The sequence below is a fragment of the Bidens hawaiensis genome, unplaced genomic scaffold, assembly GCF_021521415.1.
Source record: "Bidens hawaiensis isolate Kalapana, Puna unplaced genomic scaffold, B.hawaiensis_p1.1 tig00015384_1, whole genome shotgun sequence".
NCBI lineage: Eukaryota > Viridiplantae > Streptophyta > Magnoliopsida > Asterales > Asteraceae > Bidens > Bidens hawaiensis.
This window is the reverse complement of record NW_027492372.1, coordinates 48,904-120,361: the sequence shown is the minus strand read 5'-3', so window position 1 is coordinate 120,361 and position 71,458 is coordinate 48,904. Positions and strand designations below refer to the sequence as shown.

The 71,458-nt window shown below is 38.5% G+C and overlaps 5 protein-coding genes, 1 non-coding gene and 3 pseudogenes across 7 annotated transcripts; 3 read left to right on the top strand and 6 right to left on the bottom strand.

Annotated features, from left to right (window-relative positions):
- Positions 1-5,102: 5,102 nt before the first annotated feature.
- LOC143549024 (exopolygalacturonase-like) lies at positions 5,103-7,713 on the bottom strand. The gene is made up of 4 exons (XM_077040040.1): positions 7,459-7,713; positions 7,025-7,330; positions 5,988-6,497; positions 5,103-5,429 (listed from the first exon to the last, which is right to left on the bottom strand). The coding sequence occupies exons 1-4, from the start codon at positions 7,582-7,584 to the stop codon at positions 5,199-5,201; spliced, it is 1,173 nt and encodes a 390-aa protein (XP_076896155.1). The 5' UTR covers positions 7,585-7,713; the 3' UTR covers positions 5,103-5,198.
- A 2,287-nt stretch (positions 7,714-10,000) lies between these two features.
- LOC143549041 (exopolygalacturonase-like) lies at positions 10,001-21,868 on the bottom strand (annotated as a pseudogene). The gene is made up of 5 exons (XR_013138067.1): positions 21,595-21,868; positions 21,377-21,488; positions 11,841-12,036; positions 10,583-11,092; positions 10,001-10,231 (listed from the first exon to the last, which is right to left on the bottom strand). The product of XR_013138067.1 is annotated as an exopolygalacturonase-like (transcript).
- A 10,285-nt stretch (positions 21,869-32,153) lies between these two features.
- LOC143549047 (cytochrome b561 and DOMON domain-containing protein At5g35735-like) lies at positions 32,154-34,802 on the top strand. The gene is made up of 3 exons (XM_077040058.1): positions 32,154-32,846; positions 33,905-34,159; positions 34,251-34,802. The coding sequence occupies exons 1-3, from the start codon at positions 32,232-32,234 to the stop codon at positions 34,542-34,544; spliced, it is 1,164 nt and encodes a 387-aa protein (XP_076896173.1). The 5' UTR covers positions 32,154-32,231; the 3' UTR covers positions 34,545-34,802.
- Positions 34,803-37,031: 2,229 nt separating this feature from the next.
- Positions 37,032-37,427, top strand: LOC143549040 (cytochrome b561 and DOMON domain-containing protein At5g47530 pseudogene; annotated as a pseudogene).
- Positions 37,428-38,806: 1,379 nt separating this feature from the next.
- Positions 38,807-41,738, top strand: LOC143549023 (thymidine kinase-like). Its single transcript, XM_077040039.1, has 4 exons — positions 38,807-39,012; positions 40,457-40,601; positions 40,713-40,834; positions 41,397-41,738. Exons 1-4 carry the CDS (start codon positions 38,825-38,827, stop codon positions 41,608-41,610), a joined length of 669 nt encoding a protein of 222 aa, XP_076896154.1. The 5' UTR covers positions 38,807-38,824; the 3' UTR covers positions 41,611-41,738.
- A 782-nt stretch (positions 41,739-42,520) lies between these two features.
- Positions 42,521-46,138, bottom strand: LOC143549021 (BTB/POZ domain-containing protein At5g48130-like). The gene is made up of 5 exons (XM_077040037.1): positions 46,093-46,138; positions 45,816-45,936; positions 45,692-45,719; positions 43,859-44,968; positions 42,521-43,030 (listed from the first exon to the last, which is right to left on the bottom strand). The coding sequence occupies exons 1-5, from the start codon at positions 46,136-46,138 to the stop codon at positions 42,521-42,523; spliced, it is 1,815 nt and encodes a 604-aa protein (XP_076896152.1).
- A 2,090-nt stretch (positions 46,139-48,228) lies between these two features.
- On the bottom strand, positions 48,229-50,723 carry LOC143549022 (putative serine/threonine-protein kinase WNK11). Its single transcript, XM_077040038.1, has 3 exons — positions 50,214-50,723; positions 48,893-49,302; positions 48,229-48,278 (listed from the first exon to the last, which is right to left on the bottom strand). Exons 1-2 carry the CDS (start codon positions 50,715-50,717, stop codon positions 48,916-48,918), a joined length of 891 nt encoding a protein of 296 aa, XP_076896153.1. The 5' UTR covers positions 50,718-50,723; the 3' UTR covers positions 48,229-48,278; positions 48,893-48,915.
- Positions 50,724-52,546: 1,823 nt separating this feature from the next.
- On the bottom strand, positions 52,547-52,626 carry TRNAL-UAG (transfer RNA leucine (anticodon UAG)). The gene has a single exon. It is a non-coding gene; the product is annotated as a tRNA-Leu (tRNA).
- Positions 52,627-57,660: 5,034 nt separating this feature from the next.
- LOC143549046 (scarecrow-like protein 21 pseudogene) lies at positions 57,661-59,509 on the bottom strand (annotated as a pseudogene).
- Positions 59,510-71,458: the final 11,949 nt, after the last annotated feature.

Genomic DNA, 71,458 nt, shown 5'->3' with positions numbered 1-71,458 from the left:
ATAACCAAATATTCATAAGTCAAATACAACAAAATATAGCAAAATATAGCAAATCAAATATTGTTCATTTTTGCTAATATCCTAACGGTATTTGTGTCATTTTCTTCACCGAACTCCATAATCAACCTAGATGCAAACCTGTAACATTTCATAAGATAAAGTTGTCAACACAAAGGTTGGTGAGCAATTCATAAGTTTGAACAATAGATATATAGTATGAAAAGCCACAAAACTAGTATACAAAACCATAAATAATAGCTATAAACTTGGATAAATTGACAATCGCTAATAGAATTACGTTAGCGCCACCTAGCTACAAGGGATTGCCAAGTAGTCTAGGATTTAATAGAATATCGTTAATTGCATTACGTTAACGACACCTTGCTACAAGGGGATGCCAAGTAGTCTAGGATTTATAGATTCCACCAACCGAAAGCGATAAACACATAGGCATATAAGCATAGAACACCAAATCGAGCAATTATTCAAGTAAAGTATACAACAACGTTTGTGGTTTAAGACTCAAGTATAAAGCATATGATTTGAATAAGTATGAAATGTCACCCCAAAACAAAAGATAGAAAACGGGGTATGAAGTTACTCACGTTCAAGTATAAAACTTGATCGGTAAAAGATGAATAACCGGATGGATGAAGTTTAATGAGCAAGGCCTAAATGACAATAAAATCTTGGATTTAGAATGGTTGTCTTGAAGGTCTTTAAATAAAATAATTGTTGCAAAAAGTAAACAATTAAAGTTCAAGGTTTAAAATGTAACTATTTAAGAATTTATAATAACAATCCTTTAAAAATGTAAGTTTGCTCGAAACCGGGTTAAAGTATCTAACTTTAATATTTACTTAACCAATGTTAAGTAATAAGGTGGGAAAAATGCTAAAATGCAAGTTCCTTTGGGACAAAGATACTAAAACGGGTTTTTAACGAGTGTTCGGGTTGTCGATTCGGGTCTTGACAAATGGTCAAACCCAAAGTCAACTTTCCAACATATTAATTGTTATGAGATAACTCATTAAAATATACTAACACTTAACCAAGTATGTAGATCTATTGTTTAGAACTAACAACGCACGTTAAGCGAGTGTTCGGTTTTGTCGGTCCAAACTATGTGATGAGATCAAGTTGGATCCAACAATTCCAAGTACTTAAGAAAATAATTAAATCAGTTTGTAAACTATTTTTAAAGAAATATATACAAGTCTTGATAGCTAAAAACACACTTGTGTGTCTTAAGCGAGTAAAAGTCGGTATAGTTCGGTTTGGTTCGGTCTCCATCTCACAAATAGTTCATAGATGGTTTCTACATGCCCAAATATCATAGAACTTGTATACTGGTTTATAAATGAAGAAAACTTAAATTTTACAACTAAAAAGTTAACTACAAATCTTTTAAGCAAAAGTTTCGGTTTAGTTCGGTTTCCATCTCCCAACGAGTTCATAGATGGATTCCATATGCTTAATATCAAAGAACTTGTAAAAATGATTTTTGAAACTCAAATCTGGCAATAAACATGTTTAAACAACCATTTTAACAAAACTAGTCAACAAAAGTTCGGTTTCCGGTTTGGACTAGTTTCGGTTAAACCGAGGTTAGTCTTATACAAACCCACACCATGGAACTTGTAAATAAGATGAACAAACTAAAAGGGTTAGAAGTTAGTCATAAGTGATATGTATAATAAGTTATGTGTGTGTATATATATATCAAGAACACGAAGTCCTCCATGAAGCCTTGCCTTATGACGTTCGAAACTTAACCAACCGGAGTCGGTGAAGTAACAAATAAAGGAAACAAGGGTCGTGTATTATATATATGTTGTACCACCATATTCAAGTGTTAGTAATATTACATGAACAAGTTAAAATGAAAGACTATAGTTAGTTGACCTTAAGAAATCAAAATAACAAAATGTTGAAGATGAATACTTGGATTTGAGAGAGATTTTGGAGAAGATGAACAACCAAAATGGTGTATGGAGCCTTGCTTTTATAATGGTTAGAGTATGGTTCATATAAATAGGGTAAAGATGCATGTGATGGTTGAAATGGTCAAACAAGTTTTTGGTAAATGGCAATAATAGTCCCCAAAGTTTGGTTTAAGTCATTTTAATGAGTTTTAAGGATCAAAAAGAATGTTTTCAAGACCCAACAAGTGTAAAACAATATTGTAACATAAAATCCATCATTTTGATTATATCATAAGCTTTGGTTTACAAAATGGGTCGGTTTACATGATAAACGAATACAAAAACGAATACAAACGAGACCCGAAATTGACGAATGTCACAATATGACTTTTATAGTGAAATTTTCGGAATTTTTCACATCAGGCCATCATTTGGCGTATGGTACACCAAGTCTGCCGTACGATACCGTAACTCTGACAAAGACATACTCCAAACTTTCTGCCACCAACTCTGATTTGACCAAATTTCATCTTTCTCCCTTGTATTGCGCTCCCGTTCTTTCGATTTAACCAAACTCAAATGGTTCTCAAATGAAGTCATCTTATATTATTTATGTAGGCATTGTTTTGTTTTATTGTCTTATAACATGCATTGTTGTATTTGACTATAATATTAACGACTAGGATAAGTTGATTATCAGGCCCGAACCAAAGGGGGCAGGGTGGGCTACGGCTCTGGCCCGGTATTCCGAAGGGCCCAAATTGTCTCTTTTAAATGTGTGTGTTTTTTTTTAAAGTAATATATTTAAATTATACATCCAAAGTTAGTGTACATTAAATTAAGTTTCCTTAGTTCAATTGGAAAAACCGTTATAAGGAAGTGCAAAGATCACAAGTTCAAGTATTAAAATCAACACAACGTATTTTATGTGCCTTATTCTTTTTTTCTCTCTTTAAAAGATTTTCTACAAAAGCCAATAATTATTTAAACTAATAAACCAAATTTTAAAAAGACAAAAATCTATCACTTGTCCCGGCCCAAAACGTTCCGAGGATTCTTGGAGCAGGGCATGTTGATTATGTTTTGGTGCTATGGTTTTATATTAGTTATATACTGTTGTAATGTGTTTAGTTTTATAAAGAGTCATAGTAGAGAGTCTTCATGGGTTGGGAGCCCACGCTTATGATGGGTGAATATTGCTTTTAAAAGATCATAATCGGTTGTATGTGATGGTAATGAATTATCATGGGTCATTACAAGTATAAGAAGGTACTATTTGGGTTTGTCATGGTGATAACGGGTTGTAACTTGTAAGGGTGATATATGGGAGTTTATGCCTAGTATTTAGTGATTATTATTTGTAATGAGTCAAGGATAGGTACATTAGTTATATTTGATTCTAACACGTCATAATAAGTTATAATTTGATTTTATTATATTGTGTTAAATTGAATCAATACAATTTTGTTAATCTAAATAACTATTTGAAAATGGGTGATGAAATTTACAACTTTTTTTCTAGTTCAACATAATTTCTTTAATCCAAAACGGTGGTTGCAAAGTTGATGGCAAGATTGAAACGAAACTAATTAGTTGCTAAATTGATTTCAAAAAACAGACCCGCCTAAAATTAATCGATCAAATATATTTGGTCGCAATTTATGTTATTAACAATTCAGTCGAAAAAGGGTTTGCCACAAATAGTTTTGGTCATAATTAAAGTGGCTGGCAGTTTGGTCGCAATCATGATTTTTTATGGTTTGGTTAGGCCGCGAAAACAATTTAGTCGCAAATTATGTTTGGTTAGGTTGCAAAAACAATTTAGTCGCAAATTCAATCGCTAAATTCGGAAAAAAAAAATCAAGTCAGCAAAAATTTTTTTTGCAAAATGTAGACACAAAGCAAATACCTAGCATTGTTTAACCAGTCGCAAATGGTGTCTTTTGTAGGGAAAACATTGTATATTTGTAACAAAATTTAAAGTTTTTTTCCAATTAAGTCACTCATATTTTTTGTGTCTTATTTACATCACTCAACTTACAGTTCGTGTTTTTAAACAAGGGGGACTACTACTATCTTATTGTAAGTGATATATTTACTAACAAAAAAATAAAAAGAATGTTGGTTTAATTGACGTTTTAGTTATTTATGAAATATATGTGATGGTTAAAAAGATCGTATTAGAATACTATTGAATAACCTAACTGAGAAAAAAAAGTGTGAGTGACTTAATTGAAACAATCTTGAATCTTAGTTACTATTCTTCTGTCCATTTTTTTTTAATTGTGGTTATTACTCAAGAAGAAATTGGTGTTTTTATATGAGCAGTTTTCTTATTCCTCATGAGAGTATATATTAAATGAAACACATATCCGTATGGTTCTTAATTTTGCATCCATCTGCCCAGTTGTTGAATGATGATCCCCATCAAATTATTATATAACAAGCTTCACTACCACTTTAGTTGCAGATGTTCTCGTGATCCTCCTAAAGCTCACATTTGCTAACTTCACTTTTGATGGAGCAGGTAATCAAATCATGAGAATCAACTCTAGCAATACTAATTTGAAGTTAGCTATATACAAAACTATAGTAATGTAGGATTGATTTCTTTTAAAAACCACTTTGAGTTTTAAGAACTCGAAATAACTCAACGTAACAATTTTATTTTTTTTGAATTTTACACATGTAATATGTAACTAACTGTAAGTAACGTAAAAAAACTACGGTATTATTTAACACACCGAATCGACTTTTTACACATGTGTAACTAACATTTAAACTTGTTTAATTATTAAAAATCTTTATTCTCTTTTTTGAGTCATTTTTAATCAAATTTAATCTCAACCACATATTCTATAATCATTTAATTAAATGTGTGGTTCATATTGAGTTATTAAAGTTCTTATAACTCATTAAGTTCTCAAAATATTTCTCCTCTATATATAGAGCAACCACGTGTGTGTATTATATACACTAGCTAGGAGGAAAATGTATCACTTTGTTTGCATATAATAAGCGAGGTTTTTCTCTATAATTAGGAGCTTTTAATATTCATTACAAATCCCAATTTAATAAATTAGTATACACACATAAATTCTCCTTACAACAATTTCTTATGTGCATCCTCATAAATACATATAAAGTTTTTAAATTTTAGCATGAACAATTTTCTTAAATTTTAGCATGAACAATTTTCTATGAGATTTTAGTTTCTTTATGTCCCGTTGATGATCCAGATCAAATGGTTGTATGATATTATGTATGTTGGATCTAGGCTGCACAAACTCCGAGGACATTTTGGCCGGTAATTTTCGGCTTGGCGTTAGTACACTGTGAGGTGGCCGGTCCTCCATTGAATGTCAAGTTAATATCAGCCACCTCCACATTTTCACATGGTACTTCTGCACTGCAAATAAGCTTCATCGCGACCTTAGATGCAGATGTTCCTCTAATCCTTCTAAAGCTCACATTCGTTAACTTCACTTTTGAAGGAGCACCTTTCTAGTAATCACAAGAACTAAAATTAACTCGGTACTTTAAAATCAGTGGAGTAATATCCATTAGCCGGACTTCAATATAACTCTTTTATATTAGTAGGCGGTTCGAGATACATGTAAGTACTTTTAGGGTGTCTTCAAGCATCAAGAAAAAAATTTGGGTCGAAGGTAAAAAAAATTTTGGGCCGAAAGCAAAAAAAAAATTGGGCCTTAAATTAGTCAAGTAAATAAGTTTAAACATAAAGAATACATTTTTTTTTCAAAAAAGTATATTTAAAAATTTTTGACCGATCCGGGTGTCTCGACAACCCGATCGACCTGATAACCGGCCTTGGGTACGTTAAGGGGTCATTTGAAAGTTCTTATTCTTCTAGCAAGTGTGCTACCCATGCAAGCAAACCCATGCAAGTTTTTGAGTGATCGCTAAACTTAAGCTATTGCTTACAGTTTTTCACCAAACTCTATGGAGTTCATTCGTAGGGTTGCAAACTGCCTAGAAGTAAAATAACTTATGTTAACACGTAATAAAGAATCACAAACACCTCAACATGTATGGTAATACCGTGCATGCTTTATTTGGACAATACTCTTGATCGACAATCACGGGATTTTGCACATTGTTGATAATGATATCCTCAAAATGGATGTCTCTAACGAATCCAGGGTGAGAATTAGGCCAAGTCTTAATCCTAACTCCATTTATGGCTCCGTTGACGGTGCAATTCTTCAAGAGGATTCCTTCTACAGGCTCTTCATTTGGGAATTTGCCCAAACTTCCAATGCTGAACCCATGCCCAGGTCCACATGACACTCCCTCAATACGAATATTCCTGCTTCCTTCTCCAAAAGATATACAATCGTCGCCTGTTCCTATCTTCGAGTTCGTGATGTTTAGTCCGTTTAGCTTTGCGATGTGAATACCATCTGTATTAAGACTGTTTCCCGGTGCATTAATGTTGATATTTTCCATTCTGTTGTTGTCAGAACCCCTTAATGATATGTGGAAGTTCTTGCTATTGATACTTGTTATGTCTTTAAATAGTGAATTTCTCAGGTTACTAAATCTGAGATTCTGTAAAAAGGAATGTAGAAAGGTTAGAAAGATTTGAAAAATAATCAAAAAAGACCGTCTTGACCAATGAGTTTGACAAAAAAAGATCTTGATTTTATAAATTTCCAATCAACCAGTGATTGGCAAATTAATCATTCTCTTACGCCAGATTCTTCACCACCTTCATGAAATTTATGTTGCAAACCAATGCATGACCTAGGAGATCATACTCTTGCATGAAGTGTGGGTCTCATCACGGTCTTCAAGAGAATCAGACGCAACAGATTTAGCCACTTGTGCTAGGGGTATTATGACACATAGAAGCTTTTGGTTTTTTTTAAGTAAATCTACTTCTTAATAATATATAATGTTTATGTAAAAGTAGAAGACAAACGGACAACAAGTTGCGTCGCAAACCATTTTAAATTGCAAATATCAATAGAAAAAGTCGGTGTATTTTTGTTTAAAAAAATGTTTAAGGCTTATTCGTCTAACTCATCGGTCTTTAACGGTTATTTTTGTGAATTTTTCGTCAAAAAAACACTTACTACTGGTATTTGGCATTTTGTAGTCTCTTGGCATTTTGTACTCTTCCATGTTTCTTGGCCTTGGCCATCAAAAGTACCACCGGTCATGGTCAACTTATCAACACCCCTGATGGAGAACCAACTTTCTGTTGTGAACTTCGCAAGCTCCGGTGGCGCCTTTATGGTGGCTCCATTCGCATTGATTGCAAGCGGACCCTTGCATGGACCATTCAATTCAACAGCAAGGGACATATAAGTCCCTGGTGGAATCAACAACGAACCCGGTGGTGGTCCTTCACATGCTTCCTTCCATGCCTTCATTATCGCCTAAATTCAGCTCGCGCATCAATAGTAAACAAACAATAATATAAAAATCAGCACTAACATATACAATTACCGCTCTACATGAACATAAACACAAAAACGTAACGATAAAATATGCATGTCATTATTACCGGACCATCATCGGTTATGCCATCACCCTTGGCACCTTTGGTTTTTATGTCGACTATAGCGGCATTGTTAGTCGCAATCAATAACAAGAAATATACTGTGCTTCGAATGTAGCCAATCTTATCCATGTTTATTTTTATTGTTATTACTTTCTTATGTAACTGTATGTTATTGTAGATTATTGTAAATTTGCTATATGGCCAATTGATTTCTCACGACTCTTATATAGGAACAGGGAAAAAATTATTTATGTAGTTTGGATTAGGTAGGCTTACCTAAATTAACCTTACAATGCCAAACTTTCAAAACTCATTTCACTTCGTTGGTTAATATAGTTTGTACAAACAGATATCAGTGTTATATTACTTTGGCCGAGATTAACTGCTAGTTTGTGTTTAACAAAATTTACTCACCTTTTTTATTACACATGCACTAAAAGATAATAATGTGTAAAATAATCTGAGCTACAATTTTTTCTATGTATCATAAAAGAGTACCCATTGGAGTATCAAAGTAATATGTTTAAGAGTATTGGAATAGACTCCATGTTCATCACCTTATTATGTTTAAATAGATTGAAATCAAAGCTATATGAAAACCAAATGGTCTTTTGACTAGGATAATGTTATCCCTTTTAATGAGATTGAGGGTGGTGTAGACTTAAAATTAGTATTAGTCTATTAGAGGGTGTGTTTGTCAGTAATGCCTCATTATAGGGGTTTCATTTCATATATATGTAAATTTTTCTTGGATATGTATTGTAATAAAATCGCAAATGCTAATAAGAACAATAGTGAAAATTGGAGTAAAGGGCATAAAAAGTGAATGAATATGGTATGGATCATGGATCATAGCATCAAACATGTTAAACAAAATTTGTTAGAATTAAACAAGACTGGGAGTTTATGAGATTAATGATTTTTTCGTCTAGGTAGCCGAAAGTGTGTACCGTTAGTTAACTTTCATTGGACGTTACATACTTGGGCATAAAACCCGGTTTCAGACCCGACCAAGAACCAGACCTAGTGTACCCGATCCGTGGGTACAAACCAGGTTTTTGTTTCCTAGAAAAACCGTATCTGACCCAGAACCAAAACGGACCTACTGGAAGTCGGGAACGGTTCCACCCCTACTCGACCTGGCCAAAACCGGATAAAACCCGAAATAAACTGATCAAAAACTCAACCATACACGAAATCAATTCCTACCTGATCTGGTTAGTGACTTTGTTAACCAAACCTAGAACATGTTCCTCCACAGTTTCAGTTAAAAACAAATCAGTTTGTACAACTCTTTATTTAAAAAAAAAAAAAAAGTGGACCATTTACAAATAATTATTTTTTTGCCATTCACTAAATAAAGGTAGAGTTTTAGTTTTTCGGCTTAAAATCCAAGCTTTTCACATTTTCACATATTTGTTTCCACTGGCATATTAGACCCTATAATGGGCCGATTACCCGTTCAAGTGTGTGTTTGATTATATCTTGCTTTCATTGTATCATATTTAAGTGTTTGATCATGGTTTCCAAACTCAAACGAGTCTTACTCGAATCATCATCAAGAACGAGGGGCCGTCACTCGTTATCAGAGCACATTCATTATAATGGATGCTGAAAGATGTCACACGGATGCCCTTGGCAGGGCCGGCCCATAGCATGTGTGGGCTAGGCCACCGCACAAGGCCACCTTTCATATGAAGAGGTATGTTTACTCTATATTTGATAAATTTCCATTTAAATTCGAGTCATAGATTGGTTCACAGATCATAACTATCGACTTAGTAATTAAGTTATATATAGTTGTAACTGTTAAACTTTAGGCAGGTGAATCAAGAACACGAACACGAGATTTGATTAACACACGATCGACTCTTTTATTAAGAAAACGACAAACGAGAAAAACTTAATAATTAACTAACACATTAACCTAGGGCATATATAAAGCCACGGTTCCAATCCTACACTAACTCATATACAGAATTTGAATCCAAAACAAATAGGATTAAATAAAATAAGACTAACTTATCCTATAATAATAAACTAATTATTATATTAAATATTCTCCAATATTCTTAGAGCCTTTAATCTGGTTTGGTGTTGGACACATTTAACAGTGACTTATCGTAAGAGGTATTAATTAGTCGTATTTGAAAGGTACGTTATGCATAAATTGAATATTTTTTTTGCTTGTATTTGATGGCAAAGCGTATAAACAAGTTGTATTTGCGTGGAAGGTCATAACGGGTATAATTAGGTATTATTTTATTTGCAGACTTGTCGCAATTTCAATCGCTAGTTTGCAACAAAAGTTCAAGACACATTCGAATTCGGTGGCAACAATATTTTGTTACAAAATGTGGTCTCAAAGTAAATACTACTGGAGAAGAAATTGGTGTTTTTACATATGACTAGTTTTCTTATTCCTCATGAGAGTATATATTACACGATACATATCCGTATAGTTTCTTAATTTTGCATCTATCTGCCTAGTAGATAATCCACATCAAATGATTATACACTGTATATATATATAATTATGGTGGATTTAGGCTTTACAAACTACTGGGACAGTTGCGCCTGTAACTTTAGGCTTGACGTTAGAACACTCAGAGGTGGCTGGTCCTCCACTAAATGTCAAGTTAATATCCGCCAGCTCGATGTTATCGCACGGTACTCCTGCACTGCAAACAAGCTTCACAGCCACCTTAGTTGCAGATGTTCCCCTAATCCTCTTAAAGCTCACATTTGATAACTTCACTTTTGATGGAGCAGTTTTCTGGTAATCACAATAATGAGAAATAACTCTAGCAATACTAAATGAACAACACTCAACAAACAAATAATAGATGTAAAGTTTTGAAATCATCAAAATACCTAGTATTATTTCTTTTGTTATGTTAAAAAAGGTTTTGTTGTCTCGAGGGACATGGTATCGTGGTAAGTTGTATCCCCTCTATTCTAGAGGTGAATGATTCAAATCCTGCAAGGTAAAGGTTGTGATTTATAGGAGTATTTAGGAGTAGGTTAGTTTATCGTTAAAAACACATTTTTCTTTTAATTTCTTTTTAAGTTTAAATATGTTTATTTAATGGTCATTATCATAGCAATCATCAACACATCATAATACCTTGCATTGATTATTTGGGCAATATTCTTGATCGATCAATATGGGATTTTGCACATTGTTCATGATGATATCTTCAAAATGTATGTCGCTAGCGGCTCCAGGTAGAGAAGCAGGCCAACTTTTGATCCTAACTCCATTCGTGGTGCCCGTCATGGTGCAGTTCTTAAAAAAGACTCCTTGTACTGGTTATTCACTCGGGTACTTGCCCAAACTTCCCACACCAAACCCGTGTCCTGGTCCACACGTCACTTGCTGGATATGCACATTCTTGCTTCCATCTCCAAATGAGATACAATCGTCACCAGTTTTTATATTTGCATTTGTAATGTTGAGGCCGTTTAACTTTGCGATGTGCATCCCGTCTGTGTTGACACTGTTTCCAGGTGCGTCGATGACAAGATTTTCAAACCGGTTGTTGTCACAAGCCAGTACAGCAATGTGGAAGTTTTTGCTGTTGGCTGACGTCATGTCTCGAAACACTGAACCCGTGATTTTGTTTAGTCTGAGATTCTGAGAAAGTAAAGAAGAAAGTTTAATTTTCGTAAAACGAAATATATTTCGCTTAGGATCCCAACACATGGAAGTATGAAGGCACACATGTTAAGATTTCTAAAAGTGACAACTGCATCTATTAGAATTAGAGTGAGCTTTAGTGGAATTAAAATCATTTCAAGTATACTTATTCTTTGCTCTCTTGTCAAAACTAAAAATCAGACAAAGTTAAACCCTATTTAGTATCCCTTCAAATATGAAATTCTTTTTAGAAATGGGCATGAATGGACACTCTTGCTTTGGGTACTTTCTTGAATATTTTTAGTTTTTAACAAAAGGAGTTGCCGCTCATATTGGTCTTAATACGTATCCCATGTAGGAGTCGGTTGTGAAGTGAAATCTATCACTAAAAGAGCTAGAGTTGCCTACTTTTAAAGTACCCGTTCATGGTAGATGAGACATCTCCGTGTAGTCACATGTAGTGACTGGTTCTCCAAAACCTGGCACCCTGATGTGATTACACTGAGATGCCGTCCATGTCATGGACAAGTTCTCCTAAACTAGGCAGATGTCGTCCTGGCATGCATGGACGGTTTCTACGGCAGTTTTCATTTTACCATGGACTCCAGGCCATTCACACATATTAAGACCGAGATATCCTTTTGAAACATGCTCAAGAGAGTGCCCTCAAATGAAGTGAGTCATTAGGAAAAATTGTGAATATGGTATACTCAAGGTTTAGCTTATTTTTTAGAGAAACACTTACAACTGGTATATTGCATGTGGATTGTGAATCCTGGCACTTTGTACTCTTCCATGTTGCTTGACCTTGGCCATCAAAAGTACCACCGGTCATGGTTAACTTATCAACATTCATGATTTTGATCCAAGTGTCTCTTGTAAACTTTGCAAGCTCGGGTGAGCCTTGATGGTGGCTCCTTTAGCAATGATCTCAATCGGACCTGAAGAAACACTAACCGAACCCCGGGCAGATTACTGGTAACCTGGGAGTTAGATAGATGTTTCCCACGAGGGTTAGACCCTGAGAAGATGGTTCTTCTGATAACCTGCAAAACAGACACCGTGAGCTTGTCACTGAGAAGGGGGGGGTTCCTCCTTGTGACCACCCTCCGGCGTGAGAATCAGACTAGATTGCTCTTTAAATATAAGTGTATATTAAGAGATTGCTAGAGCAGATATCAGGTATAATATGATGATATATGATAAGATGAGATGATCATACCATTCGTGGTATTTATAGCCGAAGGTAGGTTTCCAAGGAGGTGTGGCCGGCTGCAACAGTGTTCCTGTTCCACCAACAGTGGCCTACGCACGTGCCCTGCTGGTAGTTGGTGGGTAGGCAGCGGCTGATAGTGACCAAGCCTGCTGTGTACTATTCCTTTTCCACCAACTGCCGGCTACGCACGTGGTATGGCAGTAGTTGGTGAGTAGGCAGCGGCTAATAGTGACACAGTACAGGAGCATGCTGCTCGCCATACTGTGTCAGTAAGCTGTCGTATCTTTAGTCAGATCTTTTTCCCATACCTCGTCAGGTACAGTACAGAAGATCTTCCTGTATCGTACGGACTGGCTTATTTGGGCGGGAGTATTCCCCCTCCCGCCCTTTTGCGGGATAGTTCCCGGCTTCGCTCATTCCTTCAGGTGACACTGAGTGATTGAGAGCTAAGTGCCTTGTGCGTGTAGCCTTGCTGCGCGGGTGGCCTTCCCTGATGGCTTGTATCCGAGGCTGCGGGGACAGGCGGAGTCCTTCACCATCGGGAGGCATTTCCTGCGGGACCAGCTTGCGTACTGCGCGTAAGGACGTCACGTCTCTGAGCATGGTTGGTCCTGCGGATCCAGTAGGTTTCTGCGCAGACGTCCCTCTTCAAGGTGAGTCTTGCGGGTCCAACTGGGCTCTGCTGGGACCTACCTCTTCAAGTCCCCCCAGTCCAATGTTCTTCTCATGAGTGTTTAATAAAGTGAGGTGAACTTTTGGACTTAAGCAGAGGGTTTTGAAAAGGGTTTTTTAAGGTTTTCCATAGGAATTCCTCCCGCGGAAGTCCTTGTCACTTGCAGAAATTCCCGAGTTTCCTGCTTGGTCTTTGGGTATGATGCGGGTAGGTCTGTAACCTCCTCGCAAGTCAGGAGCGTTGAGTCCCACTTGTGTGGATTCTCCATGAGGTTTTGGTAGTTTTGAACATAGTGATCAATTATGTTAAGACCACCAATTCCATCCTGGAGCTTCAAACAACGTAGTTCTCGACGTTCCCGCTATGCGGGGATGTTATTTCCGTTTCCGCAAGCATTGCCCAGAAGATCCTTCTTGGTTTCAATTCCCAGCGGAGCGCTAGGTATGTGAAGGGTTTTGCCTTAACACTGTACCTGCGCTCGTCTTACGGTTACTTTACTTCCAAGGTATTCCTGGCGTCAATTCCCTGCGGGTGCTAGGTATGTGAAGGGTTTTGCCTTTACACTGTACCCGCACCCGTCTTATAGTTACTTGGTTGCCGAGGTACTTGGCTTCAATTCCCTGCGGGTGCTAGGTATGTGAAGGGTTTTGCCTTAACACTGTACCCGCATCCGTCTTACGGTTACTTGTTCGCCAAGGTTTTCTTGGCTTCAATTCCCTGCGGGTGCTAGGTATGTGAAGGGTTTTGCCTTAACACTGTACCCGCATCCGTCTTACGGTTACTTGTTCGCCAAGGTTTTCTTGGCTTCAATTCCCTGCGGGTGCTAGGTATGTGAAGGGTTTTGCCTTTACACTGTACCCGCATCCGTCTTACGGTTACTTGTTCGCCAAGGTTTTCTTGGCTTCAATTCCCTGCGGGTGCTAGGTATGTGAAGGGTTTTGCCTTTACACTGTACCCGCATCCGTCTTACGGTTACTTGTTTGCCAAGGTAAGGGGTATTTTCCCGCCTACTTTTTAATCTTTTTGAATTTGGAATTTTGAAATTCGAAGAGTTGGTGGAAAGAACAGTCCAAAACTCTGAAACGTCGTGCGACGGTTTCTTCTGACTGTGTCAGATCGTGCAGGAAGTTATGGTGACGTGACAGTACATGGTCATTCCAGACGCTTTTTCAGGCGCGTGGGCGCGATTTTTCGGGCGCGTGGCCGCGAAATTAATGGTATGCGTCCTGTCAACAGCTGTTGCCAGCTTGCTTTTTGCCACGTGTCATAGTTTCATTGCACCTTCGTTTTCTCTCTCTTCCGCATTAATTTCATCGCATTAATTGCGATTAGTATATAAAGGGGTAGAGGGCTCTTTGTAATCCACACTTTCATTCTTCTCTTCATCTTCTTTGCGATTTCCGGCGAATACTCACCTTTTCAGGCAAGCATTCTCCCGAAATCGTTGTCTTCTTCTTTTACAAGATGTCTCGTGATCTCGAGTCTGCAGTCGATGACAAGAGTACTGCTGGCGAGTGCCAGAGTGCTCTGCCTGGCGATCTGTATCGGTACGTCGTCAGGAAGTTCATGCTCGAGTCTCTCGAGCCTGAGTTTCCTGAACCCCACCAGACGGTGTACGATGCCCCCAGAGGCAAGATCGGGGTTTATGCTGCATTCTTTGTTTATGGGAATCTTAGGTTCCCATTAACAAAGTTTGTTTACCGTGTCCTTGAGAGGCACGGTGTTCATTTGACCGAGTTGCACCCCATGGCGATCGCCAAGATTCGCCACTTCGAGTGGGTGTGCCGGATTTTGGGCGTTGAGCCCTATGTTGACCGCCTGATGACCTTCTATACTTGGAGGTGCATCCAGGGGTGGTACACATTGACAACCCGGATTAAGGGTTTAAAGATCTGCGCGACCGAGCGCAGTCTTCGCTCGTGGAAGCGGGAGTTCTTCTTTATATCCGCTCGCGCCATCCCCATTGCCATGAAATTCAAGAACGGGCAAGCTCTCCCAAGCCTTCACGCCTCCAGTTACCAGGAGGCGGAATGGTTTTCGAAGATATCTCGGGTCCAATCTCCGGTTTACCGGTTTGCGGAGTCCGGGATGGTGATGCTGGGGATGAGCCTGGTGTGGAAGGCTGCGGATGCGCATAAGATCCCAATCGTCCTCGAATACGGTTCGAACTCTGTTCCTTACGGTATGCTTTCTTTCTTTTTGTTGATTTAGAATTTCTTCTAACTTCTTTCCTGTTTATTTCAGAGGGGAACGACTTGCAGTCGCTCCTGAACCCGCGGGATACTGACGGTCCCGCTCGGATGGGTACTCGCGCTCTGGACGAGAACGAGTTGCCCATCCTGGAACAAACGGCGGATCGGTTCGTGGAGGTCTATCCGCTAGGCCATGAGATCATTAGCGCCCGTCGGCCAGGTAAGGCGCTATTCGACCCTCAACCCCTCAATGTTGAAACCTCTGCTGGAATTCCTATAATCGTATGTTCTGATGAGGAATCCGCAGATGGTCCTCCGTTGGTGCGGAAGAAGAAGGCTGCCGGCGGGAAGGGGAAGGAGAAGGCCTCCACTGCCGATCCAGCGCCTCGGTCTGATTCGGAGACCGAGAGCGAAGAGGTGGCGGGGAATCCCGGTGGTGATAAGACCACCGCTCCAGAGGTTACGACTGTCACCTCCGGAGAGCCAAAGAAGACGACGGTGACCGGCGCAAAGAGGCCGGCTCCATCGGGTCCGTCCCCGCCTCTCCGTACCTTTAGGCTCAAGAAAACCCGTAAGTACAACTTTCCTTTAGCTTTTATCTTCATAGCTTAATATCATTTAACACTTTTCTTTGTGCAGGCGTGGATGTTGACGCATTCCAGGGTGGAGCGCAGAGTGGTATCTCCCCGCCAATGACGGTAGGCTTGGTCAGCCTACCTGAGGCGTCGACCCAGGCGCCTGCGCCTGCTTCCGCTGGTTCAGTTGCTCACTCCTTTGAGCCGACTGTTCCAGCTGTGATGACGTCACCGCCGGCTGTGAGTGCTATTTTTACAGCATCCTTCACCGAGCCGGCGGTTACTAATGCCGCGGATTCCGCGGCAGCGACCGCGGCGGCTGCTACCATGCCCCCGCCATCGGCAACGACGACCGATCCATCAGGTACGCATGGGGCTTCTCGCCAATCTCTGCTACCTTCCCATCGGCAACGACGACCGATCCATCAGGTACGCATGGGATTTCCCTTGGGTTCAGGTGATGGGTTCGGCGGCTATCGGCCTGTTATTGACCCTACAGGTGCGTAGGGTTCTTTTGGCCTATTTTTATATATTTTTTCTTTATCATCTTTTCCTAACTGCTTTGTGTTTTTGCAGTGTCGGATTCCAATGAAGTGTATGTTCCACGATGGAACATTCGCCGAGGAACAACCCTTCGTACCCCTGTGGAGTGCGTGGAATGGGCTCGTCACGCTGCTCCCAGTGGTGCGTTGGGGGAAGCCATGGCTAGCTACCAGGAGGGTAGGCTTAGCAATGAGCTTCAGGTTCTCCTGGCCCGGATGCAGCCGCGCGTCGAGCTGCTTTGTCGTGAAAACGACAAGTTGAAAGCAGCTCGCGCTAAAGAAGTAGCTCAGGCGCGGGCTGTCCGGGAGGAGAACCAAAGGCTTTCCGCATTGGCTGCGGAAAAGGAGAAGGCCTTCAAGGCCCTCGAGGTTGAAGTTCAGGCTCGACTTGAGGCCCGTTCCAAGGCTGCCCAAACTGTTAATGAACAGCTTCGGCTGGCTAAGGAAACTGCAAGGAACGCAACCGAGAGGGTCACCAAGGCTGAAGCTGTTGCTGAGCCTCTGCGCGTGGAGAATGAAGAACTTAAAGCCAAATTAAAGGCTCTCCAGCAGGCTCATGATGCCTTGGCGATGGAAGACGCCAAAAAGCTCCAGGAGATCTTGGACCAGAGGGGGGTGCTTGACCATACTGAGCGTAAGCTGAAGGGCGTCGAAGAGGCTGCGGCTAAAGAAGTGTTGCTTGCCAACCTCAACAAGAGTGAAGCCGATCGCGCCCGTAACGAAGCTCAAGCTGCCCTCCAAGAAGCCCTGGTTGCCAAGGAATGGCTTCTTCGAGAAGCGTTGTCTCAGGTAAGCTTTTCTTGTCTTTACGCTTTTCTTTGTAAATAGAAAAGGTTTTGACACTTGTATATTTTCTTGTAGGTTGTGCATCGGGTCTTTGCTGAGACCTCTTACGATGATGCTATGAGCGCAGCCCTCAACGCTTCTCACGAGGATGGGGAAAAGGTCGGCTTCTTGCTTGGTCTCGGGTTCGTTGAGAAAGGCATCCCGCCTTCCAACTTCCCTTTGTACAATGTTGATACTGAAGCTGTTTACGACCAAGCAGTGAATCAGTACGCCGCCTTCCCGCATCCGGTGGTGGAGAAGGTGAATGAAGTTGCTGCTGCTGATGATGGGCTAGCTATCCTTAAGGCTTTCCTTGAACTGCCACGCTCTACTGACGGTGCTGGTCCAAGTGGAAGTGGCCCTGAAGCCTGATCCTGAAGATCCCTTCCCACTGCTAGGATATATTTAGCTTGTATAGATTTATTTTCTTGTAGGCGGGTAGTTACCCGGCCATTCTTGTAATGAATTATTGTGAAATATAAATCTTTTTGCGGGTAAGACCGCTACTTTCGTTGGGTTCCTTGCTTTGTAAACGTTGTATGAGTTGCATACTTTAGTTTAAATTAGCAATTTTCCAAGTGTTTAGAATAAGTTAACCTTTGAACGTGGTAGATAGGTGTGAAGTTTTGCTTCCTCTTCCGTGATTGTGCGGGTAGGACCGTCACTTGCACGTAGTAGGATGGCTAAACTTTACCATCTGACCTGCGTGTAGGTTTTCCTCATCTTTTGAGGATAAGTTAACCTTTGAACGTGGTAGATAGGTGTGAAGTTTTGCTTCCTCTTCCGTGATTGTGCGGGTAGGACCGTCACTTGCACGTAGTAGGATGGCTAAACTTTACCATCTGACCTGCGTGTAGGTTTTCCTCATCTTTTGAGGATAAGTTAACCTTTGAACGTGGTAGATAGGTGTGAAGTTTTGCTTCCTCTTCCGTGATTGTGCGGGTAGGACCGTCACTTGCACGTAGTAGGATGGCTAAACTTTACCATCTGACCTGCGTGTAGGTTTTCCTCATCCTTTTGTTTAGAAATTCTGTTTTGAACTGTTCGACGCGCGGTTGTCAATAGGTTAGTGTTCAGTTCCCTTTTTCATGATTCATGCGGATAGACCGGCACTTTCATTTAATGGGACTGAACTTTTCCCCTTCGACTGGCCTGCGTGAAGGTTTGTCGTTTTTTGGGTTTATGCGGGTTTTGCCGCCTTCCCCACGCAACGACTTCACGTAATTATGCGGTGAAAACCGGCATATTCGTGTTGAATAAATTAACCGTTCGACGCGCGGTTGTCAATAGGTTAGTGTTCAGTTCCCTTTTTCATGATTCATGCGGATAGACCGGCACTTTCATTTAATGGGACTGAACTTTTCCCCTTCGACTGACCTGCGTCAAGGTTTGTCGTTTTTTGGTTTTATGCGGGTTTTGCCGCCTTCCCCATGCAACGATTTTTCACGTAATTATGCGGTGAAAACCGGCATATCCGTGTTGATAGTTCATAAAAATGTAAAATCATCAGCGTCAATGTTTTAAGGAGAATCGTTTCCATTAGAAGTGGCTCTTGGCCTTTTCTTTACAAATTTGGAATTGATTTACATGCAAACTGTGTAAATGAGCTCCTTTCCATATTGTTGGGATGGGAGTGCCATCGAGCCGATACGCACCTGGTTCGGGATCTCGTTCTTTACGCAGCATGTAGTCTCCATATTGAAGCTGGAATTTTATTCGTGTTTTCCCCAGCTGGGGTTCTACACGCATCAGCCTGCTCAGCGTTCATTGCGCCACGAGGTGCGCGAGCGTCCCATCTCTGACGAATGCCTCGACCATGTCCTTTACGTCTATGCATTCTTCGGTGTTGTGGCCTTTTGTCCTGTGAAATTCACAGTATTTGCTCCGATCAGCATTGTGACGATGTCGGATTATTTGAGGCTTTGGCCATGGGAGCTCCTCGGTGGCGAATATCTCGGTGACGCTTTTGGTGAGCGGCGTCCATCTGGAGTTCTTGTTTGACTGTACATTATCCCTTCCGCCTAACCGATTTTGCAAGCCGGATGAGGTGTCAAAGTTGACCCTTGACTGCCAAATGCCTAGCTTTCGCTTTTTGTTTAATCGGGCGGTAAGGACGTTGTCTTCCCTTGTTTTCTGGGTGTAGAGGTTTGTGCTCTGTGGGAGATCTCTACCCAGTTGCTTCTCCGTTTCCGCAAAGCGTTTAGCTGCTGTCATGATGGCATCCCATGTGGATGGCATGCCATCTTTACCCGTTAAGGTGCGGATGAGCTCTGGGTCGTTCGCGCCCTGAATAAAGGCAGCGCGAACAAGATCTTCGCTAATGTTACCCAGACTTAGCTTCTTCGAGTTGAAGCGAGTGATGAAGTCCAGCAAAGATTCATCTTTTTCTCGAATGCACTTGAGGATTGTCCATTGCTCCTCGGTATACTTTCTTTGCTGGCTGAAGTGTTGGCTAAACTTCTGTTGGAAGTCAGCCCAGTCGTAGATGTGGTTGACCGGTAGACGATCGAACCACGCTCTAGCAGCCCCCACAAGCGTAATTTGGAACATGTAACACCACGTAGGTTCCGTCCAACTACTGACGGTTGCCCCCGCTATGAATCTGTTCAAATGATCGTCTGGATCAGATATACCATCATATGTGCCTATGCTGGACATTTGTTTGGCACTTTTTGGGGCAATTGCTTCTGCAATGTCCCTTGCAAATTTGGACGTTCCCGCATTTGCAACGTTTGGTCTGAATGTTTTGGAGAAGTCTCGTGGACTTCCACCTGTGCTTTTTGGTTTGAAGGCTTGTCCAAAATGCCTTCTCGGTTGGGAATCCGTTTCCTTACGCTTCCCTTTTGCCCTATGGCGAGGGTTCGCGTCGGAGTCGGATTCCTCCGAGTCATCCAAGTAATTTTCGAATTCGTCAGCCTGTTGGACGGAACGCAAGCGTTCGTCCAACTCAGCTTGGAATTCCCTCTGACGTGCCTCCGCCCATGCCTTAACTTCATCGAGTGTTTGGCGGGGGATTCTTGTTCGTTTCTCAAACTGGGTGTCGGTGAATCCCAGTGAGCGATTATTTACTGCACTTGCCCCAGCTTGGGTAGCTGGGGTAGTGTTCGTAAGATTTACTTCACTTGCCCCGGCTTGGGTAGCCGGGGTAGTGTTTGTAAAAACTGTGTTGCCGGTATTCCCCCCAGTAGCTGGGGTTGTGGTTACCGGAGTTTCTTTAACCATCTTAGAAGTTTGAAAAAACTGGAGAAAAATAAAGTTCTAGCTTTATGCACGGATGGCGCCAATAAAGAAACACTAACCGCCGGGCAGATTACTGGTAACCTGGGGGTTAGATAGATGTTTCCCACGAGGGGTTAGACCCTGAGAAGATGGTTCTTCTGATAACCTGCAAAACAGACACCGTGAGCTTGTCACTGAGAAGGGGGGGTTCCTCCTTGTGACCACCCTCCGGCGTGAGAATCAGACTAGATTGCTCTTTAAATATAAGTGTATATTAAGAGATTGCTAGAGCAGATATCAGGTATAATATGATGATATATGATAAGATGAGATGATCATACCATTCGTGGTATTTATAGCCGAATGTAGGTTTCCAAGGAGGTGTGGCAGGCTGCAACAGTGTTCCTGTTCCACCAACAGTGGCCTACGCACGTGCCCTGCTGGTAGTTGGTGGGTAGGCAGCGGCTGATTGTGACCAGGCCTGCTGTGTACTTTTCCTTTTCCACCAACTGCCGGCTACGCACGTGGTATGGCAGTAGTTGGTGAGTAGGCAGCGGCTAATAGTGACACAGTACAGGAGCATGCTGCTCGCCATACTGTGTCAGTAAGCTGTCGTATCTTTAGTCAGATCTTTTTCCCATACCTCGTCAGGTACAGTACAGAAGATCTTCCTGTATCGTACGGACTGGCTTATTTGGGCGGGAGTATTCCCCCTCCCGCCCTTGTGCGGGATAGTTCCCGGCTTCGCTCATTCCTTCAGGTGACACTGAGTGATTGAGAGCTAAGTGCCTTGTGCGTGTAGCCTTGCTGCGCGGGTGGCCTTCCCTGATGGCTTGTATCCGAGGCTGCGGGGACAGGTGGAGTCCTTCACCATCGGGAGGCATTTCCTGCGGGACCAGCTTGCGTACTGCGCGTAAGGACGTCACGTCTCTGAGCATGGTTGGTCCTGCGGATCCAGTTGGTTTCTGCGCAGACGTCCCTCTTCAAGGTGAGTCTTGCGGGTCCAACTGGGCTCTGCTGGGACCTACCTCTTCAGGACCCTTACATGGTCCAAGGAAGTCAATAAGAAGTGCCAAATACGTCCCTGGTGGAATCAACAACGAGCTTGGTGGTGCGCCTGCACACGCGTCTTTCCAAGCGTTCGTTATCGCCTAAATGTAAACGAAGTACATAAAATCAAATCAATATATGCAACTATATATAGCAAGAAATATGAACACTAGACACATAACAATTAAAGATTTATGTGGTTATTACCGGACCATCATCGGTTACACCGTCGCCCTTGGCGCCTTTGGTTTTTATATCGACCACAGCGGCATTGTTCATAGCAATCAGAGACATAATTACAAACATACAATATACTGTTGTAGGTAGAATGTAGGTATGTTTATCCATTTTTATCGTAAGTGTTACTTTCTTTGTGTGCTATATTTTAGGTTTTTCAATGATGAAATTACAATGGTGAAGGTGGCTATTTATATTAAAGGTTGATATTTCCATACATAAAACGTTTCATATTGTAAATTCAGTCACTTTGAAGTGCATGTATTTTACAAAATTCACTCACCTTCTTGTTAACTACATAGAGTTCCTTCAAAATTCAAAATTTTAAAAAAAGGAAAAGAAAAAAAAAGGGAAAATAAAACAATCATAATCCATAAAAGAACATTTTTTTTATTTGTCAAAAATGATTAACTTTTTCAAAAAAAATCACCAGTAATATCAGTCGGTAATCCTTTACAGGGGCGGACGTAGCATCTAAGGTATGGGTTCACAAGAACTCATTTAGTTTAAGATTTTTCTATAGAATTTATATGTAAAAATGGGAGTTAACCCAGAAACAAAATTCTGACTAAACATATACATTAAGTAAATCTTGGTCGTGATAAACATTTCTACTTCCTATAATGTCAACCTGAGTTCAAATCCCTCTTGCACATTATTTTTTTTATTTTTTTTCAATATTAAGCTAATTAAATATATTATGCGTTGGCATGCTTTTCATTACACACAAATATAATGTTTGAAAATTGCTATAAAGGTCACACTTACCCTGGATAGGATGTTAAGGTTTAACCTTCTTTATTGATATTTTCTTTACTTGTTCTTATTTTAGTAACAAGTTTTTAGAATTTTGGTCCTAATTTATATGGAACTAAACTGAATGTTTTAGTCGGAATCTTAAAATCTTATAACAAACCATATAATGGAAGATTTAAACCAATGAAATTTGGATAAAGGCCTTAAATTTTTATTTTGCTTTAGACATTCTAAATGGTTGAGCTAACCCTGATTAGAATATATGAATGGTTACGTTGAAATATGTTTAATTTGAATTAGATAATTAACTGATGACGAAGTTTGTTTTTTGTTATTGTATCGTATTTTTATTATGTGATGAACCTTACCCGACTCGAACCGTCAAACCGACCCCGAACCGAGCCTAAATTTTTCTCCGGTCGTATACACTTAGAGCATCAAAAAACAGTGAATCCAATGGAAAAAATTCCTGGATCCGCAACAGATCCTTTAATAATCGTATCATAATTTTCAATGTATTACCATTGCCCATCGGTATCCACCATCAACGACGGATTTGTTTCAGTCCAAGTCATTCGCTTTGTGATGAAGTGATCATTCATTTATTGAAATATACTCTTGAACCTTGATCGATTCACGGCCTAAAATGGTTTGACAAGTATTATATAAAATCATTTTGAAAAGTGTTGTATAAATATGCTATATGGCAACAGAAAAAGAAAAATGATTTAGGTAGGTTTACCTAAATTAACGTTACTATTGCCAAACGTTCAAAACTCATTTCACTTCATTGGTTAATATAGTTTGTACAAACAAACAGATATCAGTGTTATGTTACTTCGGCCTAGATTAACTTCCATGTTTGTGTTTAACAAAATTCACTCACCTGTTTAATTACACATGCACTAAAAAGATAATAATGTGTAAATAACCTGAACTATAACATTTTCTAATTATCAATTTATCATAGTACTCGTTGGAGTATCAAAGTAATAATATCAAGACAATTGGAATAGACTCAACAGTACTCATCACCTTCTAAGGTTTAAATAGATTATACAAAGGAACAACGAAATCAAAGCAATGATAGAAACCAAATGGTCTTTTGACTAGGGTATCAAGATATGTAAAATGTTATCAACGTTGTTCTTCAAGCCGTGAGTGAGGGATGGTCAGGCGGATTAGCTTCATATGAGTGACCTCACAGTTCAGACCCTTCGGGCGGATAAAAAGTGACTAATGAACGATTTCGTCCGCGGGGTATGACTTATGTATATGCATATATTTTAATTTTCTCTCCTATGTTTGTTAAGCCTTGTACTTTTGTTTAGGTTGTTGTGCGGGTCAAGGATCCTACCTTCTAATGAGATTTAAGTAATGCTTGTTAGGCATGCTTCATTATACGGGTTTTGTTTCGTATAAATGAAAATTTCTTCTTGGATATGCATAATTGTAATAAAAACGCAAATGCCAATAAGAACAATGTACCATCTAAAAGGGAACTAACATAGTGATCAAAATTGGACTAAAGGGCATACAAAGTGAAATAAATATCAGTGTATGGATCATAGCATCAAACATATTAAACGAAATTTGTTAGAATTAAACAGGACAAGGAGTTTATGAGATTAATGATTTTTTTCGTCTAGGTGGTCGATAGTATGTAAGCTTTAGTTAACCGAACTTTAATTGGACATTACATACTATCCCAACACTATGGTAGATTAAAGTAGACTCGGGCATAAAACCCAGCTCCGGACCCGACACGGGTGTAATCGACCCGTGGGTACGACCAGGATTTTGTTTTCCAAAAAAAACTCGTATCTGGGCCCGGAACCGAAACGGACCCACCGGAAGTCAGAAATCCGTTACACCTCTACCCCGACTCGGCCAAAACCAGATAAAAACCCTAAAAAAACCGGTCAAAACCCCAACCATACCTAAAACCAGATTCTAGCCGATCGACCCGGTTAATAATTGACTTTATTGACTAAACCCACAACCAATTCCTACCCGGTTTGGCTCTAAAGAAACCCGGGTTGTGCACCTCTGGATTAAAAAAAGAATTTAACCAATTTTTTTTGGTCATTCCCTAAATAAATTATCCTTCCACATATTTGTTTCCACTTGCATATTGGACCCTATAATGGGCCGATTACCCATGCTGACCCACTAAAACTCTAAGCCCAAATTAGCCTAATGAAAATCGTATTCACTCTCTCACCTGACACCCGCGTCACGTCAAAACTCAACCCGCTCAGTTGCAACCCGGTGTTGTAACCCGTGACGGCTGACGTGTAGGCCCGAACCGTACCGTTTGATTCGGGTAGGCCCACAAGGGCCTGAGCACCAATCATGCCACGTCGGTTGATATTATGTGCCCATGCAACCCATTTGTTTGTGTCGGATCCAGTGTGTCGGAATGCCACGTCGACAGTGTTGTTGGTTGGGTGGTGGGTCCAGTGGAGGTGTGAGTTTAACACGGGTAGACTCACACACGTGGCGAATATTGTGTTTCGTGAAAAAGTGTAAGTGTTGTGCGTAATAACATGATACAAGGTTTGATGTTATTATGAAAAATAAAAAGATTAAGAGTTTACCCATTTGGATATTATTTATGGGTTTTAGTTTAAGAACACCTAGAAAATAAAAGTTGTTTTTTTAGATGTGTTGTTGATGGGTTTGAAGATGAAGATGAAGATGAAGAGTAAAGGGGTGTGGTTTATATAAATAGGGAAGAATGGTTGACTGGTTCTAATTGGGGGAAGAATGGTTATAGAAAACAAGTGGATATGGAAGGGCCAAGAAGGGTGTGGGTAGGGTTGAGTTTGTCATTTGTGTGAATTATTCTGAGGGTGTGTGTTGAAGGTTATGTCATTATGTGTGTACTATAATAGTACAATAATGAATAATATATAGTACATTGTAATCATGTTTACATGTATGGTTATTAGTTATTTTTAATTAAGTTTGTATTCACTTTCCTACTTTATACTATTCTATACCAATAATAATATAATTATACTAGTATCTCTCATTTTTAGTCGAACGGTGGAAGGTTTAGGTTTTTTCAAGTTCGATTCTCACTTGTGTCACTTGAGGTAGATATTAGTAATGAAATATTTGAGTTACGCATTACGAGGTTGTCAGTTCGGATCCCGAAACCACTCGGGTTTTCGTCAACTATGTGTTACGCCAAAAAGTTATGTTATTGTGGCAACACAAACTGTCAAGTGACAGCCGGCGATATGGTTTCCCAAGAGAACGTTCAAGCCAAACTCTAAAGCCAGTGTTGACCTGGTTAAGATAGTAGCATAGTCTTTCCAGAGTGGGGTAACGGGGCTCTCCAATTTGAAGAGTACGGTGGTCTAAACACAAAAAAAGTTGTCGTTCTAAAAAAGAACATGTGTGATTATTAGTTCTTTATTAATAATAATTTTATACTCGCTTTTCTACTTTATATTATTCTATACAAATTATATAATTATACTAATATAATCTTGTTTATAACAAGTTACTGATACGATCTAGAAAAGACAGAATTACAAATTTTGTCCTTTAAAAAAAGCCAAAAACCGGTTCGTGTCCTTTTCTAAGTTTCCTTGCAGGCGGTGTCCTTTAAACTTTTTTTTCCTACAAGTTTTGTCCTTTACGCTAACTGGGTTAGAAAAACTCAGTTAAGTATGACATGTGCCAGACATGTGATGGGCATAATTGTAATTTTATTATAAACTTATTATGTATTTACCATAATGCCCTCCTATATCTAACTATAAATCCCGTCCCCCAAGGCCCCCCACCCCCACCTCGTCTCCTTCTTCCTCCTTCACTCTCTGCACCGCCGCCGGCCCTTCCATTTCCGGCCATTTCCGGCCATTTGGGGTTTGAAGAATCTTGAATTGATTGATATCGAAGGGAATTCGATCTCTGCGAATTTATCCTTTATCGATTTCGTGAATATGAAGAGCCTGCAAGTTGTTAATCTAGGGTTCAACAGGCTATTTGGGGAGATCCCGAGTTCACTTTCCGAATGCAAGAATTTAAGCATTTTGAATCTTGCTGGAAACCGAATCGGTGGGTATGTTCCGGATTTTCTTGGTAAATTTGTAAAGTTAAAGGTGATTAATTTGGCATTAAATCGGTTTAATGGGCCATTAGGGGATAAAATCTTCAGCAATTGTGAAAAGCTTGAACATTTTGATGTTTCGGGCAATTTCTTGAACGGTGAGATCCCGAATAGTTTAGGAAACTGCAGCAGTTTAAGAACAATGCTGCTCTTTTCTAATAGATTTTCGGGTGCTCTTCCGGTTGAGCTCGGTAATCTTAGATTGCTTGAAGTCCTGGATGTGGCCGGAAATGGAAGGGCCGGCGGCGGTGCAGAGAGTGAAGGAGGAAGAAGGAGACGAGGTGGGGGTGGGGGGCCTTGGGGGACGGGATTTATAATAAAATTACAATTATGCCCATCACATGTCTGGCACATGTCATACTTAACTGAGTTTTTCTAACCCAGTTAGCGTAAAGGACAAAACTTGTAGGAAAAAAAAGTTTAAAGGACACCGCCTGCAAGGAAAGGACACGAACCGTAATTTGGCTTTTTTTAAAGGACAAAATTTGTAATTGGGTCTCTAGAAAATGATAAAAGTAAGACAAAGATTTTCACCATCTTGTAATAAGATAGATAAACTTGTTGCTCTGGCTAAGACCGAACTCCTTTTCGTTCTTAATTTTATCATAGGAAAATAAACCAAAGCACAACGATATGAAAATAATTAAATAATTGTTCGAATTTTTCTACAATTATTGTGTTAATTAGATCAGTATAGTTAATATGTGGATGAAAGAGTGATGTGTCAAAAACAATAACGTTACAAGTGACGTTTTCTCTGAGTAACGATACACAACTATAAGGTATATGTAAGAATATTATTCACGTATCAATGTTTTTCTATTTATGTCATTAATAATAATGCATTAGTTGTGTCATAACTACAAATATGAAACGTTTTAAAACAATTAATGTTAATGAACGTATAACACAAGGAAGAAATATAACTTTTTTTAATAAGATTCCGATTAGTTAATAAAATAATTCAACAATAAAATCTAGGATATAATAACTTATTTGATTGTTAATAAAACCTATAATAAGACAGAAGAGAAGTTTTCATTATTTTCGCGTTTTGAAAAATTATTCAACAAATTTAGTTCTTTACTCGTTTACTCATTTAACAATTTAGTTATGATTAGAATTGTTATATGAATAGGATTAAGGTTATAGTTTTAAGATTATAATGAATTATACAGGGTCGTCTTTAAGGATTTAAACATGTCAATCGAGTAGAAATATGAAGGCTCATAGCTTTTAATGAGTAACGAGATATACAAACTATTTTTTTTTAAATGATACTTAATGTTATAACCATAAACATAGAATAATAAATTAATAAAATAAAATATCGTAATAATTAACGATAACCGATAATTCGTGAAGCTCTCCTAACATTGAAAAAAACACCATAGCTTGGTTCTTGGTGATTGTCTTGGTCAACGACGAACCAACAGTGGTGGCCAGTTGAGTTGGTGTTTTTTAAGTTTTGTTCAGCATTCGCAATGAAAGAATGAGCCAATGAGAAATTCAATTGGCCGTTATTTTTTTTACTTTGCATTTGGTTGTGATTTTTATTTTCTTAGTTTTTAGTTTTATTTTAGGCCTTATAATTTAAATTTAATTAAATGAGTTATGAATAAAAAAAGTTTCGAGCCCAATAAAATATATTAAGATTCAAATAATTCAAGGTAGTCAAGATTCGATGGTCTGAATATCAGGCTAAGTATTAAGTAGGACACATCATGAGAACCTATTTTAGTAAGGTAGAACGTGGATGTAGCCACGTGTCCGGTCATGATATCATAGTTCGTTCACCGTCGGCCATTTCGATAAAGTGAATTAGTAGATTCAGTGCTTTCATTTCTTCCATCCGATATGTTATATGATTCCGGATTTTCTAGTGTTTGATAAATGGAAAGTCGCTAGTCATTGTATATGTCGTCTTTCTTTTGTTAAAGATTATCCCTTATTTCAAACAATCTATTTGTCATTTAAAAAAAAAAGTTATTCCTTTTTATTTCGATAGTTTTTTTAATCTTTTCGTATCAACAAGTAGTCTTTGATTTATTACTTATTTCATGTTTATTCGCATTAAAAGTTAAATTAATTGTTTGATTATTAGTAAGAAAACATATCAAATTATACATGTTATAAGAGATTGTTTTACTAAGCCATAAGAAGTAAGTGGCACATAATTTACAAATTATATCACCAAAAACTTTAAAGCCTGGCCTTTCAAGAGTCAATAGCATCAACAATTCCACATTCTCCTCCGAATATATGTACCAAAGAAAATTACTTCTGGTTGGAATTTAGAGTAGATATGAAAATGAAATATATGCCGTGCTTGTGGCCTTGTGGGTTAATGGGATTAAACCCGACACAAACTTGAAAAGAACTAGAAAATCATGTTAGTCATTTCAACTCGTAAATGACACGAGTTTTCATAGATTGGCACAAACATTGTAACACAAACCACTTTGACCTAAAAAGATACTTTAACTTGTGACATAAACCATGTATTTTTTTATAGAATTTATAACGAGGTAAACCCATAGGCTCTTTACAAACAGGATCTCATGGCCTGGCGGGTAGACCTTCACGAACCGACCCGCCGTCTGTTCAAGGATGGGCAACTCGTTCTCATCTAGAGCACGAGTACCCATCCGAGCGGGACCATCAGCCTCTCGCGGATGTAGGAGCGACTGCAAGTCATTCCCCTCTGAAATAAAAAAATAAACAGTTAGAAGAAAAACCTATATCAACAAAGAAGACAGAGCATACCGTAAGAGACAGAGTTCAAACCGTATTCGAGGACGATGGGAACCTGCGACGCCTCCTTCCACACCCGGCTCATCCCAAGCATCACCATCCCAGACTCCGCAAAGCGGTACACCGGAGTCTGGACCCGGGAGATCTTGGCGAACCACTCCGCCTCCTGGTAGTTGAGGGCGTGAAGGGCGGGGAGTGCTCTCCCATTCTTAAAGGTCATTGCAAGGGGGACGACGCGAGCGGAGATATAAAAAAACTCATGCTTCCACGACCGAAGACTGCGCTCGGTAGCGCAGATCTTCAACCCCTTGATCCGATTGACCAAGGTGTACCACCCCTGGATGCACCTCCAGGAGTAGAAGGTCATCAACCGATCTACGTGGGGCTCCACGCCCAGAATGAGGCACACCCACTCAAAGTGGCGGATCTTGGCGATCGCCATCGGGTGTACCTCCGTCAGATTCACACCGTGCCTCTCCAAGACACGGTATACAAACTTCGTCAATGGGAACCTGAGATTCCCATAAACGAAGAATGCAGCGTACACCCCTATCTTGCCCTTGGGGGTATCGTACACCGTCTGGTGTGGCTCCGGAAACTCAGGCTCGAACGGCTCGAGCATGAACTTCCGGACGACGTACCGATAGAGGTCGGCCGAAAGAGCACACTGGCACTCGCCAGCAGTACTCTTGTCATCCTTATCGGAAGTGGACGACGGATTCTCGACGAACACGTCAGACTCCTCGGCAAAAGAAGACATGTTTCGGATGTACAGAAACGATTTCAGAAGAATGCTCGACGGAATAGTGAGTATTCGCCGGAAATCGTTTAGAAGATGAAGAGAGAAGTGAAAGTGTGGATTACAAAGGACCCTCTCCCCCTTTATATACTCATCGCAATTAATGCGATGAATTTAATGCGGAAGAGAGAGAAATCGCAGGTGCAATGAAACTATGACACGTGGCAAAGAGAAAACTGGCAACAGCTGTTGAAAGGACGCGTGCCATTAATTTCGCGGCCACGCGCCCGAAAAATCGCGCCCACGCGCCTGAAAAAGCGCCTGGAATGACCATATACTGTCACGTCGCCATAACTTCCTGCACGTCCTGACACTGTCAGAAGAAACCGTCGGACGACGTTTCAATAGTTTGGACTGTTCTTATCCTTTCACCAACTTTTCGAATTTCAAAAAGATTCAAAAGTAAGCGGGAAAATACCCCTTACCTTGGCAACCAAGAAACTATAAGACAGGTGCGAGTACAGTGTTAAGGCAAAACCCTTCACATACTTGGCACCTGCAGGGAATTGAAGCCAAGAATACCTCGGCAACCAAGTAACCATAAGACAGGTGCGAGTACAGTGTCAAGGCAAAACCCTTCACATACTTAGCACCTGCAAGGAATTGAAGCCAGGAATACCTTGGAAGTAAAGTAACTATAAGACGAGTACGGGTACAGTGTCAAGGCAAAACCCTTCACATACCTAGCACTCCGCAGGGAATTGAAACCAAGAAGGATCTTCTGGGCAGTGCTTGCGGAAACGGGAATAACATCCCCGCATAGCGGGAACGTCGAGAACTAGACTGTTTGAACCTCCAAGATGGAATTGGTTGTTTAAACATAATTGATCACTATGTTCAAAACTACCAAAACCTCATGGAGAATCTACACAAGTGGAACTCAACGCCCCTGACTTGCGAGGAGGTTACAGACCTACCCGCATTACACCCAAAGATCAAGCAGAAAAGTCGGGAATTTCTGCGTGGCATTAGGAAAACCGCGGGAAGAATCCCCACGGAAAACCTTAAAACTAAAAAACCTTTTCAAAACCCCTTGCTAAAGTCCAAAAGTTCACCTCACTTATTAATAATTCATGAGAAGAACATTGGACTGGGGGGACTTGAAGAGGTAGGTCCCAGCAGAGCCCAGTTGGACCCGCAAGACTCACCTTGAAGAGGGACGTCTGCGCAAGGACCAAGCGCTTCCGCAGGACCCACCATGCCCAGAGATGAAGACCTTACGCGCAGTACGCCAGCTGTTCCCGCAGGGAAAGCCTCCCAATGGTGAAGTACCTCGCCTGTTCCCGCAGCTGCGGATACAAGCCATCAGGGAAGGCTACCCGCACTAATAGCAAGGCTACACGCACAAGGCACTAACTCTTGATACTTCAGTAATGTCACCTGAAGGAATGAGCAAGGCGGGAATACTCCCGCCCAAATGAGCCAGTCCGTATGCTTCTGGAAGATCTTTTGTACTATACCTGCCAAGGTATGGGCAAAATAGACAAGATCTGACCAAAACAGCCAATGAACCAATCACAGGGTGACAGCTCACCGACAACAGTACGAGGAGGAGCACCCTCTAGTACTGTTTCACTATTAGTCGCTGCCTACTCACCAACCCTCACTGTGGGACGTGCGTAGCCTACAGTTGGTGGAACAGTGCATAGCCGGCAGTAAAGGAACAGCATACAGCCGGCCTTGTCACTATCAGCCGCAGCCTATCCACCAACCAGCATGGCTTGTGCGTAGCCCACTGTTGGTAGAACAGGAATACTATTCAGCCGGCTGTACCTTCTTGGAAACCTACCTTCGGCTATAAATACTCCAACACCTTGGAATGGTAAGGACATTATCGGATATCTCATTATCTTATCTTCTCTAGCAATCTCTTAATATACACTTATATTCAGAGCAATCTAGTCTGATTCTCACACCGGAGGGTGGTCACAAGGAGGAACCCCCCCTTCTCAGTGACGAGCTTACGGTGTCTGTTTTGCAGGTCACCTGAAGAACAACTTTCTTTGCTGGACCTCATCCTCGTGGGAAACATCTATTTAACCCCCAGATTATCCGTAATCTGCCCGGGGTCAATTAGTGTTTCTTCAACTTCAAACCCATCAACAACACATCTAAAAAAACAACTTTTATTTTCTAGGTGTTCTTAAACTTAAACCCATAAATAATATCCAAATGGGTAAACTCTTAATCTTTTTATTTTTCATAATAACATCAAACCTTGTATCATGTTATTACGCACAAGACTGCAACACATACACTTTTTCACGAAACACAATATTCGCCACGTGTGTGAGTCTACCCGTGTTAAACTCACACCTCCACTGGACCCACCACCCAACCAACAACACTATCGACGTGGCATTCCGACACACTGGATCCGACACAAACACATGGGTTGCATGGGCACTTAATATCAACGGACGTGGCATGATTGGTGCTCAGGCCCTTGTGGGCCTACCCGAATCAAACGGTACGGTTCGGGCCTACACGTCAGCCGTCACGGGTTACAACACCGGGTTGCAACCGAGCGGGTTGAGTTTTGATGTGACGCGGGTGTCAGGTGAGAGAGTGAATAATGGTGACGTGGTGATTTATGGGACGTTGGTGTTGCCAGGTGGAGTGACGAGGTTTAATCAGGTGTGGCAGGTGGGCCCCGTGAGTAATGGGGCTCCGGGTGTACATGGGTTGTCACGTGACAATATCGCGTCTCTTGGGTCAGTGGATTTTAGTAGTGGCCAGACGAGTGCGGGTGGGAGTGTTGGTGGGTCTAGATTCCGCAGGAGGAATGTAAGTTTTTGAATTTTTTGTTAATTTGGTTTCGTACCGGTACTTGTACCCGAAAGTATGAATATTTGTTGATAAAAATGAAAACCAGGGTTAAAAATTTTAAAAATTTTTGTAATTTAAAATAAACCCACTTGAATTTTTTTTAGAAAAATTGTTTTTTTATTCATTTGGGGGTTTTCAAGGTTATTAAGATTGGTTGTGTCTTTGTTGATGAAATTGAAAACCAAGTTTGAAAAATTGAATATTTGTGTGATTAAAGATAAATCCATTTGATTGTTAAAAAGAATTTTGGAGTTTTATCATGTGGGTTTGGATATTAATGTGATGGTTTTCAAAATTTTCAAAGCTTACTTTTGTGTGTGTTAAGTGATTATTGGTTAATAAAGATTTGATTTTTTGTTAATGGAATCAGAATCACAAACCCACTTTGAAAAGTTGAGAATTTTGCAACTAAAGATAAACCCCACTTGATTGTAAAAAAAAAATTGGATTTTTTTGGTATGGTTTTGAACAGAGGTGTACATGGTTCGGTTTTAGGCTAAAACCGAACCAAACCAAAAGCCGAAATGTTAGTTTTTAGGTTTTTGAAAATTATTAGTTTTCGATTTTCTCGGTTTTTGTTTTGGGCTCGATTCAGCTTCGGTTTCACCATTTGTGCCGAAAATAATGATTTTGAGCCGAAATATTTTTGTTTGTTAATAATTAATCGAGTATATATATTTTGGTTAAACTATATATTAACTATCATAAATTAAAAAAATATAAATAAAAATTATAAATATATAACTTCGGTTCGGTATTAGTTACACGCAAAACCATGACCAACCCGAAAGTTCGATTTTGACGAAAACATAAAACCAAATCGTCAACTTTTGTCTCACTTCGGATTAGTTTTTCGATTTCTTGCACCCCATGGATTTTAATATTTATGGTTATCAAGATTATTTGTGTGTTTATTGCTTGATAAAGATTCGATCTTTGTTGTTGAAATCGCAAACCGACTAAATTGTCAACAAATTTGGATCTATATCTTATGCTTTTAAGTTATTGTGTTACAGACTCATGGAGTATTGAATGCGGTTAGTTGGGGAGTATTGATGCCCATGGGAGCTATGGCTGCAAGATACTTAAAGGTGTTTACCGTGGCTAACCCAGCTTGGTTTTACATCCATGTTGCAACTCAAATGTCAGCCTATATCGTCGGTGTAGCCGGGTGGGCCACCGGTCTCAAGCTCGGGAGTGACTCCAGCGGAATCCAATACGATAAACATCGCAACATTGGGATCATCTTGTTTTCTTTTGCAACACTTCAGGTACACAATAAAGTCCTTAACTTTAGGTAACATTTACTAGAACAATGAATTAAGATGGTCGAATTAATTGTTTTGTGGTAAATTTTTGTAGGTTTTCGCTTTGCTTTTGAGGCCGAAGCCGGATAACAAATACAGATTCTACTGGAATATCTATCACCATACTCTTGGATACTCGATTATTATTTTGAGCATCATTAACGTCTACGAAGGGCTCGATATCTTGGACCCTGAGAAGAAATGGAAGAACACTTACACCGGCATACTTATTTCTTTAGGAGTTATTACAGTTATTTTGGAAGCTTTGACATGGTTTATTGTTATAAAGAGGAAGAGTGAAGATAAAAGGACACATGCAGGAGCTAATGGAGTCAATGGGCACGCTTAGATGAGTGGCTTGTTATGATGTTTTATGGTTACATAGTTATTTATTTTGATTGTTTTTATATTCTTTTTTTGAGATTTGTGTATGTATATGTATACTTTTTCTTGTTTGTATTGAGGTATTTTTAGTTCTTGATTGGCTTGTTTGAGTGATTCATGATATGTTCTAACAAGACTTTGATATTGGGTTTGAGATCAGTTATAATTGGTTTAACATGGTTATAATTTGTCAAACATAACGATACATTAAACATAGTTAAAATTGGGTTTAACGGCCAGACTTAACGGAGTTAGTGGGTCGGGTTTAACTACTAGTGAAATGAAACCACATGAACGAAAATCGCAAATTCAGAATTACTGGAATAAAATCGGGGATTTAGACAAAAAAACAGGGACGAAAACCGCAGTTTACTCTATTGGTTAGCATACTAATATTTGATCAGCATAGTCATACTCAACGCTAATCGGTTAAATGTGGTGATACTTAGTAAAATATGGCATAATTGATCAAACATTGTAGTAAATACTTGATCAAGTCATACCTATAATTGGTCTTGCATGGCTTTAACTTATAAGCATTGCCACTATAGTGAAAATAATGCAGGTTAAACATTGCCAAGACTAATCAAATATGTTAATATGCCCATACCACACATTGGTACTTGGTCAAAATATCAATGAATGATCAAAGTAGTTGGGTCAAAGTTATAAATGTAAATGTTCAAACATGGTGATACTTGTTCAATACATGTCCAGAGGACCACAATTAGTTAAACATGATTATATTTGGCCAAACAAAGTAATAACTGGTCAAACATTAGTAAACCAAACTAGAGGTGCGCAAACCGGTTTAAAACTTATAACCTGTTCGGGTTAAAACCAGTTCGGTTTGGTCAACAAGTCAAAACCGGTTTATGATCGATTTCGGTTCGGGTTGAAACTGGTTTCTTACCATGTTACGATCGATTTCGGTTCGGGTTTTGAGCGGTTTCGGTTATGGTTTTGACGGGTTTTTGTCCGGTTTTGGCCGGTTTGAAACCGATTTTGGTGGAGAAAATTACAAACTGGTTCCGAACATGCGGTTTCAATCGGTTCCAAACCGGTTTCTACATAATCGGTTTCAAACCGGTTCGGTTTCGGTTCGATTTTCGGGTCAGTTCGGTTAACCGGTTTGTTTGGCCACCTCTAAACCATACCAATAATTAGTTATGGTCGTACCTGAATTCAGTTAATCAGTTCTAAACTTATTTTCCCGGCCATTTATTTATATATATTTTGATTAGTTTTTTTTTAGAATGACAGATTTCTTTTATATGTTTAGAACATCGTACTCTCTAATTTAGAGAACGCCGTTGCCCATTTTGGTTAGACAATGTTGTCTTAATCGGGCTCACGCTGACTTCAGAGTTTGGCTTGGGCTTTCTTCCAGGAAATTACACCGCATGCTGCCACTTGACAGTCGTTGTGACACCGACGCCACAAGAGCAGAACTCTCTAGCGTAACACATGGTGGGACGAAAACCCGGTGGGCTAGGGATCCGCACTGACAACCTCGCCAGGCATAACTCAAATCCTTCATTATCAATATCCATTCAAAATGACATATGTGAGAATCAAACTTTGGTCTTCACTTAAAAACCCAAACCTTCATACCATTATTGTATATTATTAATAATTTATTTATTTTTTATTTTTTTGAAGAAAAGAAAGGTATGGAATAGTGTGAGTTTGAAAAATAAACATCGAAGAGTTTGGAAGCTTAAAGTCTTTGAAATTAATGTCTGAAAAATCATAAATGAGCATTTGACTTTAATTTTCAACAATTTTGACCTTTGTGCATATTGGGCTTGAAAACTGCCTACGAGTTGGACTTTTTATTTTTAAAGAACTTAATAGTCAATCCGTGTTATTGAATAATAGAATTTAAAAAAGATATATGTAACATAATCCAACCAGTTATAAAAATACAAAAACCAAAAGATAAGTTATAGGTTCGGTCACTCTTAACCCATAACCGAACCGTATACTAGCCCCCAAAAAATGAACACCAAAATTCTCAACCCGAGGAATCCAAGAAGCCGAAAACGCGAACCTTTATAAGAATGTGATTTTATGTAAAAATCATGAGAATAATATCTAAATGTTTTTTTACTAAATAAGTGTCACACATTTACACCCTCTAGTTGGTTCATCACACATGATACACCTTCTATATACTAGTATAAGAAATAACAATTTCATGACATTCCTACATATAATTTACTATGCATATATATAAATTCACTTAACTCAATAATATTATTATATTCTATTAATGGCTATAATTATAACTTATACCCTTATTCTAATTTCATATTGTCTTTCATCTCATTTTGATATATCATATGCTTTAGGATGTTCAGATCATAGATTAGCAACTAAAGGAGTCTACACTTTTTGCAAAGATCTTCCACATTTATCATCCCAACTTTATTGGGCCTACAACTCAACCATGGGTGTGGCCCAGATCGCATACCAAGCCCGACAAGGAGCCGACGGTTGGGTTGCGTGGGCCATCAACCCGAACCAAATAGGTATGGTGGGGTCGGAAGCATTGGTGGCATTTGTGAACAATAATGGAAGTGTGATGGTATATCCAACAATGATAACTAGTTACAGCCCGTCAATGCAGCCCGCGGATCTTAGCTTTCAGGTTTCGGACCTTTCGGCTGAGTTTTTGAACAATGAGATCACTATTTATGCGACGGTGGGCCCCTTTCCAGGCGGGTCCGTTGTTAATCAAGTATGGCAAGCGGGGGATTTGGTTTTGAATGGTGTTCCTCAAATGCATGAAGTTACTCAACCAAATCTTCAATCGACCGGGGAGCTTGATTTCTTGTTGGGTTAAAAAATACACTCATGTTTAATTATCCTTAAAGTTTAAGATATTTATTGTAGCGATATATCAGTAATTAAACGAGTAAAACGTATCAACTGATTACAAGTATGGAAACCGAGATGCTTAGTGAAACCAAACATCTTAAAGTTACTTATGATTGTATCAAGAGGTAATATGCACATAATGGTTTTTTAAGAATAAAGAAACACATCTTCATCATTCTTGATCTTCAAGTTTCTTAACCGTAGTTACAAACCAAAATCTTGAAAATGGTCAAAGTGGTGCAATTAGTGTTGGCCCATTACATAGACATTGGCCCATTATTTATAAAAAGACACAAACTTAGAATAAAATCCTAAATTTATCTAGACAGAAATTAAATAAAGACCCATAATGAGTTTACACAAAAACTCATTGCTACTTACTAGCTTATATAAGTAACCAAAAAAGACATGAAACCTTACTATTTTGATATACATGGTAAAAAAGAAAGTAGAAAAAGAAAACTTAACATTGCACATGCAAAACATTGTCTTTGGTATCACATGGTTCAGTTTTAATCTCCATGTGCTCAAGAAAGCAACAAAATAGTCTCTCATAAGTCATACCTACCGAGTCCCAGCATAATTCATCTAACAAAAAGCAAGGCTTTAGGCCCACTTGCAAATTTAGAAGTTCTCTCAACTTTAAATAACTCATAAAAAATTGTATCATATAAACATAGTAGAATATAGAATAAATTTATTGTAAAGTTTTCTTATAAGAAAAGGTTTGAAATTAAAACTTCACTTACTTAGACCTAGAGATGCAAATACCGGTAACCAGTTACGGTTCCTAACTGGTTTTTGAGTGGAAAACGCCTAACCTCTGTAAACGGTTTGGTTCGGTTAATAACTGGTTAACATTATTAACCTCATTAACGCTAACCTTATTAACCTATTACCGGTTTCTGGTATTCGGTCCCTAACCTAGGTTTAATATCGGATACAAACCGGTTTGTAATATACCAAGTTATTGATTAGTTTTGGTTTGAATCAATGTTGTAAAGGTAGGTTTACAAGGCCTAGCATGCATGTTTGGGATTGAGTTTGAAAACAACTTATTGGTTTTTTCAAACAAATTAGTGGCACAAATACCAGTTAACCGGCTTTTGGAATATCTTTTTACTAATTGTAACCGGTTATTGGTTAAACGTCAAAACCGGTTATCGCCAATAACGGGTTTATGGTTTCTAAACCAAACTCAAAAATTTACCTCCAAATTTACCCCCCCCCCCCCCCCATATTATTCCCTCCAAAACCAAACTCAAAAACACCCCAAATTCAGATCTCATTCAATTATTCAAATAATTTACCTTTTAATAATTTATATATATACACAATACAATTGAAGATAACACACATCACATGTTCCATCACACCCCACCTACTACTCAAATTTTTCAACCCATGGCTCTGACACCAACCACTGACCGTGATCAAATCACCAACACTGTTCGTCCGTCTGGTGAAATCCATGTCATTGTGGGCCCCATGTTTGCTGGTAAAACCACTGCTTTGCTTCGTAGGATCAAATCTGAAGCCTCTAATGGCAGGTAATTGTTCACTTCTGTCGGGTAATTACCTGTTAGGTATCAGATATGCGGCTCCAAACCTGTTGGGTATCTACTGGTTTTGGTGTTTCATTGGGTAATTATTAATAGATAGCAAAAAATGATTAGTTAACGTACAAATTAAATTAATGTGTTATTTAGTGTTAATCTAGTAATATAATTATATATACAAATTAAATTAACGTGCTAATTATGTGAATCTAGTAGGGCTGAAATAACATGTTGGTCACGACACCGTAACTAATCGTGTCATTTTTTTCCAAACACGAACACAAACTTGTTTAGTAACAGATTAACATGTTAAGACCTATTAAGGGATTTGTTTAAAGATACATGAATAATACATGTGTAACGAAACCATAATGAGCATAAAATGTCTTAATTAATAGATAATCTATAACATATTTGAAACAAAAAACCACAAATCAATAACATACTTGAAGCAAAAGACGACAAATCCATAACATAATTGAAACAAAAAACCATATAAACAAATCATAACATACATAAATAATATAAAATTGGGTTTTCACGGGCATTAGTGAAATGTTGTTTGTAAGTATTGACTTTAGGTTTAAAACTTTAAGAGTGTATACATATTTATTTTTTTAAAATAAAATCTACACGGGTTACTAATAGGTTAACAAGTCTTTAACCTACTAAAACGTGAATTTAAACATGTCGACTTGTTTAAAACACGAAACTTGTTAAGCTCAAACCCAAACCTGTTAGACCCTGTGTTGTGTCGTGTTAACAAGGTCTGTGTAGTGTAATTATGTAATTACATCATAGTGTAATGACACTACGCTGCAATTACACTATGCTGTATATATTATTACACTACTTGATTTGCACAGTTAGCATGTTAATTTAATTTGTATTTGATTTGACCCAATATCTCAAATGATTAATCAATTACAAAAAGTAATTGGGAAATATATATTTAAAATATATAAATAAATAAAAGAAGTTGATCTCGGGTTACTCAGTATATAATTGTGTTAATGTATGTTATCGGTTAATTCGGTAGGGTAATTGGACATATTACCAGTCTTATACTCAAGTAATGTTTTGGCTTTTCCTAGCGATTTTAGGTTATATTGTTGCCTCTAATAGGTTTTGTGCTACAACCAAACCAAACCCAAAACTTCGGTTTTTGAATTTTTGAAAACTGTTCGGTTTCTGTTTTGTCATTTGATGTAGAAAATTATGGGCTGAAATAATATTCGCGCAAAAGTTTGAATTTAGTTAATAACTAGTTGATTAGTATATATTTGAGTTATATATTTATTAAATTCTTATAGAAAGTTAAAGGCTTGTTTTTTTTTGGTTTCGAATTGGTTTTTTTGGTTTGATGTATCTTAACTCAAAGATTTTAATTACTCATGTTTGATCACAATTTCTGTACTGTTAATTGATTACACAGGAACATAGCCATGATAAAATCAAGCAAAGATAACCGATACGCAATTGATTCGGTTGTGACCCATGATGGAACAAAGCATCCATGTTGGGCACTGTCTGATCTGATGTCTTTTAAGCAGAATCTTGGAGAAGAAGCATATGAAAAGGTGCAAACTTTATGGTTTCTTGTGTATCAAGTAGTTAAATTTTATTCTTTATTAAATTCCCATCTTTTAAATTGTGTAAATATGAATTTTTTTTATTCTTTTTGTTAATAGGTTGATGTAATTGGGATTGATGAGGCACAATTCTTTGATGATCTTTATGACTTTTGCTGTAAAGCTGCTGACCATGATGGCAAAACTGTAATTGTAGCTGGTCTTGATGGTGATTACTTAAGGTGAGTTGTTAGATTATATGTTTATAGGCGTGTAAATGAACTGAGCGTTCGGTGGGAAGTTTGTTTATGTTTGTTTATTTAGTAAACGAACGACCATGAACAAAAAATTTGTGTTCGTTTAAATAAACGAATGAACATGAACACATGTTTCGTTCATTTATTTATGCTCATTTTTATCTGTATATTTATGTTCGCTAATTTATTAATAGAAAATAATTTAATATTATCTAAGTCATCTACTTAAGATTTTATATTTTTTAATTTGTGTTCATTTAAGTGTTTTCATTTATGTTTGTATATATTTGTTTGTGTATTTACATTTGTTCATATATGTTTATTTATGTTCGTTTAGATTTTAAACAAACGAACGCAAATGCTCATTTTTAAATAAACGAACACGAACATAAATATTTGTTCGATTAAGTGTTCATGAACACATTATTTCCTTAACAAACGAACATGAACAAGGCCTTGGTTGTGTACTTGTGTTTGTTCGGTTCATTTACAGCCCTATATGTTTATGTCATGAGTTTATTGTTATCTAAATTGGTTTTGTTTGTAGAAGGAACTTTGGTCCTGTGCTTGATATAGTACCACTTGCTGATACAATAACTAAATTAACCGCCCGGTGTGAATTATGTGGCAAACGGGCCCATTTCACGTTTAGGAAGACGAACGAGACGAAAACCGAACTTATTGGTGGGGCGGATATGTACATGCCTGTTTGTCGTCAACATTATGTTAACGGGCATGTGGTGAAGAAACCGGTTGCTTGATTACATTAATAGTGTGTTAACAACTTAATGTTTGTTCTCTGCTTTATAAGTAGTGTTTGATTTTCCGAGGTTTGATGCATTGTATTTGTGTTACTATTGTGTTATGTAAATAAAAGAAGTTAAAGTTATGTTTTGTGTTTGATATTTGAATCCTTTTAATGCTGAACCGCGTGTTTTGTTTCGTCCTACAGTTTAAAGAATAACTCGTAGGACCTATTAATACCCTGCTAACCGTTGGGACCATGTAAATCATAATTTACGCTGTGTAGGTGGTTTTTAAGTAGTCAGAAGGAAGCTAATGAAAAGTAGATTCACAAAATATTAATTCATGGGATCCATCAATACATGTTAAACAATAGGACCTAGAGGTGCATAAAACCGGTTTACAACTCATAATGGGTTTGGGTTGAAGTCGGTTGGATTTGGTCAACAAAAGTCAAAACCAGGTTACGATTGCTTCCAGTTCGGGTTTTGATTAATTTTGGTTCTGGTTTTGCCCAGTTTCGGTTTGGTTAACCAGTTTTGGTGAAGAAAATTACAAACCGTTTCCGAAACCTACGGTTTCAATCGGTTCCAAACCGGTTTCTACATAATAGGTTTCAAATCGGTTCGGTTTCGGTTCAATTTTTTTGTCGGTTTGGTTAACCGGTTTACTTGTCCACCTCTAGTGGGACCATGTAAAGCATAGCTTATGCTAGAGGTGGGCAAAATAACCAGTTAACCGAACCGACCCGAAAACCAAACCAAACCGGTTTGAAACCGATTGAAACCTTAGATTCGTAACCAGTTTGTAATTTTCACCACCAAAACTAGTCCCAAACCGAAACCAATCGTAACCTGGTCAAGAACCGGTTTCAACCAAAACCGAAACCGACTTAAGCCTTATGCTAGGTAGGTGATCTTTAAGGGGTTAAAGAAGGAAACCGGTGAAAGCTAGATTCAGACTTTCATGCTTAAAATGTTTCTTCGACGTGTTTTGTAACTGAATGCTTCTTTTCAAAACCATCAACTGTTGTTCAAGTGTTTGAATTCTAAAGCTTGTCGACTCGTAATCCTTCTTGCAAAGCTCGGGTTTTTCTTTTTCTGAATCTTTTTGTAGCAAGAAACCGAGTGGTTGGTTGCTTGTGTCGTCTACGTCAACGCATGGGCTTTCTGCAAGATTTTGGCTTCTAGAATTTGCGAATCTTGAACTCGGGATGCTTCCTGAGAAGTCTCCGTAATGTGCGTATCTGAATGAATCCGAGCATTCCTTTAATGCTTTGTGTGTGCTTAGTTGTTGAACGTAAAATGCTTGTACTATTAAGCGTAATGGCATTAGTTCGTTTTGGACCACTTCGATACAAACTTCGTTTGATAGTTTTTGACAGTTGAGGTATTTGCATACCATATTCTTTTCATCTTGTGACAACTCAGTATGAACCTGCAAAACACAAAACATTATAACTTATAACCAACTTTGATTTGATTTTTGTTATGTTTTAGGTAACCATATTTGTATTTACCTATAAAAAAGAGAACAAAAAATTTCAATTTAAGGTAGGGGTGTGCACAAAACCGAAAAATCCAAAGTAACTGAACCGAAAAAACCAAATTGAATTAAAAAAACGGCGGTTCGGTTTTGAATTTTAGCAAAAACTGAAATATTGGTTTTGGTTCGGTTTTGTATTTTGTTAAGAATCGAAAAAACCGAACCGAACCGAAATAACCATAATATCTTGACCGTGACCATTAAAACAACATCTACCGATGACTATTTAGTGTAGTTTTAACATATGGTTAATAACAAATATATCTGGTTTTTACATATGGTTAATAACTAATAATACTGGTACTTTGAATTTTGATATTAAATGTAAATGTAAATATATGTATCTTTATTAGCTTTTAATATTTGTATTTTAAATATTCAATATTTTATTAATCATTAGTTTAAAGAAAAAAAAGTATCATGCTTCAATATCTTGGGTCAAGTTTTTTTGACCCATAAAGTTTTGGCTTAATTAGCAAAACCGAAAAAAACCGCATCCAAAACCGAACCGAACCGAACCCAAAAACCAAAAAAACCGAAAGTTTGGTTTTTGGTTCGGTTTTAATTAAAAACTGCACCGAACCGCACCACGCACACCCCTAATTTAAGGTAATCTAACTATGTCAATAACAGGATTTCTAAGCGAAAAAAGTCAATGTGGTCAAACTTACTAGCAAATTATTATATGTAAACTATGATGCAAGAAGTAAAGGAACTTACTTGTAGAAAGATATTCAATGCCTTATAAAGATGATCATGGTTCTGCCTACATGATATCGGCATAACTTCAATAAGTTCCATAAATCTTTTCGCGCATATTTTTGCATCACCAGCTACATGAGTCAGATACGCGTCCCACAACTCTCCAACAACCGAAGTAAAAGGCGAAGGACTACCATTATTCGGGCACATGTGATACACAACATAAGTAGAAAATATGCTTTCCATTGTTGTCACTTCAATGCTACTAGACACATCATGTGTCACATTTTCTGGTAGTAACAAGTCTTCAACTTGAGCCAAATGTAACACACCAGAAATTTGATTTTGTAACTTTATAATATACTCTTTATCCAACTTATGTTTTAATGATTTAGATAACAAAGTGAAGTAAAATCCAACTGGAATTACTTTACTACATTTTTCACCTATTTGAAGTAAATCAAGAATACCTTTTAGTAAACTATGCATATCATCTTTGGGACCATTTTGATCGAAAATGACCGAATTCGCATAGAATAACACAATCGGACTAACATACTTTTCTTTCATACCTTGTCTTCTTAACGACCCGACAACCCGTTTGAAAAACCCGAATGGGAGGGCTATTAAATCCTTGATCCAAACATCTTGTGTTAATATTTCTTGAACCATTTCAAGGTTCCATCTTTTAGTGCTTAAAGCTTCTAGTGTTACAACCGGCTGGTCTCTTCTTCTTTCGGGATCAAGAATCTCCATACAAGCCATGAAGGCCAAGGACTCAATGCACCGGCTCACGATTAAAAGCTCCTCGGCCCATGGGTCGAGTGTTTGACATTTTTGGAGGACAATAAGTGTGTCCTCCCAGCTTTGTAGCACAACTTGGTTTAAGTACATGTCGAATCGTTCACATAAGTTACCCGAGGTGTATTCTTCGGTCATTTCAAGAAACTCGGCTGCACATCTTAAAGATGCAACGTTGAATGGGTCGACTAAAGTGGATGACCCGTATACAAAAAGTGAGATCATTTCAAATGTCTCGGGCCCTCCCGGGAAATCTTGTGGCAGTTCGACTTCGTTAGAGTCGGTTAGTTCTCGGTTAAAGTATCCACTTTTCGAAAATAAAGGATACTGCATTAACAATCAAAAGATATAGGGTTTGGATCAAATACAAATTAAATTAACATGATAATCAAGTAGTGTATATATATACAACACAAGGAAACTTTCACACCCAATTTTGAAGAGGAGGGGGGGGACCCTATCCCAATTTTTATTTTGCTAGCCCATAGATAAAAATAACCCACTTTTTACGATTACGACCATTGTAGCACGTGTGTTGCCCAAGACATAAGGGGCATGGTGACTTGACGTCATCCTCACCTTCCTCCAGCTTATCACCGACAGTCTGTTCAGGGTTCCAAACTCAATGATGGCAACTAAACACGAGGGTTGCGCTCGTTGTGAGGCTCCGGGTGCAACAACAAGCACCAATTTAACTTTTTTTTGGGGGGGGGGGTGATTTAGTAGCAGTGGGCAGCAAGGTAACTCGACAAAATGGAAGAAGAAGTTGACTATATGTATGGGAATCAAGAAATTTGAAGTTCAGTCTGATTTATTTCTTACCCTTCGCTCAATGAGAAAATGAGTCAATTACACTATGATGTAATTACATTAATTACACTACTTGTATATATAATTACACTATTTTATTCGCATGTCCAATACAGTTTTTTAGTTTGTACGTTAACTTTCCCCAAAGATAAATTATCAATGCTTTAGACCTTTTTTGTTATTTTGAAACGAACTAAACTTGTGAAGATTGAATAATCTATCACCAACACGAACACAAACCGAAGCTGGCAAGCCGGTTTCTTGACTCCTACGATGAAACAACCGAAAAGAAAGATAAACATCAAAAGGGTATTCTTTAATTTTACTAAAGATTCGATAAACGCGTTAAAGATTCAAACTTTACCATGAAATGATCTTGATCTTGAGGAGGGCACTAACATTTGGAGAAGAAAAAGGACTTAAAAGCAATGAAATATTATCTTTTGGTGTAGAACCATCCATATGGTAGTAGTAGTAGTAGTAAACTATACAAGAACAAGCAAATTGTAAACTTGCAAAGTTTACAAACAAACTGAGAATTTAACCATCATTTTTGAGTCTTTTCATGGATATAATTGCCTGATCCGGATCTCCTCAGGTTATAATAATAATGAATAATGAAAATAGTACATTGTTAGTACTTCTAGAATCCAGAAAACCAGATGATTTTGGATTAATCTTAGCCATTGGATGAGTAAATGGAGGGTCATAGATGTTGGTCAAAGTAAGATGCATGCACACGAGTGCATGTAGTAAAAGAAATGGTAATTTTTTGAAGGTTTCAAAGATGGTTTCTTGAATTATGGGAAGTTTGAAAATGTTATCAAAGCCTTGGACAGTAGAATAAGGGTGTAAAGTTTTCTACTCTTCTTACATGTGACCATTTTGACAATCTCTACATTTTTTGTGTCCTAATTTACCTACAAACCACTTCAACTTGTTTTATTTTTATTTTATGTACATGTGAAATTTTCAACTTTAAGTTATGAGTTTATTATCAAGCAAACAAAAAGAACCCTAAGTTGTGTAAAGGTTTCAATTGGTGCATCCATTATTAGGGTTGATAAAGATGGTAAGTTATCGGTTTAATAGTATTTGTTTGACTCTTAAAGAAAAACTGACTATTCGGTTATGGTTTTTCTATTTTCGAGTTTTGTTCGGTATTGAACTTATGTAAATATATTATAGAAATGCAATGTTTGTTTTTTCAATTTTTGTAAGTAATTGATATGTCAAATAATTTTATTATGACTTTTAGTAATAATTACGGAAGTCACTCCCAATTTGGTGGGGTAGTAAGATGGTTAGAGGTTAGGGGTTCAAACTCCACAACGCACAAAAATTTAGTCGTTCAGAAGAAAAGTAATAACGTACTACTAAAACCTATACTATTTACTGATTAGGGTTTTAGTATTGAGCTCATATGTCCTCTTTAAATCTATATATTGTACTCATATATCGATCAAAATCAATACTATGGATTCCAATAAGAATATATATTTCATATCTTGTCATTATTTATAAATTTACATGGGTGTTTATTTTTTTGTTCAACCTGAAATCTAATTGACTTATTATCTGAAATAGGATTTTGCAACTGACTCGTCTTCTCTTGCAACCAAACGAACGTATCGCTTGTAGCCGTAATATTTCGGTTATAAGTCCGACCCAAATATTATTATACATATACACATATACAATGTATATGCATATGTCTACCTTAAAAATAGGAAAACTAGTAATATGAAAGAGTGGAATGTCAAAGAATGTACAGTCTACAGATGACGTGAAGGTGAAGTCTTTGTGTGGTTTGTTGCATAAGTTAACAACCAGGACGGCACGGCTCTTAATATCCTTCATTTTTTATTATTTATTCTTTGTTTTGTTTTCTCCCATGTTACTCAATCCCCAATAATTCTATTTTTATATTTATTATTATTATTATTATTATTATTATTATTATTATTTTAATCCCCCCTTACCAAAATCCTACATTTTGTTTCAAATCAAAACATTTCATTTCATTACATAACGTCTTTGATTCTAATTATCTACAACCAAATTCAACTAATACAAACTTTACATCATAACATAACAACAATTTTAAGTAAAAATATATATATCGATTTTTATTAATTTCAACTATAATCTTTTGGTTGTTGCCCGGTCTCAATTAATGAATTGGTCGCTGACAGTCTCATTTATTAACGTATTTGTTCCTAACGGTCCTTAACTAACAGAATCCTAATGTCGTTACTTGCGTGTCGCCGGAAAAACGCTTATGGCTAGAAAAGTCATATTTTTTTTGCCAGATAACACCACCACCACAATCAACTGACTCGCCACTTACCAACCAAAACCACTTGAGCACCACCAACTGATTCCGACGATTATTCTAGGGTTCCGGTGAACTCAATAATTGGATATTTTAATAGAAAAGTGTTCATGAAGGTCTGATCCAAGGTTACAAAGATGCTTGAGAAGAAGATGTTGAGTTTTCCGGCCAAAAACGTTTTTCCGGGGACATGCAAGTAACCGGCATTAGGATTCCATTAGTTGTTGACCGTTGGGAATAAATGCGCTAAAAGGTGAGACCGTTAGCAAACAATTTATTAGTTGGGACCGACAATGACCAAAAGATGATAGTTGGATTAATAAAAACCAATACACTTAAAAAAATGTTTACAAAATACACTGAGATAGATAACCATATAACGATCTAATGATTATCACACTTAAAACAATAAATACAATGATTATACACAACTTTTATGATTCTTGATTTGATATTGTTTACATACTTGATGACTTGTATATAATTAATTATCTCTACTACATATAAAGCACCAGTCAATGACCTCTTAAATTTTAAGAGATACCTAACTTGAATACATATATACATAAAAGGAAAATTGGTTTTTATTGGTCCCTACTATTTTATTTTTGTCGGCGCTGGTCCCAACTATCATTTTGGCTGGCAACGGTCCCAACTTTCACATACGTTGAATCCACCAGTCCGCGACTAACGGAGTACTAACTCCGTTAGGTAAAATCTGATGTGTCGTCCTAGTTGTCAAAAGCCTGATGACATGGGCATCCTACGTGGACCGGCTGTGTATTATAACCAACGTTTTATACTTAAACATTATACAAACATAAATTCCGTTAGTCGAGAATTTGGGGATTTAGGGTTGTATAATCTGGGAACGTATGTTTGTATAATGTTTAAGTATAAAACGTTGGTTATAATACACAGCCGGTTCACGTAGGATGCCCATGCCATCAAGCTTTTGACAACTAGGACGACACATCATATTTTACCTAACGGAGTTAGTCGCGGACTGGTGGATTCAACGTATGTGAAAGTTGGGACAGTTGCCAGCCAAAATGATAGTTAGGACCAGCGCTGGCAAAAATAAAATAGTTGGGACCAATAAAAACCAATTTTCCTACATAAAACGCCTTTAGGTACTACCGTCACTCTCTTCACTGCTAGTCACACCAAGAAACGGGTCTTGAAGAAGATTGGAAGCAGAAGGTCTTGCGCGTGGTTGACCAATGCATAGTATAATAAACGCTTTCAATTCAGGATCTTTGATTATACTAAACGCTTGAGGCATAACACCACTTGTAACCTTTCGGTATATTTTAGCAATACTATCACACTCGCTATATGGTATTTCCGTTGTAGCCATTTCAACCAAACACATTCCAAATGAGTAAATATCAACTAACTCGTTGTAATCTTCCTCGTACAACTCAGGAGCCATGAACTCGGGTGTTCCTAGTAATGTATGAGCCACATGGTTCTTACCTACCACCGCTGCTAAACCCAAGTCCCCAATTTTAACCTGACCATGCCACCATGGCTTAACACAATAAGTAGATCATATGTGGACATGAACAAACAAAACAACAACTAGGCTTATAAACGAACTAAACGTTTAGTTAACTGTTTGTGAATGCTTGACATGTTGTTAATTTATGTTTGTTTTATTTAATAAACGAACTAAACATGAACACTTCTTTTCTTGTTCATTTAGTTCAAATAAAATTCATGTTCGTTCATTATGTTCATCAACGTCCATTTGCATACGTTCATTTAGGTTCACCTATATTCTTTCACTTACGTTATTTATATTCAAATTGGGGTGGCGACCCAGCTTGTTGTCCGCTTACCCATCTCTTTACTGCAATCGGATCATTTTGTTCAGTATATGAGTGGGTAAAATCCAAAATTTGCCTATTAATTTTTTTTGTTGACATGAAAGCATTCTTAAATGAGAATCCTAACATTTGATAGCTAACCTTTGTTTGAGTCTGTTTGTATACATATTTCTCTAAGCTTTTTAGAACATTAAATTTAAACTAGTTTTATAATTTTTAGTTTGGTTTTAATAAAACTTTAGACTCATCATATTTATGTTCGTATCTACACTTTATTGGTGGTTGCTCAGTTATTTTCATTCGTTTGCGTTCACGAACAGTTCTTTTATACTATCAACAAACAAGCATAAACAACATGAACACATTCATTTTCTTGACAAATGAATACAAGAAAACCATATTCGTTACTCGTTTACTTGTTCATGCATGTTTGATAGCCTGTTTAGTTAAAGTTGTTTGTGAATGAATGAACACAAACATGCTCGTTCATCTTCATTTGGTTCGTTTACATGTCTAAGAACAATATAACAACATAACTACAAAACAAATAATACAACTATAGTATTTACTATTTAGTATTAGAAAACATACTTACCTTTCCAATATTCCCATTAATAAAGATATTACTGCAATTAAGGTCTCTATGAATAATGCATGGTTCATGAGTATGAAGATACTCCAACCCTCTAAGAATCTGTCTTGACCAATTCTTTATGGCTTTAATCGACACGCGTCTATGTTTCTTCCTATAATCCCTCAAATTACCCGAAGCACACGCCTCGGTGATGAAATTCAAGGTACTTTTCTCAATATCCATCCAGAAACTATAAAGAACGATGATGTTTTCGTTATCTAGAGTTTGTAACAACTTGATTTCCGATACTAGTCTTTTGAGGACGGTTGGATCTTGACTAAAGTTTGTTAGCTTGACTTGGTTCCATGCGACGTCTATGCCTTCTTGTTGATCAAATCCTCTGTACACCTTTTTTACAGCACCGGACCCTAATAGGTCGTTGTAACGACCATATCTTCCTGATGGATCGACCTCGATGAAGGGTTCGAGGTCTTGATCGGGTGACTCAGGGTTTTCTGATGGCATTGTGTAGGTGTTATGTTTGAATGGCATTGTGGTGGCTATATATGTATATATGGGATGCGTGTGATGAAGAAAAAAGTAATAATGACAATTAACATGCATATAAGTATTTTATATTGTTCTCTTAAACAATTAACATGTTTAAAACAATAACTACTTTTATAGGTTCTTACAAACTGATATTGTATTTTGAATTACACATTATATCTAAAGTAATAACTATTTTTATTTGTTCTCTCAAAACTCTTATTGATTTTGTTTGGGGTGTGCATAGTTTGGTTGGGTCGGTTTTGGGTTAAAACCAAAACTACCCGAAAAGCAAAACTTTGGTTTTCGAATTTTATAAAATCGTTTGGTTTTGTTTTTCGGTTTATCATTTGAGGTTGAAAGGTTTTGGGAAAGAAAATAATTAGTCTGAAACTATGAATTTTGGCCTAAATCATTTTATTAATTAATAACTAATTGATTATTGTATATGTGGCCTAAAATATTTGAGATGCATGTCTATTAATTTCCTGTAACTTAAAATAAAAAATGAAAATCGATAGATTCATATTGTTTTTTTAGGTTTTGTTACATGCTATACCAAAAGAACCATAAGTTGATAAGTTTGCTTTTTACAAAAGCATAAACACAAATAGTTGGTTTTTGTTGATTAAGTGTTTTTTTTTTGGTTTCATGCACACCTCTAGATTATTTTCCTAAATGTCTATTTATTCAGAAAACTTGAATAAAGAAATAAGACGTTTGGGATTAACTCTTTGACTCACTCATAGCCCATATTTTTTTAGTAATTTAACTTGTTTAAAGCTATACGACATAATAATAATATTATTATTATTATTATTATTATTATTATTATTATTATTAAATGTAAGACTATAAAGATGTAATTTTCTATGTCGACCCCGAACCTAGCTGACCTGTTTAGCTAAGCATGTTTACAAGTTCAACTCAATACTAAACTTACTTATTTAGACTAAACCCTAACTCAAGGCATAAATTCAAACCATTAGTCGATCCGATCCTTGAGATCCAAACAATTTGCTCACATCTAAATTTCATTACACCAACGACCTTCATGTGATCAACAGTAACAACCGTGACAACCAAATCTTCAAAATCTTCAAAGTTAAAATTCCCATCATCAAACAATCAAAGCAAAACTCATGTGACAACATATGACCACATTAAATGACACTTCATCAAATACTATTACAACTTACAACTCCTTCATGAATTTAATCACATTAAACACAACCTAAATCCGCTAACTAGTCATCCATATCACAACCGAATAATCTTATCATTACACGATCATTCATGACGCTATCGCGATCACAATTTCACAATTGTCGCGTGTTGGTTAGAAAAATTAACTTGACTTTCAAACCAATCTCTAGACACGTGGTTTAATATACAGATAGTTGAAAAAAATTAAAGAAAAGTACATCACATTCCTCTTTAAGCAAAAGCAATAAAATTTGTAACCTTGAACATACAAAGATAACAACTATAAGTCTATATGCACTGCAAACAACTAGCTAACATATATGCAAATGACTAATTGTAAAAAGAACATTAAATTAACACATTTGGCTAGCTCATCCGTCAAATGTAGCTACAGATTGATCAGACATCCTGTACGCGTATGTAATTCCATCAACTTTTAATATTCAATCGAGCGATTCCCGCTTTCTAGCAAGAATTTTTACCGTAATATCTTGTTTTTATTCACCTTTATATATAAGTTTTGAAAAAACTATCATTATCTTCGCTGGGCTACTAGCTATCTATAAATAATGTGTGTTTAATATTTTCAATAAGTTATGTGACAACTGTGGGATTTGAACCCACGCCCTTTTGGACCAGAGCCTAAATCTGGCGCCTTAGACCACTCGGCCAAACTGTCTTGATGCTCTATTTGTCAACTTAGATATAATAGTAGGCTAGATAGTTATATGTATTGAAAAAAATGGTCGTCACTTTGGTTATATAAAGAATTTGATCAAAATAAATAACATTGAAAGTTAATGAAAAACTACCTCTAAACGTTGATTTTGATACATGTTTGTTCCAGTAACGTTGATACTTGATAATTATTATGAAAAAAGTATCTTATTGTATAAGAATAATAATCATCACAAACGTATGACTTTTATGACATGATTAACTCTTATCTCTTGTTAGAAATCTATGTAAATAAATCATGTCAGATCATGAGTTGTGGTGAAGCTTGGACAAAAACACGGAGGGGGTGCAAAATTTTTGGATGAAAACGATTAAATTTACATCACGTATAAAATTTTCGAGCGAAAATTATAAATTGCAATATTGAGCAAAAAATGAGGAAGTGGGTCCACCCTGGGTCAGTATATACCCCCCCCCCCCCCCCCGAGCGGGAATTTGAAGTATTGTGTGGATAAGTCTATAGGTTAAAACGAGCTAAGCCGACAAAATATATAAATACTTGTAATTTTGTTTAGGCTCACGAGCTGGATCGAGCATGATAAGTGAAGCTTGGTCTCTAGCACAAGCTTACTTTCGGGCTCGATTAAGATTTTCACGAGCCAGTTTTGAGTAGCTTACGAGCTACTCGGCTTGTTTGCACCCCTATGCATAACACATGATATTATTCCGTCACACGACACTAAAGGGACATAAATATGCACATACTAGTTAGATAATCACCATGTGATAATAGTCGTTTGCCAAAGCGAAATTCTGAAGTCAGCGTTGACCTAGTTAAGACAAGATAGTTTGCTCACACTCGGTAATGGAGCTCTCCAAATCAAAAAATGTGTTGGCCTAAACATAAAAAAGAAAGTCGTCATTCTAATAAAAATATATTAAGTTTTTGTCACTTTCACTATTTAGTAGTTGTCAAGAGTTTCTTGTAAAAAACATTATTCTTGAGGATTCAAATTAAAAATAAGAAAAAAATAAACATTAAGCGAGCAATTTAAATTTAAGCCCAAGCCCAACAGAAATTTGCTGGACTAAAAAAGATTACGTAGAGTTTAAGTTTACCTTTGTTCTATAATAGCTCTATAAATAGGGTTATACATCAATATTCAAACCATAAACCCTAAACATATGATATTATTAATCAATATCAAGGTAGCTACATTCGTTTTTTTTTTCTAGTATTTACCTCTGACGACTTACAATTGGGACGAATTAATAATATTCGTAAAACCCGCCGTAGGTTGTCAAAAAACAAGCCGTGTCTTTAACGTTTGAGACGTAGTTTGTTCGGCTTTTCCTGTTGTGGGATACGGGTTTGTCATATTCCATTGTGTTGGTAGCAGTCACTGCAATGAAACCATTACACAGGCCATGCACAAACATTTTAATTTATTTTATTTTATTTTATCGTTGAAAGTCGTTGATGTTAATTCTGCGATTTGAGGCTACTTGTCTTAATATTTTTGTTAATTTTGATACGGTTTATATGAGTTACTTTTTTGTTTATTTTTTCTTCCTTGAATTTATTTTTTGTGTTACTCTAATTTGTTATTTACACAACACAAAAAGTAAAAAAGGTGTTACTCTCGTACTTTTGTTAATATTTGTACATTACGACTTACAAACTTTGGGACGAATTAATAATATTCGTAAAACCCAAAGTAACTAGTCGAACATTAAGCGGTGTCATATTCCATTGTGTTGGGTAGCAGTCTCTGCAATGAACCATAGCACTGGCCATGAGCAAACATTTAAAATTATGTTTTTTTATTTTTTATTTTATGTGTTGTATCTATGAAAGCTGTTTTTTTCTTTCTTTTTTTACTATTATTTTTTATTTATTTATTGGTAGATAACGATTCATTAGTGTATATTGGGTATTAGAGGTGAGCAAAACCAAACACAACCGACACATATGGTTACGACTTTAAATAATTCCCGAACCAAACCTTGTGTTATGTTTATGTTTTTTCAACTCTTATACCTCAATTTCAATCTTTTATGCATTGTTATCCAATTTTGAACTTTTAATTTTATGTTGCAACTAGCTTGTGTGATTAATAGCTATCGTAAAGGGTTTTTGAGTTAGTTTATCATGTGCCTTGATATTTGAATGTCCGAAAAATATTAAATGGACTTGATATTTGAATGTTTATGTAAAATATTGAAGGGAAAGTATTTGTAAATTTTTTAAAGTATAGTTAACCTGCATGATAAACGTCTGCAAAGAACGATGTGATTTAATGTCTTTCCACGTCGTTCTTTTCATATACTAATCAAACATGTTAGTTATACTTTTAAGACATTAAACATATATTATGAGGCTCACTTGTGATTGCCATAGACGCGTGTTGAGATCCATACTTGCGAGATGACCATCTACCTTGAAGATGATGCTCAAAGCTGTGGTGTCCCATATCCATGGATTTTCAATATATGATGTTGGTTTCAATACCAATATTTGACGGTGGTTTCTATAACGACGTCATTGGTTTTTTAATTGACACTTTTCAGTGATGGAATATATAGTTTTGTGCACAAGTTAAGAGGAGTATGGTACAAGCACATACATTTTATTTTTGATGAAATATATAATAACCGTGCACAAATTGTAAACCAAAAAACAATAAACTCATGAAGTAGCATCATACTAAATGAAGAGGTCGATGGTAAAAAAACGGCAGCAACATAACCAATGTTTTTGTTATTGAATGGAATATATGGGTACCTCTAAGGTAAATATTTTCGGTTGTAAAGCAGTAAAGGATAGACTATCTACATCAGACGAGCTACATAAAAAAGGGATTCTAGAATTTGCCCTTTATGCGAGGATGTATTGGAATCGGTGGAACATGTACTCATATGTATTTGGTGTGGGATACCACCGGTTTATGCTTTTTCAGTTAGAGACCTCCTAAATGAGCACGCAAACGTCCGGGCTCGTGATGGAAGGAGGAAAGCAATTCAATCGATCATCTTAACGGCATGCTGGTGCTTGTCGAAGGTGAGAAACGACATTGCTCAACAAGACGCGAGTGTCAATAAGAAGGCTAAAAGAAGACATCAAACGTAATTCGTTCATATGGGTGAAGGAAGAATAGGGGGAAATGAGAGGGCTCGAATGGGAAGATTTGTGTAAGTTTTATTTTGATTAATGTTGTACCCAGGTGAGAACTAATTAAATTTGCTGGTGATGTACACTTAGTGTTCACTTTTTGAGGGCTAGCTACCTGCTAGTCCTTGTTATTTATAAATTGGTCGTTCAAAAAAAAAGTAGCGTCATACTAGTGCAAAATTAGACAATGCACGGTAAAAAAAAGAAACTTAATGTATACGTGCAACATATTTATAATAATATGAATTTGAAAGGCGAAGGTCGGGCATTTATAAACACTATACAATGAAAACAATGATTAGAACTAGGCATTTTGAATGCAGTTTTTCTTAAAATAATAAATATCAGTTAAAACTTTTCTCGTTTTAACCATTTTTAATATGTACGGTAAACAAAATACAAAAATACAAAAGGTGCAAGCGTCTTTCACAGTCCACGTCGTCACGGTTGAGGCTCTCGAAATTAAGCTCACTTAGGTAGGCTTTTTGAGCGATATAACATCACCGGAGCCTAGTTCCTAACGGTCCCATACTCCCATCGGTAGTCGCTTTCGTTCCCGCATGTTGTCGAGCCACTCCTTCCACTAAGAATGATTGGGCATACTTCACACATAAAGCCAATATTCATGGTATGTCATTTAGTGAAAAACCAAACTATACAATTAACTTTAGATATTAAAAAAGGTTTAGCAATGAGCGGACTTATAATAATACAATCAACCTGGCCCATGAACATGCAATGTGGGCCGACACTTCATTTTGATGATGTTTTGGTACTCTAAATTTTGGCACGCCATAGTTCAGTTGTCACACATTCAATGGACCATGGGTTAGGTTGTTGGTGCACTGGTGTTGACCAATCTGGTCGGCACCGTCAAACCAGTCCAACTTAACATTCAAGTCTATGATAAGCTTACACATGGGCTATTGTTTATCTCTATAATATCAAACTTTGATGTTGACCTCATTTTAGTCAAACCTTTATTCTGCTTCGTTTTGGTAGTGTACTATTGTAGTGTTCATGTGTAACAAAATGTTGGTTCCTTGGACCTATAAATATTTATTTACAAAGTTTAAGAATATTGTAAAAAGATTTTTAAACTTTTGAATTAATAATTGTACTGGTATAATGGTTGTTACGCTATTTGTTGGTCAGTATAGCAACCATTATACAAATAATGTTTAATGTTATAGTGATTAGTATTAGAGATGCCTTTGAGGGGGAGGGGAGAGGAGGGTGACCGCTCCAGGCCCAATAACTTCAGTAGGCTTGAAACTTTAAAAGGTTATATATAAAATGTATGTGTTTTTAGTGTTTAAACCTAATTACTTAACTTATTTAAGCTCATTTTTATAACTTTTTGTTTACATAACCCAATAAGCTCATTTAAAAATTTAATTGTTTAAATTCAATAAAAACCCATTTACATAAGCCCAATTTTTTTCTTGTTTTTGACCTAGAAATTTTTAACGATTCTCAAGGGCGGCAATGTTTAATGTTATAGTGATTAATATTAGAGCCGACTTTGAGGGCGAGGGGGGGGAGGCGACTGCTACAGGCTTGATGCCTAAGTAGGTACAACATTTTAAAATTTTATATATATTGAAAAAAATATGTATGCATATTTAGTATTTAAACTCAATTACCCAACTCATTTAAAGCATATTTTATAGCTTTTTTTTTTATTTCGCACACCTCATATTACCCAATAAGCCGATCTAAAAATTGAAGCGATTAAGACCCAACATTTTCTCGTGTTCGGCTCAAAAAAAGTTAACTATTCTCAGGGATGTTTATGGTTAGTACATACCATTTTAATTTGATTAAACGAAACAAACAAGAACAAAATGTAAGATCAACATATAATAACCATTGACCATTAAGAACTTTTTTTTTAAAGTTACATTAAGTTCTAATATAGAAGCTAAAAACATGATACATTTGATCATTTCAAAGCACAAGAAGCAACTAAATCTCTATTCATCCAACCAAGATACAAAGCTCCATTTCTTTCTTCAAGCCTATATCTCTCACTATAGTTCTTTAGTAGCCGTTTGATCGTCTCGTTAACTAACGGGCTCATCGGGCACGGGCTAAACCCCGCCATACTAAACCGTAGCTTCCACTTTCCCAAAAGCTCGTGTCGTTCAACTCGCTCGTCTCCTTCACACGCTATTATGTTCACAACGTCTCGGGCTAAACAATGTTGCTCAACGTTTATTCGTTCTTTGTGGTCACGTGGAAGCATGATGTCAATCGACTCGAACATCGCGTTGTAATAATCGAGGGTTTCCAAAAACCGAGGGTAAAACGGGGCGGTGTTGGTGTTAGATTCTTGCTCAACTAGGGTTACAATTTTCGGTTTCATACTCTTTACTAGCCTCAACACTCGGTCCCTATCGTTCCGAGTGCTGACACTCTCGTCAGGCATTCGGTGCAACACAAACGCGAAATTAACAGCTAAAGACTCGCCAGACCGGGCTTGAACACTTTCAAGCCCGGTCTCCGTGCAAAACTCAAAAGGCACATTGTAAGCTCCAGCGAGCTTACAAAGCCTTTTACTCTCTCTCCTCAACCCATTCGGCGAGTCATGTAACCCCGTGATCCGGATATGCGGGGGCCCACCAGGCCTCTTCGCAAACGCCTGGATCAACGGGACCCACTGACTCCCATTCCCAACACAAAAATCCACAATATGCACCCGTTTTTCACGCTTCATCGCCTCGGCGATCGCCCCGTTCGCCGACATATACCCGAACTTAAAATACGGGCAAATTTCATACAACAAATGCGTGTTTAACGGGTAATCCGGTTCAGTGTTATAAATCGTGCTACCGGAAGCCGAAAGGCGGGCGACGAGCCCTTCTAACATATAAGCCCCTAATCGTTGGATCGGTTCACCCGAAACCGACACCATTTGTCGGAGGTTAGATATTAACATCCGGGCATTACTTAATTCATTATCCGATACCGATTTCGCACACGAGATTAGGATTTGTTTCAAGTCTTGTTTCGGAGACCCGAAAACCATTTCTTTCCAGAAATGAATCTCCGGCAAGTCCACGTCACCGGCGGCGGCGTCGGAATCGGAATCTCCGAGCATCACCGTCTCCAATTGCCGGAGTTTATGGCGGAAATCGGAATCGTCAGGTGAATGAGATACCGTCGTACAACTGCCGTTACCAGAGGATGAATCTAGGGTTACATGATCCCAAAATTGAAATTGGGGGTTATTAAATTCATCGATTGGAATCAATAATTGATGGTTAAACACGTTCGATATGAAGGATTGATCATCCCCAGATGCTTGCATTGATTAATTAGTCGCTAATTCGTCGCTAATTGAAAAATCTTGAAAAAAATGATTTTTTTGAAATTAGGGTGAAATTAGGGAAATTGAAAAGGAAATTGAAATGGGTTTATGAATTTGGGATGAAAGGATTAAAACCCAGTTGGGATATTGGATGAGATTGAAGAATATGAGTGTTAAAGATGGATTTGTGTGAAAACAGAGAAAGAAGAAGAAGAAGAGTATTATTTTGAAGTGATAATAATTGAGAGTAGAGACATGGAGTGAGTGAGTGAGTAGGTGATGAATGATGAAGGAATCTAGGTTGGGGTTAAAGTACACTCAAGTTAAGTTGAGGTAGAAGGTGGGCAAAGAAGATAACCACTTTGAGAATTTGGAATCATATTGCCATTTATATGCAACATGATATTATGTTTTTCTACTTTTATTGTTATCATGGTGATTGATATATATATGTTTAGGTTTATTTTTTAGGATATTAAATATGATATTAAAAAAACAGTTTTAACCACATTTATTTACGCAGTTAGCTAGTGGTGGAGTGGTAAGGAATGAATTTGATGTTAATACGACTTACGTTCGATTCCTGTCCCCATACCACAACATTTAGTTTAGAGGCATCAAAGTGATAATGAGAGACAAGACGAGTATGTGGTTTTTACTAATTGGATACTTGAAATGAACGAGTTTTATCTCACCGTACTGTTGTCCATTCAGGCGAGTGTTCACGGACGTTAGTCTTAGGTGAGGGTTTTTCTCGGATCTAAAAACGAGTGTATCCTGATATGATGAATTTAGCCAGTTGCTCATTTGGAGAATCTGTTGGCTGTTAAGAAAAACAACATTTATTTATCTTTTATGTTACACGAGTATGCAGCGGAGGAGTAAACTCTTGATAATGCAATCAATGTTGAAACGTTAAGACCCTTGCATTGAAACGGTAATGGCGGTTTTTGGATTAAGGAAAGTAACAAAAGGGCTTAGATCAAATCACCATAGCCTTAACATATTCATAAAACATAATCAAAAGAAAACCGACATAACATCTAATAAAACTAGAACTGACATAACCTCACATCAAGATGTAAATCATCACACGTTTCCGTGCTGTTAATGTAATGGACTCAAGTAAAAGAAAACCAACATCATCACAATCTTTTAGACATTCAGATAATCTATCAAAAGAATGTTGTTCGTTTATAGACTCTGATCACATCATCACAACCTTTTGTACATGTATATTTGCAATCCGACATATCAAATCACGTGTGAACACCTTTTCTTTCTCAACCGATATAAATTTTATTGAAATTTGTATTAAAAACAAAGTATATTTTGGTATTATAAACGAATTTCACAGGTGCTTTGATATGTCATATTATAAATTAACATGTACAAAGTATTCGTCGCATCATGCATGGCAACTCCAGCTAGTTACATACAGCTATCCTCATTTCCCTATATAATGGGTTCATATACTTTTTCATGGAAAGAACTAGCATGTTTGATGCGGCATCAAGTAACATCAATTATTCTATTTTTATATATATGACATTATTTAGAGTTGTTTTCGACTAATACCATGACTTTTTGAAGTTACTTAGAAAAACATTAATCCATACAAGTTGTATATGAAAAAAAAGTAAGTATATGATCTAATAAAGTAGTGCAATTGTTACTTTTAAAAGATTACTTAATTATGAATAATCTTTTTGTGATCATAATTAACTCAAAAACCACATTATAACCATTAGTTTGCGGGTTGTAATAAAAAATTTTCATTATTTATGTGACCCTATCTAAACCAAGTTAAAATTTCAAACGTCGAGTCAGAAGATATTCAAACAACTAAAATACCGATTCTCATAAAAATAATTCTTAGGTACCCCTCAATTTATTTCAACTATATTGTGTATTTCATATATTCAAATAGCTCAATTGACTGGTCCACCTTGAATGAATTTGATGAAAACTATATATTATATGTAACATATTCTTTTTGTGTTTTGAAGGATATTAAAATGAAGCATTAAATGATTTTGTGATATAATATAGTTTTAAAAACAATATATACCTTCCAAAAAGCTATGCATCACACACTACTTGAGTCCCTATCATCAAATGTAGCTTTAAACCATGGTGGACCATTTGACAACACGACTTGTTATCACATATTCACTTTCATATAAACCACTTTTATTTTACCCCAACCTTTAAATTCTAACTTTACTATATTCTAATTTAAAATCAACTTTAATGGATTTATTATTTATTTAAAATGATATTTTGTATGTGCTGATTGTAAATACATAAGGGATTTAATTATACTTAAATTCTTGTTATCCGTAACCATGTGAATGAATCAACAAAATTTGAGTATCTATTAATTTAAGTGCAAGTGGCACAACTAGAAATGTGGTCGTAATGAGATTAATTAGTGATTTAGTGCCTTCATATGAAACTACCACTTTTGAGCCTTTAGGGCATTACTAAGTTGATCTAGTCGGATTTTTTAATTATGTGTGTTTAGACTAAAAATTGTTAAATAATCTTATTTTCCAAATTGAAACGATTAAATATATGTTTGGTTCGTCACCCTCACGTGTTCATGTCAAGTGATATTGCTTTGAGAAAAATGAATATTTAATTCATATTAACCAAAATTTTGGGCTAAATCTTAAGAGTGTCTCCAGTAATGTAGTTTTGGACATATTTTATATCAAGAACGAAACAAAAAATGGATATATTTGAGAAACGGATATATTTGAATGGTAAAATTTTCCTTTGCCATGAGAGGCCGTGCGTTCAATTCCTAGGTACGTAGAAAAAGAATTTCTACTTTTTTTCGTGTCAATGTATTTTTTTAGACGTTGATACTTGTATAAAAGTTGGTTATCACACTTTAAAACATAATTAGTGATGTATTCGAAATGTATCTGTTGTATTTTATTTTCTTTGTTAGGTATGTTTCAAACATGTTATTTAAATTTCACAACTCATATTAAGTTTTTATGCTCATATATAGTTTTTATAATATGATTTAATGAATAAATTTATAAATACTATTGAGATGTTTTATACTTTCTATAAGCTATTTAAGAATCTGAATCTGTTATCATACTAGTAGCGTTTATATTAAATTATAGGAATTGAACTTCTAGACATTTATTCTTAGAAACAATCTTAATCAACGTATCATAATCTGTATAGAGTAAATTAATAAATCATAAAGGGAGTATTGCCAAAACTATCAATGATATGGAATCAGCTGTTCACATCTTACCATCATGTTAGTCAATGGTGCAACATTGTGTCTATATATGCTTTCTCTTTTTAAGAACTTTTTGTCATTACATGAAAATGTGAGGCTTGGTGGGTTACAAAAAAAAGGATGGTCCAAGATTAATAGTTAGGCCTATAAACGAACGAACATCAACAAAAAGTTTGTGTTCGTTTAATTAAACGAACGAACATGAACACATGTTCCGTTCGTTCATTTATGTTCATGAACGTTCGTCTATGTTCATTTATTTATGTTCGTTTGTGTCTGTTTATTTATGTTTGTTTATATATTAATAAAAAATAATTAAATATTATTTAGATGAGTCATTTACTTAAAGATTTATATTTGTTAATCTGTGTTCATTTAAGTGTTTTCATTTATGTTCGTTTATGTTTGTTTGTGTTCATATATATGTTCTTTATATATGTTCAATTATATTCGTTTAGATTTTAAACAAACAAACCTAAACGAACACAAATGTCCAGTTTTGAAATAAACAAACATCAACATAACAATTTGTTCGATTAAGTGTTCGTGTTTGTTTAAAGTTAAATGAACGAACACGAACATGCCCTTGTTCGTGTTCGTTCAATTCGTTTACATGCTTTCATTATTCACATTGATAAATACATCAGTCTTAATCGTTGGGCTCTGCCGATTTTATTTGTGTTCGTTTGTGTTCGTGAACCGTTCGTGAACACATTAATTTCCTTAACGAACGAACACGAACATAAAATCTCGTTCGGTAAGTGTTCGTGAACCGTTCGTGAACACATTTTTTCCATAACGAACGAACACGAACAAGGCCTTATTCGTGTTCGTTCGGTTCGTTTACAACCCTATTAATAGTTAATACTAACTTCTTTTTTGCATATTGAAGACCTGAAATGAGGTGATTTTTAATAATAAAAAAAGACCACTCAAGAGCAACCGAGGTGATCAAAACTACAAGCTTCCTTTGGATCAAGTATTCCGTGGATTTGAAGGCGTTATAATGGAAAGATTGGTATAAATTCAACTTGTAATTACTTCGGTGTCTTGTTATTGTTTTCTTTAATGTTGTTGAAAGAAAAATGATTAACCTTGATTTTGATAATGATCTAGGTTAAAATGACTTATAATTATACATATTCATTACTGTTTATGTGTCACATGCATGTCCCTAAATACATAATAAGTTATCTTTAGTCATAGCAACAAAATGCATCGGCAAATACATCTAAAGGGTGAAGGCATTAAAGTTCTTGCATATAACGCACAAAGTATACGCTTGAAGAATTGCACGAACTTCACAAGATGGGCATATAATATTGGCTTTGTTGTGATCTTAAAGAGAATATATATAAACAAAAATACTTAACAAGGTTTTAGTAAAATGAAATTATATTATACAAAAGTTTTTTAATATGTTTTGCCAAAAATTTAAGTTTCAAATGAAGGCAAAAACAAAGGTTAAGTTTCTAAAAGAATATAAACATTGAAGAGGTAGGTCCCAGCAGAGCCCAGTTGGACCCGCAGGACTCACCTTGAAAAGAGACGTCTGCGCAGAAACCAACTGGATCCGCAGGACCCACCATGCTCAGAGACGTGACGTCCTTACGCGCAGTACGCAAGCTGTTCCCGCAGGAAATGCCTCCCAATGGTGTACTCCGCCTGTTCCCGCAGCTGCGGATACAAGCCATCAGGGAAGGCCACCCGCGCAGCAAGGCTACACACACAAGGCACTTAGCTCTCAATAATTCAGTTGTCACCTGAAGGAATGAGCAAAGCCGGGAACAATCCCGCACAAAGGCGGGAGGGGGAATACTCCCGCCCAAATAAGCCAGTCCGTACGATACGGGAAGATCTTCTGTACTGTACCTGATGAGGTATGGGCAAAAGATCTGACCAAAGATACGACAGCTCATTGACAATAGTATGGCGAGCAGCATGCTCTTGTACTGTATCTCACTATTAGCCGCTGCCTACTCACCAACTCCTGTCATACCACGTGCATAGCCGGCAGTTGGTGGAAAAGGAATAGTACACAGCAGGCCTGGTCACTGTCAGCCGCTGCCTACCCACCAACTACCAGCATGGCACGTGCGTAGGCCACAGTTGGTAGAACAGGAATACTATTCAGCCGGCTATACCTTCTTGGAAACCTACCTTCGGCTATAAATACCCCAAATGGTATGATCATCTCATCTTATCATCTTATCATATACTATCTCGTATTACATATTATACCTGATATCTGCTCTAGCAATCTCTTAATATACATTTATATTCAAGAGCAATCTAGTCTGATTCTCACGCCGGAGGGTGGTCACAAGGAGGAACCCCCCCTTCTCAGTGACGAGCTCACGGTGTCTGTTTTGCAGGTTATCAGAAGAACCATCTTTGCCGGGTCTAACCCCTCGTGGGAAACATCTATTTAACCCCCAGGTTATCCGTAATCTATCCGGGGCCGATTAGTGTTTCTTCATTGGCGCCATCCGTGCATAAAAGCTAGAACTTCATTTCTTTTCAGTTTTTTCAAACTTCTGGAAAGATGGTTAAAGAAACTCCGGTAACCACAACCCCACCTACTGGGAGGAATACCGGCGACTACACAGTTTTTACGAACACTACCCCGGTTACCCAAGCCGGGGCAAGTGCAGTAAATTTTACGAACACTACCCCAGTTACCCAAGCTGGGGCAAGTGCAGTAAACAACCATCCCCTGGGATTCAATAATACCCAGGCGGAAAGACAACAGACGAGACTCCCCCGCCAAACACTTGAACAAGTTAAAGCGTGGGCGGAGGCACGTCAGAAGGAATTCCAAGCTGAGTTGGACGAACGCTTGTGTTCCGTCCAACAGGCTGACGAATTTGGAGAGTACTGGGACAATGATTCGGAGGAATCCGATAGTGACGCAAACCCTCGTCATAGGGCGAAAGGGAAGCGTAAGGAAACGGACTCCCAACCGAGAAGGCATTTTGAAGAAAACTTCAAACCAAAAAACACAGGTGGAAACCCACGTGACTTCTCCAAAACATTTACACCAACTGCTGCAAAGGCGGGAACGTCCAAATTTGCAAGGGACATTGCGAAAGCAATCGTCCCGAAAAGTGCCAAACAGATGTCCAACATCGGCACTTACGATGGTATATCTGATCCAGACGATCATTTGAACAGGTTCATAGAGGGGGCAACCGTCAGTAGTTGGACGGAACCTACGTGGTGTTACATGTTCCAAATGACGCTTGTTGGGGCAGCTAGAGCGTGGTTCGATCGTCTACCGGTCAACCACATCTACGACTGGGCAGACTTCCAACAGAAGTTTAGCCAACACTTCAGCCAACAAAGAAAGTATACCGAAGAGCAATGGACAATCCTCAAATGCATTTGAGAGGAAGATGAATCTTTGCTAGACTTCATCACTCGCTTCAACTCAAAGAAGCTAAGTCTGGGTAATATCAGGGAAGATCTTGTTCGCGCTGCTTTCATCCAGGGCGCGAACGACCCAGAGCTCATCCGCACCTTAACGGGTAAAGATGGCATGCCATCCACATGGGATGCCATCATGACAGCAGCAAAACGCTTTGCGGAAACGGAGAAGCAACTGGGTAGAGATCTCCCCCAGAGCACAAACCTCTACACCCAGAAAACAAGAGAAAACAACGTCCTTACCGCCCGACTAAACAAAACGCGGAAGCTAGGCATTTGGCAGTCAAGGGTAAACTTTGACACCTCATCCGGCTTGCAACATCGGTTAGGCGGAAGGGATAACGTACAGTCAAACCAGAACTCCAGATGGACGCCACTCACCAAAAGCGTCACCGAGATATTCGCCACTGAGGAGCTCCCATGGCCAAAGGCTCCAATAATCCGACGTCGTCACAATGCTGATCGGAGCAAATACTGTGACTTTCACAGGACAAAAGGCCACAACACTGAAGAATGCATAGACGTAAAAGACATGGTCGAAGCATTTGTCAGAGATGGGACGCTCGCGCACCTCGTGGCGCAATGAACGCTGAGCAGGCTGATGCGTGTAGAACCCCAGTTGGGGAAAACACGAATAAAATTGCAGATTCAATGTTGGAGACTACATACTGCGTAAACAACGAGATCCCGAACCAGGTGCATATCGGCTCGATGGCACTCCCATCCCAACAACATGGAAGGGAGCTCAATTACACAGTTTGCATGTAGATCAATTCCAAATTTGTAAAGAATAGGCCCAGAGCCACTTCTAATGGAAATGATTCTCCTTAGAACATCGACGCTGATGATTTTACATTTATACTTTATGAACTTTCAACACTGACGCCGGTTTTCACCGCATACATAAGTGTGAAAGTCGTTGCGTGGGGAAGGCGGTAAAACCCGCATAAACCCAAAAAACGGCAAACCTTCACGCAGGTCAGTTAAAGGTAAAGTTCAGTCATCCCACTAAATGAAAGTGCCGGTCTATCCGCATGAATCATGATAGAGGAAACTGAACACTAACCTATTAACAACCGCGCGTCGAACGGTTAATTTATTTAACACAGATGCCGGTTTTCACCGCATAATTACGTGGAAAGTCGTTGCGTGGGGAAGGCGGCAAAACCCGCATAAACCCAAAAAACGGCAAACCTTCACGCAGGTCAGTTAAAGGTAAAGTTCAGTCATCCCACTAAATGAAAGTGCCGGTCTATCCGCACGAATCATGATAGAGGAAACTGAACACTAACCTATTAACAACCGCGCGTCGAACGGTTAATTTATTTAACACGGATATGCCGGTTTTCACCGCATAATTACTTTGAAAGTCGTTGCGTGGGGAAGGCGGCAAAACCCGCATAAACCCAAAAAACGGCAAACCTTCACGCAGGTCAGTTAAAGGTAAAGTTCAGACATCCCACTAAATGAAAGTGCCGGTCTATCCGCACGAATCATGAGAGGAAACTGAACACTAACCTATTAACAACCGCGCGTCGAACGGTTAATTTACTCAACGCTGATATGCCGGTTTTCACCGCATAATTACGTGGAAAGTCGTTGCGTGGGGAAGGCGGCAAAACCCGCATAAACCCAAAAAACGGCAAACCTTCACGCAGGTCAGTCATAGGTAAACTTTGGTCATCCAACTAAATGAAAGTGCCGGTCCTAACTGCACAAATCATGAGAGGAAACCGAACCTATTGACAACCGCGCGTCGAACGGTTAACTTATTCAAAATACATAGAGAATTTCTAACAAAAGGATGAGGAAAACCTCCACGCAGGTTAGATGTAGGTAAGTTTAGCCATCCTACTAAGTGCAAGTGACGGTCCTACCCGCACAATCACGAAAGAGGAAGCAAAACTTCAACCTATTATCTACCACGTTCAAATGTTAACTTATTCTAAACACTTAGAAAATTTCTAAAAAGATGAGGAAAACCTCTACGCAGGTCAGATATAGGTAAAGTTTAGCCATCCTACTAAGTGCAAGTGACGGTCCTACCCGCACAATCACGAAAGAGGAAGCAAAACTTCAACCTATTATCTACCACGTTCAAAGGTTAACTTATTCTAAACACTTGGAAAATTGCTAATTTAAACTAAAGTATGCAAGTCATATAACGTTTATAAAGCAAGGAATCCAGTGAAAATAGCGGTCTTACCCGCACAAAGATTTATATTTCATAATATTCGTTACAAGAATGGCCGGGTAACTACCCGCCTACAAGAATATAAATCTATACAAGCTAAACCTATCCTAACAGTGGGAAGGGATCTTCAGGATCAAGCTTCAGGGCCACTTCCACTTGGACCAGCACCATCAGTAGAGCGTGGCGGTTCAAGGAAAGCTTTAAGGATAGCTAACCCATCATCAGCAGCGGCAACTTCGTTTACCTTCTCCACCACCGGATGCGGGAAGGTGGCATACTGATTCACTGCTTGGTCGTATACAGCTTCAGTATCCACATCAAATAAAGGGAAGTTGGAAGGCGGGATGCCTTTCTCAACGAACCCTAGACCAAGCAGGAAGCCGGCCTTTTCCCCATCCTCATGAGAAGCGTTAAGGGCTGCGCTCATAGCATCGTCATAAGACGTATCCGTGAAGACTCGATGCACAACCTACAAAAAAATATACAAGTATCAAAACCTTTTCTATTTACAAAGAAAAGCGTGAAGACGTTCTAAGCTTACCTGAGACAACGCTTCTCGAATAAGCCATTCCTTGGCAACCAGAGCTTCTTGGAGGGCGGCTTGAGCTTGGTTACAGGCGCGTTCGGCTTCACTTTTATTGAGGTTGGCAAGCAACACTTCCTTTGCAGCAGCCTCTTCAACGCCCTTTAGCTTCCGCTCAGTGTGGTCAAGCACGCCCCTCTGGTCCAGGATCTCTTGGAGCTTCTTCGCGTCCTCCATCGCCAAGGCATCATGAGCCTGTTGGAGCGCCTCTAGTTTAGCTTTAAGTTCCTCATTCTCGAGGCGTAGAGGCTCAGCAACAGCTTCAGCCTTGGTGGCCCTTTCAGTTGCGTTCCGAGCAGTTTCCTTAGCCAGCCGAAGCTGTTCGTTAACAGCTTGGGCAGCCTTGGAACGGGCCTCGAGACGGGCCTGAACTTCAACTTCAAGGGCCTTGAACGCCTTCTCCTTCTCCGCAGCAGCGGCGGAGAGCCTCCTATTCTCCTCCCGGACAGCCCGCGCCTGAGCTACTTCTTGAATGCGAGCTACTTTTAACTTGTCGTTTTCACGACAAAGCAGCTCGACGCGCGGCTGCATCCGGTCCAGGAGAATCCGAAGCTCATTGGTTAGCCTACCCTCCTGGTAGGTAGCCATGGCTTCCCCCAACGCACCACTGGGAGCTGCGTGACGAGCCCACTCCACGCACTCCACAGGTGTGCGAAGGGTTGTTCCTCGGCGGATGTTCCATCGTGGAACATACACTTCATTGGAATCCGACACTGCAAAAAACAAAAAGCAGTTAGGAAAAGATGATATATATTAAAAAAAAAAAGGCCAAAAGAACCCTACGCACCTGTAGGGTCAACAACAGGCCGATAGCCGCCAAACCCATCACCTAAACCCAAAGGAAATCCATCCAAGAGGTCAGGCAGATGGGAAGGAGGCAGAGGTTGGTGAGAAGCCCCAAGCATACCTGAAGGATCGGCTGTAGCTGCTGACGTCGGAGGCATGGAGGCCACCGCGGTAGAAACCAACGGAGGTGAACTCACCGGAGGTGAACTCACAACCGTGGTCGCCGCTGCGGAATGCGCAGAAAAAGTAACCGCCGGCTCAGTGAAAGATGCGGTAAATATGGCACTGACAGCCGGCGGTGATGTCATTACAGCTGGAACAGTTGGCTCAATGGAGTGAGCAACTGAACCAGCGGAAGCAGGCGTAGCCGCCTGGGTCGTCGCCTCAGGTAGGCTGACCAAGCCTACCTTCATGGGCGGGGAGGTACTCCTCCCCGCTCCACCCTGGAATGCGGTAGCATCCACGCCTGCACAAAGAAGATAAGTATTAATGAGGGAAAGCTATGAAGTTAAAAATAAAGTTTGTACTTACGGGTTTTCTTGAGCCTAAAAGTGCGGACAGGCGGGGATGAACCCGATGGAGCCGGCCTCTTCACGCCGCTCGCCGTTGTCATCCTGGGCTCTCCGGAGGTGACAATCGTCGCAGCCTCCGGAGCAGTGGTCTTATCACCACCGGGGTTCCCCGCCACCTCTTCGCTCTCGGTCTCTGAATCAGACCGAGGCACCGGATCGGCAGTGGAGGCCACCTTCGCCTTTCCCTTCCCGCCGGCAGCCTTCTTCTTCCGCACCAACGGAGGACCATCTGCGGATTCCTCATCAGAACATAAGATTAGAGGAATTCCAGCAGAGGTTTCAGCATTGAGGGGTCGAGGGTTGAATAACGCCTTACCTGGCCGCCTGGCGCTCAGGATCTCGTGGCCTGGCGGGTAGATCTCCACGAACCGATCCGCCGTCTGTTCAAGGATGGGCAACTCGTTCTCATCTAGAGCACGAGTACCCATCCGAGCGGGACTGTCAGCCTCCCGTAGATACAGTCGTTCCCCTCTGAAATAAAAGAAAAGCAGTTAGAAGACAAACCTATATAAACAAAGTAAACAGAGCATACCGTAAGGAACAGGGTTCAAACCGTATTCGAGGACGATCGGGATCTTTTGCGCCTCCGCATCCTTCCACTCCCGGCTCATCCCGAGCATCACCATCCCGGACTCCGCAAACCGGTAAACCGGAGATTGGACTCGGGATATCTTTGAGAACCATTCCGCCTCCTGGTACTTTGAGGCGTGAAGGCTGGGGAGAGCTTGCCCATTCTTAAATTTCATGGCAAGGGGGATGGCGCGAGCGGAGATATAAAAGAACTCCCGCTTCCAGGAACGAAGACTGCGCTCGGTTGCGCAAATCTTCAAACCCTTGATCCGGGTTATCAGAGTATACCACCCCTGGATGCACCTCCAAGAGTAGAAGGTCATCAGGCGGTCGACGAAGGGCTCAACGCCCAGAATCCGGCACACCCACTCGAAGTGGCGAATCTTCGCGATCGCCATCGGGTGCACCTCGGTCAGGTGTACACCGTGCCTCTCCAGAACACGGTACACAAACTTCGTCAAGGGGAACCTAAGATTCCCATAGACAAAGAATGCAGCATATACCCCGATCTTGCCTCTGGGGGCATCATACACCGTCTGATGGGGTTCAGGAAACTCAGGCTCGAGAGACTCGAGCATGAACTTCCTGACGATGTACTGATATAGATCGACAGGCAGAGCACACTGGCGCTCGCCAGCAGTACTCTTGTCATCGGCGTACACCCCAGCCTCCTGGGCTGTAGCCTCAAGATCATGAGAAGACATCTTGCAGGTATGAAAGAAGAGAACGATTTCAAGAGAATGCTCGACTGAAAAGGTGAGTATTCGCCGGAAATCGTTTTGAAGATGAAGAGAAAAGTGAAAGTGTGGATTACAAAGAACCTTCTCCCCCTTTATATACTAATCGCAATTAATGCGATGAATTTAATGCGGAAAAGAGAGAAATCGAAGGTGCAATGAAACTATGACACGTGGCAAAAAGCAAGCTGGCAACAGCTGTTGAAAGGATG

Excerpts from the sequence above, each read along its gene's own strand:
- LOC143549024 (XM_077040040.1), bottom strand. The coding sequence starts at position 7,584 with ATGGATAAGATTGGCTACATTCGAAGCACAGTATATTTCTTGTTATTG. Across the intron at positions 6,498-7,024 it reads CAAAATGCCAAATACCAGTA|AATCTCAGATTTAGTAACCT; the intron begins GTAAGTGTTTTT and ends TCCTTTTTACAG. Across the intron at positions 5,430-5,987 it reads GTCCAAATAAAGCATGCACG|AAAGGTGCTCCTTCAAAAGT; the intron begins GTATTACCATAC and ends TGTGATTACTAG.
- LOC143549047 (XM_077040058.1), top strand. The coding sequence starts at position 32,232 with ATGGGTAAACTCTTAATCTTTTTATTTTTCATAATAACATCAAACCTT. Across the intron at positions 32,847-33,904 it reads CTAGATTCCGCAGGAGGAAT|ACTCATGGAGTATTGAATGC; the intron begins GTAAGTTTTTGA and ends ATTGTGTTACAG. Across the intron at positions 34,160-34,250 it reads TTTCTTTTGCAACACTTCAG|GTTTTCGCTTTGCTTTTGAG; the intron begins GTACACAATAAA and ends AAATTTTTGTAG.
- LOC143549023 (XM_077040039.1), top strand. The coding sequence starts at position 38,825 with ATGTTCCATCACACCCCACCTACTACTCAAATTTTTCAACCCATGGCT. Across the intron at positions 39,013-40,456 it reads TCTGAAGCCTCTAATGGCAG|GAACATAGCCATGATAAAAT; the intron begins GTAATTGTTCAC and ends TTGATTACACAG. Across the intron at positions 40,602-40,712 it reads GAGAAGAAGCATATGAAAAG|GTTGATGTAATTGGGATTGA; the intron begins GTGCAAACTTTA and ends TTTTGTTAATAG.
- LOC143549021 (XM_077040037.1), bottom strand. The coding sequence starts at position 46,138 with ATGGCTAAGATTAATCCAAAATCATCTGGTTTTCTGGATTCTAGAA. Across the intron at positions 45,937-46,092 it reads TGGTTTTCTGGATTCTAGAA|TTTACTACTACTACTACTAC; the intron begins GTACTAACAATG and ends GTTCTTGTATAG. Across the intron at positions 43,031-43,858 it reads CATTGAATATCTTTCTACAA|GTTCATACTGAGTTGTCACA; the intron begins GTAAGTTCCTTT and ends TGTGTTTTGCAG.
- LOC143549022 (XM_077040038.1), bottom strand. The coding sequence starts at position 50,717 with ATGCCATCAGAAAACCCTGAGTCACCCGATCAAGACCTCGAACCCTTC. Across the intron at positions 49,303-50,213 it reads TTAATGGGAATATTGGAAAG|GTTAAAATTGGGGACTTGGG; the intron begins GTAAGTATGTTT and ends TGGCATGGTCAG.